Source organism: Balearica regulorum, chromosome 5, assembly GCF_011004875.1.
Source record: "Balearica regulorum gibbericeps isolate bBalReg1 chromosome 5, bBalReg1.pri, whole genome shotgun sequence".
In the NCBI taxonomy this organism is placed as follows: Eukaryota; Metazoa; Chordata; class Aves; order Gruiformes; family Gruidae; genus Balearica; species Balearica regulorum.
In genome coordinates, this window is record NC_046188.1 from 67,695,989 (window position 1) to 67,768,077 (window position 72,089).

Below are 72,089 nucleotides of genomic sequence, written 5' to 3' on the forward strand. Positions count from 1 at the left end.
CAATGGATCAAGAAAACAGAGCTGACAAAAGGCACCCTTCCAGTGAAGAGGTTTCATTTGCAAGTAAATACAAGGAGGGACAGGTGTTAGAAGTGTGTTATCCAGAGAGTAACAAATGAACTCATCTCTTATGATCGGGCAAAAGCCTAGGGTTTTGTAAGAGAGGTCTCAGCCTGCCAAGCTGACCACTGCGCTGGGAATTACTTTATCCAGGACACCAAAGCAGCAGTCTTCCTAAGAAATGATACAAAGGGAGCTCTTGCACTTTAGTGACTGATTCTGCCTGTCTTTTATATAAGCCAAAATCCTCTGTAACAGGACTGATGCCCCAGAAAATAATTCTAGATGCTTCATGTCTTCATATGAAAATGCCCTAGTTAACTTCGGCATAGCTCAGCTCTTCCTCAGCCCAAGTTTCTTCAAAGTATACTTGAGAAACATGAACTAGAAAAGCCACGGGTAAGGGAGGAAACCCAGGAGCATGGGCTTGAAATGATGCTGATCACAGGAATTTATACAGAGGTGAACTCAAAAGCAGGACAGCTCAACATGGGCAAAGACATGCACTATTATTGTCCACCTCAAATATATTTTATAAGATGCCTCTATCTTTTCCAAAGAGTCAATGTAAAAAAAAAAAAAAAATAAAAAAAATCTGTATTGTCTCCTAATAGATCTGCCTTCTTATAAATAAAAGTCCAGATCCTGAGGATGCTGAACTGTCATGGGAACAGACTCTCCGATCAAGAGCATTAACAAAGAGTGATCAATAGGTATGTGGCAAGCACTGATTCATCACATCATAAAGGGTGATTTGTGGGTGCCTGGCTGATCACAAGTTCAAGTGCCCTCTGAGAGATGGAGTGAGCAATTGCCATATCTGCTTCAGGCTGTTTGTACTTAAAGATGAGAAAGATATGGACCAAGGCTAGCTTGAGGTCTTGCCACACAAATGACTACTCTGTTGGTCTGTGTGGTAGGCAAGATGGGTAGCCATGGTTGGTGGCTGTAGCTTTTGTGGGGGAACCAAGGAAGTGTAATGCAAAAGCGTGGGTTTCACTTCAAAATTTCAGTAAGCAGCATACCTGGGCGGCACACCTGTTAGCAAGGCAGCAAGGGCTGCTCTGTGTTGCCTGACCCAGGAGGGGCAAGGATGAGGCAGCTTTTAGCACCATGCACCCCTCTCACCCCAGCCAACCATGATCCCCTCCCCAGGCACACACTCGGTAGCTACTTACAGATCCATAGAGTTTGCCTTTGCTATTCATGGCCACGAAGAGTCCACTCCTAACACCAAATATGCTCACCACTCCTCTTTCCACGGGGGAGATTTCCAGCAGACCTACAGAGGAGATACAGGAATCAGAGGGACAAAGAGTTGTGCCCTGTAGGAGTGTGTGGTGCCAGTGTTGCATTCACCCAGAGGTTCCCATCCCCAGTGCGGTGTGGATCCCCCACGCCCCAGCACTGCTGTGGGTGGCCGCAGAACCCCAGCCTCACGCTCCACGTGCTGCCCCGTGCCCCATGCTGGGACCTCTCTTCTTTTAGCTAAGTATCTATTTTTACTTTGGCCCCAGGCATCCTCCTGGGTAGATGAGGTTAAAATAAGCCAGAGTGTGCTTGGGGCGAATGAAACATTTGTCATCATGCAGCTTATATCCCCCCTCCCAGATCTTATTGTTTCAGCCACAGGGCCACGGGGTTAAGTCCCCAACAGATGCTTTTCAAGTTTGGGGGAGAGCTGGGCTCTCCCCAGTCCCTGCTCAGAGTGCCCACGGGATTTCGGACCCTTCAGATGTTGAGGCAACCCCAACACCTGATGCCTGCCGGCGGCAAAGGGACAGCACGGCACCGAGCAGCGCCGACGAGCTCCGACCGGAGCGTCGGATGGGCTCCACCGCAGCCCTGCTACCCCCGGCCCCCGCTGCCTTCGGGGGAGCCGAGGCGGGCAGCACCGCGGTGCCGTGGGCGGGCGGACTTTTTTAAGGGAGACGGAGGTTTCGCCATGCACCCACCCTCCCTTTGGCTCATATCGCTCTCCGGGGCAGGTGAGACGCTCCGCGCCCGCGGAACCGCCCCCGAGGGCGGTTCCGCGGGCGCGGAGCGTCTCACCTGCCCCGCCGCGGGGGGTGGTCGCCGGCTTACTGTATCGATTCTCGCTGTGGATCCCATCGATGCGGCCGTCGGGGAGGACCTGGATGTGAAAACCGATGCCCACGTTGCAGTAAAGGCGCCGCAATCGTTTGATGCCCAGGAGGTAGTCGCCGTCGCGGGCGGCTTCGCGGCGTTCGGCCGGGAGGCGAGCGACGGAGCGGGCGAATAGAGCCGCGTCCCAGCGGCGCTGGCGGGGCCCGGCGGGGAAGCGACCCGGGGGTGGCCGACAGCGTATCGCTCCCGGCCATAACAAGCCCAGGAGCAGAGCCGGCAGCAGCGCCGCGGGGAGAGGCATCCCGACTAGGGGCGGGTAGCCACGGGCCGGTGGCCGGTCGCTCCGAAAATACGCTCGCCCCCCCAGGTGCTACTTTATACTGAGGTCAAAGAAAGAGGGGGGGGGGGGGGGGGAAGGTTAAAAAAAAAAAAAGAAAACCAACCAAAAGCAAAACAAAACCCAAAAAGCGAGGCGAGGAGGGGAGGGAGAGAGCCCCGCGCTCAGTCTCCCGAGGATCTGCGGTTTCCCTGGGCTGGCTGCATGGAGAGGAAATCCCGGGAGCAAGAGCTTCTGAACTTGATCTCAACTCCAGGAGTCTTGTCTGAAGTGCTGATCTTCTTCTATAGCTGCTCAGCCATAGCGCTTTAGCCCTAGCCACGATATTTATATATCCATGTGCGTTGGTACCTATTACATCACCACCTACTGCTGCCTGCTGCAGCCCTCCGGTTTAGCTGAAAGTCAAATTATCACCCCTAGATGCTTAACAACTCCGAAGCGTCTTGAAGGGAAAGGGTGAGCAGCACTGGTGCTAAACAAGAGGGACAGCACAAACTTTTAAAAAGAAAAGGTCATATTTTGCGTTCATCACAGCAGCTTCCTTTTCTTTTTCTTTTCTTTTCTTTTCTTTTCTTTTCTTTTCTTTTCTTTTCTTTTCTTTTCTTTTCTTTTCTTTTCTTTTCTTTTCTTTTCTTTTCTTTTCTTTTCTTTTCTTTTCTTTTCTTTTCTTTTCTTTTCTTTTCTTTTCTTTTCTTTTCTTTTCTTTTCTTTTCTTTCCTTTTCTTTTCTTTTCTTTTCTTTTCTTTTCTTTTCTTTTCTTTTCTTTTCTTTTCTTCTCTTTTCTTCTCTTTTCTTTTCTTCTCTTTTCTTCTTCCTTTTCTCCTCTTTTCTTCTCTTTTCTTTTCTTCTCTTCTCTTTTCTTTTCTTCTCTTCTCTTTTCTTTTCTTCTCTTTTCTTTTCTCTTTTCTTTTCTTCTCTTCTCTTCTCTTCTCTTCTCTTCTCTTCTCTTCTCTTCTCTTCTCTTCTCTTCTCTTCTTTTCTCTTCTTTTCCTTTCTCTTCTTTTCTCTTCTCTTCTCTTCTTTTCTCTTCTCTTCTCTTCTCTTCTCTTCTCTTCTCTTCTCTTCTCTTCTCTTCTCTTCTCTTCTCTTCTTCTCTTCTCTTCTCTTCTCTCTTTTCTCTTTTCTCTCTCTCGTTCTCTCTCTCTTTCTTTCTCTCTTTCTCTTTCTCTCTTTCTCTCTCCTTCTTCCTCACTCTTTCTCTCCTTTCTTCTTTTCTCTTTCTTTCTCTTTTTCTCTTTCATAAGTGCTTACAAATGCTAATGCAGGACATAAAAATCAAAGAATGCTCAGCACACTTTCCCCCCAACACAATGTATGACTTTGTGGAAATCTGTGGAATTTCGGCTTTTGCTGTATCCAAGCGACATGGTTTACAGTTTGCTGGATGCAGAAAAATTCCCTTCATTAAAAGCCAAAATAGTTGTTGCATGGGAGGTTTCAGAAATGAAAAAGGAAAGAACTTGCAAAAAAAAAAAAAATTAACAAAGGAAACGGCCAAGGTTTTAATAAAGAGGAAAACATTTAAAGAGGCAGCATGTGCTCAAAAGCAGTATTAAAGTTTTTCACTCTAAATATCCCTTTAAGAAATGAGAAAGCAGAGCGTTGCTCTGGAGTACAAGACGTGGAGCTCCCTCTTGGTCACTGTGCTGACAGGGGCTGTAGTGACACGAGTTTATTCCTGAGCTTTAGAGGCTGCCCATTCATGCAAGTATTGCTACGCTTTTTAATGATATGATTATGTTCTAATCTTAGTATGCATGCACTTAATTAGATGTTGCTGTTGTGTCTTAACGATGCATTTGTTCTTAGCTAATTACTTTATTATTTGGTTTAAGTTAATGAAAATGAAGCTCAGTATTTAAAAGTAGGAGAAGTTTTGACCCCATCAGTCTAGAACTACTTTGTTTAGAGCAAATCCCATATGTTTTGTCACCTCTCTTAGCTTAAGCTTCGGCCATCAACAGGTTTTCAGAACCAACAGGTGAGGAGACATTAGGACAATTTTGGAAGGTCCTGAATTAATACGAAAGTGTGTGTGTGTGTGGGAAGTGGTTTGTGACTCAAGTCCTTTATAGCCTGAGGACAGTTTAGTCTTTCACGCCAGTAAAGCTCTCCTGCTGTTCCAGCAAAGGATGCGAGAGAAAAGAGAATTGCCCCAAGCCAGATGACAGCTCACCTAGGTGCGAAAATCTCTGACCTTCGCTAAACCTAAGCAAACTTAGATGATGTGCTTTTATTTCTTCTTGTGAGGTGCATATACACTCCGTGTGTGTGTGTCTTTCTCCTACCACACCTCTCAGGATGGAAAAGAGACTGCGGCTGCTTTGCGGGTGATTGCAATCTGGTGCTACAGAGGTAAAAGGCTCCTCAATGTAGTTTTGTCTCAAACAAGTTAATTTCTGTGGAGGTTTACAGGCTGGTAAATCCATCGAGGTCAAATGCACAGATATTTACTACCTTTCCGTTTGCATCAGATCCAGATCCCTCTTACACCTGACAAGCCTGGTGGATCGGTTCTGGATGAACGGGCTGTGCGTCAGGCACACTCATGGGTTTGGGAAGTGCCCTGCTCTGCAGGGGCTGCGCTGGACCCTAGGGTCCTTAGAACAGTGTGATCCCACCTCACTTCAAAATCTGACTTATTTGCTGTTAGCAAACAGCAGTGGATGAATTTGGGATTAAGTTTATTTACCCTCGGAGGGATAAGCCCAAGGAGCGGTGCTTCTGCCAACACAGCTACCCAGCTTCACTCCTGCAGCAGAACTGTAGTCCAACCACAGCTAACGGGTCAGGACCAGGTCTGCTCGACCCTACTACCGCTGACAGCAATTGCCCTTGGCCCAAAAAAACATGAACTCTGAGGCCTTAGCCCCGTGAATGTGAAAACATGTTAAAACTTGAAGTTAGGGATGTGCACTGGAGGCCCAGTGGGCTGTGGTACCGTCATCCCTTTGGGATGTATGGAAACAGGTCCTAAAACACCCTGTTAGGCTCTGAGTCTATATGTTTCCAAGATCAGGTCCTAAATGATGACGTAGACCATTCAGACCATCAAATTATGTTGTCACAATATCACCGATTAAAAAGGGACGCTTCTACAAGTTCATTCTTAAAGTTGTTACGGAATTAAATGGCCGTTTTTCCATAAAGACTTCAAATGAACTTTTCCAAGAGGAAAAGCAACAAGTTTTCGACTAAGAATGAAACTATGAGGTTTGGTTTTGCTTTCAAATTTTATATATTCATGTGTGTGTGAGCTTGTGCACAGTCTACCTATGAAACACTAGTCCCGATGCTTCAAAGCCCTCCCGTCGCGGAGCTGTGAAAAAATACCTGTGAAAAATCCACAGGGCTGAAAGCAAAGCAGAACTGCAGCATTTCCAGTTTGCACCAGGTGTAAATGACAGGTGGAAGCTGCTGATGTTCGGGGTCTTTATGCTGCAACACAGACATTGTCAGTTGGAAATTATTGTCACAAGAAACCATCAGAGCAGCATATTCCCTATGGAAACCAACGAAACCGTGTCAGCCAGGCTCTCCGGGGCAGAGCCAGCGACCAACCGTCCAACACGCCACCGGCTCTCGCACAGTGAAGGGGAGCTGGATGTCTCCAGATCATCCCATAGTTAATTCCTCTGAATCTTCCACATCGTGCCATGCTCCACTGCTGTGTGCCCCCTACGCCTGGTGTCACACACTCTTTCGAAGTAATAATTTAAATATTAAAACAGGTAAAATGTCTTCATCTTTGTATTGGCTCTGTTCCCTAAGAAGCATATGGGGATGTCACAGTTCAGGCAGCTCTGCTTTCCAAATTCCTCTAGGCTTAAAGTATAAAAAAGAAGAAGGGAATCGCAGAGTTCAGGTCCACACCCATGTTCAAGCCCCATATCATGTATTCTGAAAGAAAAAGGGAAAAGAAGAAGGAAACCAGAATATCTTTACAACCTTTATGAAAATTATTCTGCAATTGCACTGGCACAGCAGACATCCGAACTTGGCTCTGTGTCTATATCTCTAAAGGGGTCTAGGCCCACAATTTAAAAATCAATTTACATATTTATTAACCCCAGTAAATAGATGTAAATGACCCTGAAAGATATCGCTCATGAGCTTTTCTGTTGAAGGCAAATATTGTACCGAGATCCTTTGATCTGGAAGGATGGGGAGTGGACTGGAAGGGGCATGGAGAAGTATATTGTCAGGAAAAAATCCCTTTCACCATGTTTGCATGCTATGAAGACATGGTAAAAAAGCAAGCCCGTACCCCAGCTCCCCCTTTGCGCACGCCCCTTTTAATTATGATTATTTTGGAAGACAACTACCCAGCGATCTGCAGAAGGGACTCGCCTGAGAAAGCTTTCTCACGTTCACGTCTGGCTGCCTCTCTGTGTGAGCAGGGACAGTGGTCCCGGGAGAGGAGGCAGGCTGGAATGCAGCGCGGTGCTGGGGGCCCAAGCCCCGAACGGCCGGGGTCGCTGGGAGACCTTCGCCATCCAGGCCTCTGCTGCCTGCATAGCATGCATACCCACACACAAGCTAGCGAGTCATATGCACTTTTTTTTCTTCCTTTTTTTTTTTTTTTTTTCCCCCCTCCCTCTCTGTTTGCAGCTGGTCTATTTGATCTCTCTGTGCCTGGGCTGTTTGCTGTTGTGAGCGTCTTGCCATGATCAAAACCTTATTATCTCGAGTGATGTTGTAGCGTTATATATTAGAAAAGGGCAGTGGAGTATGGCAGCAGGCAGCTACAATACTGGGCAAACAACAAAGGCGCCAATAACCTCTCTCCAGTGTATTTGAATTGATTTGGTGAGAGGACTGGGTGTCACTTTCCTTGTGATGGGTACGGACTTTTTCAACAGCTGCTCCCTCTGCTGCTGTTGAGCTTGCGCAGCCGTACATCTCCGTATAAAGCAGAGATCAGAGAAGACATGACTGCGTCCATCCATGTGGCTCCTGTAGGTCTTCAGCGGCTTACACGTCGCAGTTCATCCTTCCAGCTTGTGTCTGTGCTGGTCATATACACCTGCTGTTGCAGGGATGGGCACCAAGGAGCTCTAGCTGGAAGATCAACAGACATTTGACTTTATGTGAGCTACATTCAGTGTCTTAGCAGCCTTTTTCTCAGCTTCTGGGCTTTATTTGTTTGCTTTGTTGCTTTTGAGCTTAAGGTCACTGTGTGGTTGTTGGTGGTGGGGTGATAGCGACCCTCTGGGAGACCCGAGGCTGTTAGCCAAGCAACTTGATGTGTTCATGCCAAGCCTTTTCCTTGTCCTGCTGGTCCTTGTCACTGACTGAGGCATGAGCAGCTCTCAGGTGAAGAAACATGTCCAGACAATCTATGACACCCTCTGCTTCTCACCCTGTTTCTGCAGGCTGCAGCTTTGCTCCATGCTTTGCTTTCACTAGGCATTCCCCACAGCAAAAATTCCCAACCCTACCATCAGTACTACACCTTTAGTTTTCCAGCGGTTTTCTTTGCTCCATTGGCTTTTGCTCTGTTACCAGCTCTTTTTGCCGTATGTGCTTCCTGTTGCCCACTACCCACTCACTTGTTTTTTTCTCCCTTTTTCTGTAGCTGTTCTACTCTCTTCTCCATTCTCAGGACAAGATGACAGGCTTACAGAAACAAACGTCCATCATGGAAGTTATATTCATGGTAAAGGGTGACTAAACAACACCCAGGCCTTAACTGCAGGGCTGAAGGATGTGTCCTACCTGATGGATCTTCTGCAGTCACCTTGATGGTGCCACTGCTTACTTGAGTGTGTGAACTACGGCTGGCATGAAAATGAGCTTTGGGGAGCAATGTCATGAGAACCAGCAGCAGCCTTAAGTGGGCTTTCTCTCTGATGTCGTGATTAGTGTCAGTTCCTGAAGCCCAAGATGCTTTTCTATGGGGTGGTGGGATGAGTGGAGGACATGGAGGATCTGAGGACTCCTCAGGATTATCACTGGAGTTTGTATTATTGAAGAGCAGGATTCACTGGGATGGGACAGTGGATGTGTCCTGGGAAGTCATCCGTCAAGCCAGATCATTTTTGAGGACAATAATGTCCCAGGGTCTTGTCATAGCCTCACAGCCCTCATCCTCATGACGTTTGAACCAAAGGTTGGAGGGGAAGTGTGCTAAGAGCCTAGATGTTCAGAGGGGTGCTGTTACTCATGTAGGTCTTCTTTAGAAAACTTAGTTCCCAGCCAGGCTCCTTCTTACACTAAAACTCACATGCTTATACTTTCATATTCATTGCTGACAATTCTGCATACACTATTCTGTTCTTCCTTGTCCAGTATTCTTTTTACCTATTGAAATTATAAACATTTTAAAACTAAAAATACACATTTTTTTCCTTTTGTCAGATTATGGCACACATACTTTTGCTGATACATTGCTTGACACTCTGCCAAACAAAACTGGTAAAAGGAAACATAATAGAAAATGAGTTTTGAGAATCAGGGTAAGTGTTTGTTAAGCTTATTTTTATTATTATTATTGTGGGAAATAGTAGCTTAAGTTAACTTTTTGTGTGAGAATGTTTTAGCTGACTTTGAATGTAGCATAATTGGTTTACACGAGTCTGTTCAACATGTGGCCTCTCTTGTATGAATCATTTTTTACCGGTGGCTAATGTGAAGAAAACTGGCTGTTGTAAGCAAATGACGTGTATTGCTGAATTTTAAAACTTCCCAGCAAAGCACCACTTAAAATCTGTCAGAACATATATGGACATAGCTGTACAATTCATAACCTCTCCGAGCATGTAGGAAGCTAGCTTTTCCAGTTGACCTTTAGTGTCACAACCGTGAAACAAACTGATGTCTCTTTTCCTTATTTGCTCTTAGACTTTTCATGGTGCTCATCACTGCAAGGCCTGAGTCCTCTGAGGAGGTTCTGGCCGTATTCTCAGAATACCTCCCTGAGCTGGGTGTCGCTATCCTCCTTCCCAGCCTCTTGCTCCCCGTCACGATGAGGGGCAGCTACGCTGCCGTCAGATGAGATGCCTTCATGTACGTCTGGCATGGCAGAGGGATGATCGAGACCAGAGAGGTTATGGAAGATCTGTGTGATCTGTTGGGGTTGACAAACTACTGTGGTAGAGGTTCTCAAAGCTTGATCTGCGCAAGTTGCTTTCCCAACGTGGTACAACGTGCAGAGAACCTATGGTGTTGACTTTGACCCCCAAGGAGAGGACAGTTGCATGGGTCCAGCAGAACCACAGCACTCACCTGCACCAGGAGACACACCTGGGCTCCTTTGATTTTGGACAAGATCTGCACCTTATAGGCTGTGTGGGGTGGGTGTCAGAACACAGACATCCTGAAATCTCTCCAAATACTCTTCTTTCCTAATAACCACCGGTGGTATTGGCAGTGGCAAAAACTTTGTCTTGCACTCTGGCACACAAAAGGCCCTGAAAACAGTTATAAACCCGCATTTCAACAGACAGCTCGCTCAGACAAGCACCCAGTTCAGCACTGCATTACTCCTGATGAAGCGAGCCTGAAACAGCTGTATGGTTTGCTGGGTGAGTTTTTGAAAAGTAAACTGCAAGCCATGAAGTATACACAGATAAAAGCTCTGGAGCTTGAAGACCAACCAGCACGGAGGTTACTCATCAAATCTTGTGTGGCTTGAAGGTAGTGACAGCAGTTATATAGTAGGTAAAAGGTAATTTCTTCTTCAACAGAGGTCAGTCATCTGTCGTCAGACATGTCTAGAAGATTTGTCTTAGGTTTTGGCACATTCGTTATTCACTTGCTTTGTGCTGTTTAATAAGAGGCCTTATAGATTACAATGGGAGCCAGTTCTCACTCCAAGTTTGGATCACACAAGATATAAATAAATAAGTTTTGGATGAATGATCATTGACTAGAAAAATCCCCTTGACACCAAGAAACCTGCAGAGATGGCATACTGCATTGCTGGATTTTTGACTTAAGCATTTAATTCCTCTTGCCTTTTAAGGCCCAGAGCAACTTCGTTCTAATCAACCATTTTAATAGTACTTCTGTTTCCCTTCCATCTTCTCACTTCACTAATAAAGCTGTGAGAGGTGCAGTAACATCAGCATTACAGGAACTAATACATGCAGGTTTAAAAAATAAACTGAAGAAAAAGAGAGAGACTACTTATCTCCTTTTGGGTGATTCCTGGTGCGATAGTCCTGCTCTAAGAGTACATTTCTCGCAGGGTCTACTTTTGCTCCTGCAGATCAACGAAGGAACAGGATTGGACTCTAAGGCACTTTGTTCAATGAAGGCACCCAGTCTCCTTAGCTCTCAGAAATGAACATTCCATTTATGATTTTTCTTCCATTTAAAAATACGTTTATATTTGGACCAAGAGAATGTACAGAATCTACACTGCTAATGTGCTCTGCAGGAAGAGATCCCCAGGAAATTAGCTTAGATACCTACCTTGCTTAGGATTGCTTTTTGTTTTTAAGATGTGGAATGAGTTAAAAGTAAACTCAAAATGACTTTTTAAAAGATTGCCTTGAGAAGAAAACAGTCTTAAACCAGGCAGACAACAACAGAATGAAGACTTTGGTATTCTTAATAGTTTCCCAGGACTAACCCATCATTCCCTCCATCGGTGGATTGGAAGCCACTTGGAACTAAGCCAAGTCTCCTCCTTCCTGAATATGTTTGTCCTGCAAATATTGAGTGTAATAGCGTGGCCATTTAAAACCTGTAGGCTGTCCCACGCAAGCAGAACGTGTCCCACAGCCCCAACATTTTCACTTTGCTACAACCCAACTGGAATGACGGGTAAATTATTACATGAAAGACACTGAGCTAAACTCTGTTCTCATTCATTTCCATGTAACTTCCAGAGAAAATGAAAGAAGCTGAGCCTACAAAAAGTCTGATCTCTACTAGACATATTGGGTTTATGTTCAGAGCACACCCGTTCAGAATGATTATTTTGATATGAATCTCCATGCACATTATTATTGATATTAATGGGAATGGAGGATACGCACGTGAGCTGTTGGAATCAGGACAGTTGGATGGGAATGATACATAACGAAGGGAAAACTCCCTGCGCAGGGAATTCAGACAGTGCTGTGCAGTCACTGCTGTGCTATTTGCCACGTGCTATATACAGTCACAAAATATTCCACTCAGAGACATGGCCAGAAAAAGCCCTGCAAACCCCAAAGTCTTACAGTCTTATAATAACCACTGAAGCATGCCCTCCACCACAAAAGCAGCACAGCAGAGCTCCTGTTGACCCACATGGGACAAGCTGCATGCAATTTATTCCAGTATGTAAAGAACCAGGCAAAATCACAGGGGCTGGTTTCAGTACAACCACTGCCATTTAGCATTGCTCTGGAACTGTGAAGCAAAGGTTTTTGGCTACCCTAATGAAAGTTCATAATGATGTATTACAAAATTATATGGAGTTTTCAGAGTATTCATTTATTTCAGGGGATACAAAACTAAGTCTGGGTAACAGTATTTGGGTGAAAAAGGATTCTGTCATTTAAAAAAATCCCTTCAAAATCAATCTGTCTTCCCTCTGTTCCTTCCACTTTCTAATTGGTAAATTTGTATTGCTGAGAGTTGCTGGACCAGCATACTAGGAGGCTGCTTGTCACTTGGAGTTCAAATGCAGGAACTCAGAAAAGTAAAAAGCATTGGAGTTTTTATGAGTACTTCTTGGAGTGGAAGACAAAGGAACACAATGATGATACAACAGTCCTCAGTGTAAAATGCCACTCCTATTGTCTAGAACACTGTAGATATTATTACATATTATTTTTCTGAAAAAAATCAGTCTAAGACTTCAGTTACAATCAAACAACAAACAGGACAAATCAGCAAACACAATAAGCCGCTGACTGACTTATCTTCCAAAATGCCCAGGCAGCTGCTAGTTTTCAACAGTGTTTCTGCATGCTGTGAGGTCATTTTCATTTAGTCCTTGTTGGCCAACATCAGCATAGCGACCTGGAGGAACGGCACCTATTTGTGCATTGGTTTTAAGAAGAGGATGGGGCAGGTCATGGCTTGTCCCACACAAGAAGAGCGGCTGCAGAAGGAGAGGAGCTGAAGCTGGTCAAGACATTATTCCACAACTAGAGCACCAAACCAGAGCCACCCTTGGAGAGATCGGACCGGTCCAGCAGATCCTGTCAACCGAGGGAGCCCAGGGAAGGCAGGCATTTGTTGGTGCTGACTCTGCCTTAGGCTAGGAGGGGAAATGGAAAGCCTAGCCCTTTTTGTGGAGTGCTCGACTGCAGCCCCAGTAAAATCTTACTGGCTGGGGACTGGAAGGTAGCGGAGGGAGCGAGAGCCAGGGAGACCTCAAAGCTACCCTGTTTGTTTGCCTGGAAGTCCCCACTGAACTGCTGCCAAAGTGCTTTAATAAGAACATTATTTTTGGGGGTAGTGACACTTTTCACTCTCAGTATTTGAAGGGGCAAGCAGTGTCATCCATAACAAACATATTGCAGTTTGGGATGTGTTACACCTGCAGTCAGAGCTCGTTTTCTTTCCTTCTAAAACTCCCCTGCTCTTTCTCACACTGGCTGAGGAAGGGGTTTACCTGGGGAAATGCTGGGGAGCTGGGAGGACGAAGGAGAGGAGGGAGAAGAATTGTGCTGGCAAATGATGTTCCACCTGAGATTTTTGCAGAGCTTAGAAAGTTTCTCCCCGCTCCTTCCCCCCATTATCACAACAGTTTATCTAAATCGCAGCAGGAAAATTATGGAGTGTAAATAAAAAAGCTACCCCCAAACTCCCTCCTGTAGCAGCTTTGGTACAAGTGCAATCATAACTCAGAATCATGGGAACAAACCTTGTACACTGTTGTAGTTTATGATTTAACAGTGGCAAATTGCCATTATTTGTTACCGAGCCCGAGGGGTTGTTTGCAACCCATTCTTGTGCTTCATGGCACTTCCAACTCAACACGAACACAGGCTGCAGAGTTAGCTCCCAAATACATTGGATCATGAGTTGATGATGTTGGCGAAGTGGCTTCAGGAACTCTTCCCTTTTGGGGCTGCAACAGTTTGTACCCTGCCCTGCTGTGGTGGTACTTCTGCTCTTTCAGGGGCTTCAGCACTTCCATCGCCACCACCATACTTATTTATGACAAAGTTGCATATTACTACATATTATTTAAGCTTCTGTGATGATTAGGGATAAGGAGAAGACATTTCCCTTAGCTGCAGAGGGGAACATACAGAATGGACTACTCCTATACTGCTGGAAGAGCTGCGATACCTCAGCAGAGAGCTTCTAAGAAATCAGTCAGACATGTTTAAACAGCAATTTGGAATCACCAAATACTAGCCAAATATATCTCGCTGTTGTTATAGTATAAATATAATTAATCCTATTTTTAGTAGTAGCAAGAGTTACTATTACTGGTTATTATTAGTCATAATTTTTACTGTGGTACCACTCAGGAATTCCCTTAGTAGACCAGAGTGCCATTGCAATATGCGCTGTAACGCTGTTACCATGACAGTTTTTCTCTGTTTGCCAGTGTGTTTTGGCTAGAGAGCCAGCTGTTGGCTAGCTGTGCTCCAAGTTGCCGAGCAATAAATCCCAAACCAAATTCATGACCAGATTTCTACTCCAAGTCTCAATCTCGTGACCTGCCGTGTAGGCTACTTTGCAATTTCACTTGACTTCATCAAGTCACTCTGCAAAAACACTATGCTGTCACTGAAATGAGTGGCTCCTAAGTCAGATTTTTGAAAATGTACGTTGCATACTCATCTGTACAGGTAAGCATAGGAGATGCTGCTGCTGGTGAGATTGACAATGCAGAAAGTATTTGTGAAAGGCTCTAGAGAAATAAGGGAAGATGAGAACTATTTCTTTGCAATACAAGAGAAAACGCTTTTTGAAGCATATTATATTAAGAAAAAGGCATTTAGCTAAGCAGGATAAGACAAGCTTTGTGAAATGTCAATGGTTTTTTATAGATGAGGAAATTTCCCTGACGGATTATCAGTCTCGAGAGATCCACAAACTATCGGCCTAACTTTCACCTTAATGTTTTACATACTACTGTTGTTAATTCTTCCAAGATGATACGGTCATTTGACTTTTTTCCCTTCCAGTAACAATGGTGTAAATGGTCACTGTGAGACCGAATAGAGAACGAATTTCACTGTGGGGTTCCCTCACAAGTGATATTGCCCTTAAGATTTTCATAGCCTTCTGCACAGAGGTACATGCCATGCACTGAGCAAAAAGTGCATCAGAGGTGTGTGGGGACTCTCGGGTGCTCACAAAGACCCCAGTGATTTGGCTGCCTCAGGACGGCTGGAGTGATGCAACCCTGTTGTCACCAGGACTGGAAGTCATTAGCATCAAGGGCTGTTAGTTAAAACCACGGTATGTGAACTAATGGTCCCAAACTATTACCTACAGAGTTGAAATCCTTATCACAAAAGCACTATGGTTGTGATTTGCATCTCTCCCATGTGTGGGTTCAGTAACTTTTCCATCTGTCATTACCAGTAATCTCTCTCTGCAATCTTCCTACCACCTCTGTGTCACCAATAGCCCCGCTATAGGTGTTGTGTTTTCTAATGGTCCGCTTAGCACATTCAGAAGTCTTCCATGCTCACCCTATTGTTTGATTATGTCTTTTAGGGTTAAGATCTGATCAGTGTATGTACACCCTCTTCTGAAGCTAAACTGACTTTCCTTAAGCCTACTATTCAGCTGTGCCTCCTTTCTTGTTCTCAGGCACTCAAGCAAATGTGTTCTCAAACACAGCAAACAGGCTAATGCCTCTTGAGTTTTATATTCCTTCCTGCCACCGCCTTTTCTTCTTCTTCAGCTTGCTGTGATCACATCTGAATACCAGGAACAAGTCCTTCCGCAGTTTTGAAAAGTGCTGGGAACACCTGATGCTGTCCCATGGGTGACACCTTTGTTGTCAACGCAGGCAGGAGGATGTGATGCTTTGGGACAGCTCTCCGTGTGTCACACTGAGGATCCCAGGAGCAATGACATCTGTGGGGCCACTGCAGTCTTCTTGGCTTTCAGTCTTGATCTTTGCAGCTGTGATTGGCATCCCTGTTGATTGATATTTTAGATGTCCCAGCATAGATTACAAATGCTCTTTTCAATAGTTTTACACTTTCCTTTCTAGTTTATTGCCTAAAGTCCTTATCCTTTCTAGTTTCTTGTGTAAAGTCCTTAGTTTTCCTGTCTCCCTCTTTAATAAGATAAACTTTTCAGGGATGAGGCATTCCAACATGTTCTTGAATGTTTGTGTGGAGCCATGTATGTTTGTGACCTACTGCCAAAGCACAGCTTCAGAGATGTGTCTCTGAAAGGATCTATTTAGAAATATCAATGAGTTAAAAGTACACCTGGAACTTGGTGTTAGGTCCTAATTTAACACATATTCAGCCTTTATTCAGGACAATCACAAAACCGATGTCTCTTCATGCTAAACTCTTTTAGTGGAATCGTAGAATGGGTTGGGTTGGAGGGGACCTTAAAGCCCATCTAGTTCCAACCCCCCTGCCATGGGCAGGGACACCCTCCACTAGCCCAGGGTGCCCAAAGCCCCATCCAACCTGGCCTTGAACACTGCCAGGGTTGGGGCATCCACAGCTTCTCTGGACAACCTGTTCCAGTGCCTCACCACCCTCGTAGAGAATTTCTTCCTAATATTTAATCTAAATCTACTCTCCTTCAGCTTAAGGCCATTACCCCTAGTCTTATCACTCCATGCCCTTGTAAACAGTCCCTCTCCAGCTTTTCTGTAGCCCCTTTAGGGACTGGAAGGTGTTATAAGGTCTCCCTGGAGCCTTCTTTTCTCCAGGCTGAACAAGCCCAACTCTCTCAGCCTGTCTTCATAGGAGCAGTGCTCCAGCCTTCTGATCATCTTTGTGGCCTCCTCTGGACTTGCTCCAACAGCTCCATGTCTTTCTTGTACTAGGGACCCCAGAGGTGAATGCAGTACTCCAGGTGGGGTCTCATGAGAGCAGAGGGGGAGAATCACCTCCCTTGACCTGCTGGTCACACTGCTTTTGATGCAGCCCAGGATATGGTTGGCTTTCTGAGCTGCAAATACACATTGCTGGGTCATGTTGAGCTTCTTGTCCACCAACAGCCCCAAGTCCTTCTCCTCAGGGCTGCTCTCAATTCATTCTCCACCCAGCTTGTAGTTGTGCTTGGGATTGCCCCAACCCATGTGCAGGACCTTGCACTTGGCCTTGTTGAACTTTATGAGGTTCACAGAGGCCCACCTCTCAAGCCTGTCAAGGTCCCTCTGGATGGCATCCCTTCCCTCCAGCATGTCGACTGCACCACAGAGTTGGCAACCAGCCAGAGTTGCTGGCAAACTTGCTGAGGGTGCACTCGATCCCACTGTCCATGTCGCTGACAAAGATGTTGAACAGTGTCAGTCCCAATACTGACCCCTTTTGAACACCACTTCTCACTGGTCTCCACTTGGACATTGAGCCGTTGACCACAACTCTGAGTGTGACCATCCAGCCAATTCCTTATTCACTGAGTGGTCCATCTGTCAAATCCATGTCTCTCCAATTTACAGACAAGAATGTTGTGTGGGACAGCGTTAAGGGGACTTTTGTCCTTGATCAGAGTCTATCTGAATAAATAGTGATAAAGGCATACCATGATACAGGCAGTCAAAATACTGCATTGAAAAGATGATGAGCATTCAGACTTGCCTTTCGTGATCAAATGGAAATAGCAAGCCTTAGTTTCCTCCTCTGGGCAGCTTGGTGGTAGCTTTCTGAGAACGCTCTCCATCGCTGGCAAAAGGCTCTCAAGACTTACAGGTGTAGCGGCCAATCTCCAGAGAGAGGCTGAAATTAAATTAGGTCTTCTTGAAACAAATGTCCAGTCAATTCTTGCCAAATATGCCAGAGTTACTAGTACTACAAGAAAAAGATAATGAGGAAAAAAAAAGTTTTATTAATTCTCTTACATTTCTGTATTGTTCAAATTCTGCAGACGTCATTGTGTGAGGCAACACACAAACATGCAGCGTAAGACACTGATCTGAACAGCTCATGAACTTGGTTCGTCCTGATGTACAACAGCCATACTGTACATTTATAACATAAAGTAGTACTACTCATAATAAAGTAGAACCCATTATAAGTAAAACCTCCAAAATTTATTTACACCAATCAAAATAGTGACAGTAGTATTTGTGCCTTGGCATTTTAGTGATCAAATCCATATTTGATTAATTAAATAAAATTAAATTTTAAAAAATTCTTTTATTAATAAGTGATTCATATCATGCTTGATAAAAATGTCTCAGGATCATGAGGAAAATGTGTGACATTTTTTTTCTGCTAGAAATCAGTGTAACAATTAGGGCTTCCAGCTCAGGTTCCAGGGAGACATCTTTCTTCCATTGCATTTTTCTCTGTTTCTTCTGTGCCAACTCTTATAAAACAAGATACCACAGGATTTAATTCTAAAAATCTAATATTACTGCCTTGTGGTGAACTGAATACTACAGATTCCTTCTTGATAATACTGTCTCATGGGATTCCTGTGTGGTAACAGAATCTCCTGGGATTCCTGCCTGGTAACCATATCTCGCTGGACTTTGGTAGTATTTCTCCCATTGGATAACCCCAGCCCCACCAAATAAGCAGTCATAAACCTTACACTCTCATTATTTTACATGACATTATTTTACTAATGTCAGATCTTGCACTGTTTAAGTCGGTGGAGTTTTTATGTTCACTGATTTTCACCAAGTTAGTATCCAGGCTCCAAGAGAAAAGAATATTATGGAATATTTAATTTATTTGACAAGAATAACATTAAGCAATACTTTTAAAGTAGCAATAATAGAAATATTTCATGGCTGGTTTATCTACATACTGCTATTCAAGTCCTGTAGGACTTGCACTTAGTCTTTAATCATACACAGACTAGAAAGTTGTTCTGAACATGAGATATTGTAACGTTCTTCCTCTTCATGCCAGTGAGAGAAATCACAGCTAAACATTTTCCAAAGGGATATGCCAAACAGTTCTTGAGAGAGGTTTACAGTGAATGCCTCTGCTGCAACTATAGATCAGCAATAAACCAATAGCTGTAAATCACCTATTATTCTGCTTGGGTTTATTCTACCCAAAAGGCTCACTAAAATATCAGAACCCCACTGGAGCAGATACCACACCCTTAAATAACAGAGAAGGCAGTCCAGCCTTTCGGTTCTTAGCCACTCTCTTTGCCCAGTTGTTCATAGCAAATTGTCAGGGGATAAAATTATGCCAAAAAGCCCATGAACACCCAGAATTTTGTTCTTACAGTCCTGCCCAGTATCACCAGACACTTTTCCAGCTTCTCCCGAGACTTGGGGTCACCTTGGGAAGCAGCACTTGCAGGATAACTCCTGGCCCCCACGGCTGCATAGTTCACAAGGTTCAGACTTGTTTCATCAACCTATGAAGCTGAGAGTGATTCGGGAGACGTCTGTTCTGGTTTGCCCTGTGAGATTTCCAGGCTCGAAAGTTTTGGCTTGAGTTTTCCGTTGACTTATTTAGTGTTTCTAATGGCCTGCTTTTGAGAAGATGATGGGATCTTTATTGTTGGGGGATCACCTTGATGGGGGGGTTGCTGCTGAGCCAAAAGCCAGCCTGGTGATTTCACAGTGTTGTCATACTGCCATCATACACCTCTTGGAGAACCCAGCCCTAACAATGTAGGTCAAATAAGAAATGCGATGGGCTCTACGAAGAATTATTGGGTAAGCTTTGTGTTACTAAGCTCTAGATGTGCCAACAGACATCAGGGTGGTCCTTGACTACTGTCTTCCTGGCACAGGGTGGCTTTAGGAGAGCTCTGACCAGCTGAAGCTCTGGGTCAATAAGAGAAGGCAAGTTGGAAACCCAGATGCTACTAGGGCTTGAACCACAATGAAGGCACCTGAAGAATAGAAAGGTTAGAGATGAAAGAGGGTAAGCAGGCAACACCTTCTATGAAAGCACTGTATCTCCTGCTACATGTTCAGACAAAAAAAAAAAAAGACAGACATATGCCATTTTTCCTTTTCACAGCTGTCTTTCAGTCTAAATATAACACAACTCCAGATCTTACGGCTGTTCTGAGCCCTTTTTTGAATCCAGACCCTGCTTCAACACCAGCTTTTCTTTGGTCTTGATCAAGTCATTAAACCTCATAGCTCTTGGAGATGTGAATATCTGCGACAACAATCCTGCTTCATGTTATTTTTGACATGATCAATAAAGTTTCTGAAGCACTTTCCTGAAGGTAAATAATAATTAAAAAATAATATGACTGACACGCCTGATACTGGATCTGCCAAGACACCTTGAATTTCCATGGTGTTTAGCTGCCTGAAGTACCACTGACATTAGCAGGCAGATAAACCAGAGAAAGGCGTTCAGTGGCTTTGGTCCTGGCTGGCACTGCGGTACCCTCTGCGATGACTGGAGGGGCTGTATGTTCTGGCTGTTAGTATAGGGGGGTGATAAACCGGAACGGTGTCAGATTAGGGGCTGCATCTCTGCTCTGTTGCCTTTTAGGGTACAGCTTGCTGCTTGGACAATTGAGAAAACTCTGTTGGAGACTTATGGAAATATCCACAGGCAGCCTGGACAACGAAAACAGGAAAAACAAAACACTTCTTACCAGGGGGGTTTGACAGCCTCTTAAGGGGTCACTCATGACTTTCTTGTGAGTCACCACCCCAAAAATACTGTAAATGCTATTCGTTCAGCGGGGCTAGCAGTGCAAGCTGGAAACAATCTAGGGAACTCTCATCTTCAGGTCAGTGGGGGCTGGCAGCACGGTCGCTCTCTCCCTGGGAACGAGGGGCGAGACAAGAAAGAGCACGGCTTCGAAATTGCTCTCGTGCATGCTGTGGCTGGGGACTGGCCCTGCAGATAGGGAAGGGTTTATTTGGTGCCCAGAAGCAGAGCTGTGGGTCCCCTTTTCAGCTCTTGCAAGAACTGGAATGACTTTTTTTTTTTTTTTTGTGCTTGAGGGATGATTATATCTAGGAAAGGCTTACATAAAACTGTAACAAAAAGAAAAGGTGCAGAGCTTGGGGGAGCTGCGTGAAAATTCCTGCCATCCCACTCTGCTTCATCTTCTGCTTGGAAGGGTCAGAGAGCAACTTTGGTGTATATCCCGTTTATAGCCCACAGGATCTTCTTAGGGCCTGAAGCCCTCCTGCTATAAAAATAGGGGAGAATCCCTAAAAGCAGCACCATCTCATATATAGCACAAATCTTTTCTTACAAGATAGGCAAGAAGCTAAATGCCTTAATTAGAAGTTCACCAAGTTATTTTTTGTATGTTGCAGCTAACGACACAGAACATGGACTCCTGATTGAATACCAAGGCAGTAAATCAATGGAGAGTCTTTGCTACCGTTCATGAAATGCTCCAGCTGTGCTCCTAAGGATTATAATGTCAACAGAACTCTTGATTTGAATCACAGCCTTGCCTTCACTCAGGGGCTATATATTAGTCTTGAAAAGCAGACAGAGTTTCATCGCTCAAAGGAAAAAAAAAAAAGAAAAAAAAAAGAAAATCACTGAGCTGAAAATAAAATGGTGATGTAGGGGAGGAACACTGCAATGCAGCCAAAGGAGACACATGGCAAATTTCAGCAAAAACCTCTAGAAATTTGCATGTTAAGATACTTCTCCATGTTTGTTTAGTATAAATTTCGCAAGTCAATTTTAATTTTTCCTAATAAGTTTAGATAGTGCTTTGTCACCTGATTAAGTGCTCAGCTGGTGTGACTCCTCACAGCTCCACCAAAGCCAGTACAGCAATGCCGACCAACTTCAGCCAAGGATCTGGTCCTTACTCAGTGTATGGTGTAGATCAGGAATCCCAGGAAGCAAGACATGGATCGTTTTGGACACAGGTAAATTTGTCTGGAATACAAATATGTTTCTGAATATCACTTGTGGTTATGCTTCTGCTTTAGAGCATGAACAAATAAATGAAAACTAGACTCCATTCCATCAAGCTGGATTCCTGAAAGCTGTGTAAAAGGTGTAGTTTCGCCTTAGCAAAACACTTGAAGTTTCCCAGGAATCTTTTGACATTTAGCAGGTGTTCTCTTGTAATGATTGTAATAAATCTTAACAACTCACATGCAACCAGGCAAAAAAAAAAAAAAAAAAGGCTGAAGACTCTCCTAATAATGACCTTGAAGTTGCTGACGAGGTCATGGTGGTGGTGTCACACTGCAGTTTGCACATGTTCTTGCTTTTTTATTCCTATAGGAATCAGAGGAATCAGTTGCTGCCAAAGTACACATGATACAAAGTAGAATCCTGATTATGCAAAGCTCAGTCATAGTCTCTGTTTCCTATAATACAGTTCTATCTTTGGTATTTATTGCTTACATTGAAAAGTATCTCAGTTATTCAAAACCTTGGTTACTCAAATTCAGTAATTGGACCTATTAAATCAATTTGCAAATAATTCAGCTGGCCCAAAACCATTTCCCCTGCCATAACTGTACTGAAGATATGCAAAACTTTGCACAAAAATATTGAAAAAGGGAAAGACCCAGCTTTACTTTTTGTTGAAAGCAAAAAGGAGGAAGAGATCTCACAGAGCCCTAATATTCCAGGAACTTTGAGCAGGTTTATATCTTTGCAGGAGCAAGAAAACTGTCCATCCTTCCTCTCTGAAATGTAGAATTAATTGAAAATACTGCTTTTCACCAGCACCAAGGTTGAAGAGTGTCTCAATTACAACAGTGTCGGAGAGTTGAGCCAAGTTCCTGAAATGTAATACTAATTTCTACTGCACTGACTCTTGCAAAGTCACGATACCCAGTGAAGATGATAGTGGCCTGTTTCCTGGCTTGGCATTTTGTTTATTTTGCTTCCCCACCATCACACATGAAGCCTGTGCTGTGCCAGCAGCTCGTGCTCCCTCTATCATCCGCAAGACTGTACCCGGGGCTGCTGCCCACAGCTGCCGCGATGGGCAAGTGATCGGTGTCAGACACTCCAACAGCCTCCGTGCACAAATCTCATCTTGTTTTTTCCTTGAATAACATGAACTGCTCTTCTGAGGGGTTCTCCAAGTACAGATATACGTGTGCCACCAAAGTTGAATACACAGTTTTACAACTGTTAAACGTATTACTGGTTTGCCATCTCAAACAGTCTAGCCAAATAGAAAGTATGAATTTGTTTCAGAAACACAGAAGTATCACATTTGCAAGTAAATTATGTCATTGGGGTGAAAATAAGCATTTTGTTTGTCTCGGATAAAGTGCTTTATTCCTAGAAGTGTGCGCAGAATGAAAACCCACAGGCCTTCACGTGGTAAGGTTCTCCAGAGCAGTTTTCTAAACTGATTCTCTTTCTTCTCTCCCCATTGCCCCTGCTTCTCTTCATTTTCCTCTATCAGTCTCATGGAGGAAGGAACAGCTCCACAAGAGCAGCCCAAGGTGTAAAAGTGTTTTTCCTATCTCTCTGCATTTTAGTCTGCCCATGTCTCCTTTCTGATTCTGCTTTATCAAGTTTGCATGGCAAAGAGGCACAAAGTGTCCTTCCATCTTTCCACAGCTTTTTGACCAAATGCTTCATTAATTTCAAAAAGAAAAATTTCTTCCTTTGTTTAACTATACATATTCTTTACATGGGCCATAACCTAGATTTGCTCCAAAACTTAGTAAGAAAGCAAACTCTTGCCTACCTTTCTAATCCATCTCCAAAATTGGAATCTTGTTCCAATACTCAAACATCAGAATGTTCTACACATAGACTTCATAAATTGCATTATTTTATAAGAGTTTATTTGTTTTATAAGAATCTTATTGTTCCATAAATTTAGAGTTTTTCATCTCACTGTAGATACCCTGGGAAATTTATACAAAAACGTACCAGTGCAGATAAGATTTTTTTTGTTGTAAATTGAAGTTTTCTGTAGAAAAGTAGTTGGATGGGATGTTTGGCTTGTGTCATGGGATAGAGTCATTGCAAAAATCATAAGGGTTTTTTTATATGGATTTTTATATCAGAAAAATTTCCTATTTTTTGTTCTTGGCAGAGAAGCCAACACTTGTTAGAACTTAAACCAAAAAGCAGTATTAAGTTTACATTAAAATAATCTTACCTTGTATTGAGCTATGAGTCAGGAGTCCATCCTCACCCTTTAGGAAAAGGCATTACAAGAAAGCAAAATTGAGTTCCTTCCTCTTTTCCCAACAGGAGGTATTCACCCTGCTATTAAACCTGATAAAATTCTAGCTCCTTAGTGTCCTGCTCCAACATATCTCTGCATAGTCACAAACCCAAACAGACACAAAATGAATTCAGGCACTGTTACCCCCCCTTTCCACCAGCTAAAGCCTTATGTAGGGTTTCAGAAGCAATTGAGCTGCAGAATTTGTTGCAGCCCCTCAAAGAGACACCACAAGCAGAGGTGGCCACATCTTTTATGGTGATTAACAAAGAAGGAACTGATTGTGGCCAGACAGTCAACAGCTGCCTGCCTTGGGCACAGAGGTAGGGAATTAATGAACCTATGCCCCTCCCCCCCATCCCAAGATCTAAGAGGGGTGCTGGAGCACCCAGGGCTTTCTTCTGGCTCAAGGGGCTCTTTGTGTAGGGTGATGAGGTTTCTTGGAGCTCGTTCTGGGGTTGGATCACTAGGCTGCTTGTGTGGCTTCAGGCTGTCTGGGAGGAGGCTGTTCTTACTTCATCTGTAGAAGTATTCTATCTATATAGAGCAGAGGAGAGAAAAAGTCAAGAAGACATTGTCTTCTCTGAAAATGTATACAGAAGTATTGAACCGAAAGGAAAAACATGGGCCCACAAGAAGGGAAGTTGCAGGGGAGAAGACTTTGGTACAAGTTTTTACGAAAGCTGGGAAAATGCTTAGAGAAGTAGACTGCAGAAAGGAATGATGTACAACAAGAGAGTGAATTTGGTCTGTGCAATACAGGTATAAGAGGAAATTTAACATTGCGTTTTCTCTAAGAAAAAGCAAACAATATGTAGGATCACTGTGCTCCATTTAGATTAGGAAATTTAGGATGTTTAAAAAAAAAAGAAAAGAAGGAAAAATTCTGAAGAACTTTGCTTTACCATCCTGGTCTCCCTCTGAGAAGATCTTAGAGCATTTCAATTTTCTATAGCTGTTTTCCAATGCATTTGCAGTAAAGAACTGGAAATACAATGTGGTCTTCATTCAGAACTGGGGAAAGGGTTAATCTGATCCTGAGGGTTTTCTTTCCATATGCACTACTGAATATGGCTAACAGATCCTCAGAGCAGACAGACTATGGGACACAAATAAACTCAGTTTCTGCTGCTATAGTTTTAGACCTGTGTTGCCATGAAAAAATGTCTAAGGATTTAAGAATAATTTTCAGTTGGTTTCATGGTCTGAGCAACACATGCCTGTGGGACTCCAATGTCTGCAGAGTAAACCAAGCATGTACGATCATACTATAGCTATGCTATGCCGAGTAATGTGTGTCACCTATCTTCTAGTGTCACGGTCTCAGAGACTGCCAGCAGACTTCTTTCAAACCAGTTCATTTCTGGCTTCATAAAGTAACATTTGTGTGACTTTTCCTAGTAGGAACATAAAAGAAAGGTGGAGCCGTGATCTGCTGACAATTTTGGGGGGCAGTCCTATTTAATGTAGTACCTAAAGACACTGAATTCTGGTCATACTTTATGAATGATCCCATTTCTCCCTCCAAAATCCACACAAGGAATAATTTCAAAAGACAAAAATTGATTTAAGACAAATTATTATCTTTTGTGGCTGGTCATCACATATGATGTATTATCAGACAGTATAATCAAAGTTACATGAAGTACTTCCAGAAAAGGTTATTTCCAAATGAAAAAGACGTTCCATTCAAAAACATCTTAGTGTGAGATCTCATGATATTTTGACACTGTCAATCCTAGTTTTCTTTGCTCCAGGACAAAAATTTACAAAATCAGGCAGTCGGTGCCAGAGATATGTCCAAGCCAGTAGAAATGCACATCCCACCAGGGCTGGATCCTTCAAACCCTACTGCCCCATGCTTCTTTCTTACTTTTGCATTAGCATCAGGACGTCTCTAAATTCCCCTCACAGACAAATTGCCGTTCTTCAAATCCGGGCATATCAGACTGCAATAAAGATACTACAGTGTTTAGGATTGTTACTGTAGGAAAGCATAGCGTTTTCTTTAATATGTAGAGTGAAGACTGTGAGCTTGTTTGTGTGGTCAGAAAGGGGATGTACCCTGGATTTCAGAAAGGCTTCTCTTCTGCTATGCAATGGTGGCATCTAAACTATTGCAGAACTAAAACGGGACAGAGTTCTCTTTAACCGTCTAAATTTGGAGGTGGCCTGAGAATGCTAACAAAGGAGGACAGTTACCATCAACTGTTCCTTAATTATAGATCTGCTTGTTCACCTTCCCAAATCCTTCAAACCTTCCGAAAGGAAACAGGAGACATTTGAACTTGAGCGCCACTGCAAACTTCAAAGGCACTATTTAAGATAGCTTAAAAAAATAATCAATCAGTTCAATGCATTTTCTCCCTGTGCAAAGCATTTTACCACTTAAAATCCAAGAAGGCAGAACACAAATCTTCTTTAACAGAAGAGGAAGCAGATACATGAACTAAAGAAACTGTTACCTTATCCAGGCTATTCACTTTTGTTATATTCTATAGTTCTCACAGTGGTACTAGTTTCCCAAATTTCTCTAGGGATTTATACATATACTTGCTCTCTTTCTCCCTCTGCTTTGCTAGTTCTTGCTGCTGAAATAAACCTTCCCAACACCATGGTTATAGGCAGTGCTCTCTTCTGAGGAACAGCACATCTAAAAAGCAAGGCACCTTTTGCTTCCAAATAAATAAATATTTTATTCAAATGTTCCCCTGACCTGTTTACTGCACACATTTATGAAAAGCTCAAAGTACTCCAAAATCTTGTTTAAGCTTTCACAATGTTGTAACATCAGGTGGAAAATGGTTCAAGTCCAATGAGAGTAGCAGAGTAAGTCCCACCACCTGTGGTGGGAACCGGGCTGTGCTGGTGTCAAACCAAGTAATTATAGCTGAAAAGCTGAACTTTACGGTACAAATTGGTTCAAATCACTCCAACAGAGTGAATTCTTTGGTGTACATTCTGCCCAATAGCTTCCCTGAAGATAGTAACAAACATGAAATTTGGCCTGAAATTGGAGAAAAATACGTCAAATTCAAGTAAAAAATGTATACCTTGTTTCTTACGTGTCTGCTTTTATTCACCTAATATTTTTAGGTGTCTTTTTGATATTGTAGAAGCTGGTCACTTCTTTTTGCTGCCACTCTAATGATGCCTCTCCTGTGCCTTACCTCCCCACAGAGAAAATGGAGACTGGTGAGACTGTCAGCGACGGCAGCCGTGTTCCATGGTGTGGGGGCGGTGGGTCATGCCTGTTTGCATCCTAGAGTCAGGAAAACAAAGTGAAATACGGAGATGGACCCCATTTCAGCCCATTTCACCACATCAGCATGCAGAACAGAGGCAAAGCCCAGGCTGCTCGTCCATGTCCCGTGCTTGGGCCACCGCGGCAAAGCTTGAAGCCAAAACTCCAACCTCAGCCTCTTGCCTGTGAAGTCTGAAGGGCTTGTTGTTCACTCATTTGTAAATCGTGTCAGATATGGCTTTCAGATATAGCTTACATTATGTAAATGCTAAATGGCTGATATCACAAAGAATATTCTAACAAGATGGATTTGAATTAGTGGGAGTTAATGCATTTCATCCCACCATATGCTGTTTCACTTGTTTGTTTCTTTATTGGTGTATTTTCCAGGTAAAAGGTACTCCTTTTGTGATACTTCTAAATGCTATATTTATTACCAATAAAAATAGTTTGCATTCCAAAAGGAGAAAAAGAAAAGCTCTCAGTACAGTCTTTCTGTGCACAGATTGTTGTTTTGATAACACAGATCACCGCAGTTCCTACCAAGATCTTTCTGGCAGAGTGGCATGCTGATCTCCTTGCAAATATTTGGTTCTTAGAAAACAATTCTGCACATAAACAAGGCATAAATAGTTGTCCTAATTGAATGCCTTTTTTTACAAGGCCTTTAGCACATTACAGGTCATTAAAATTGAAAAATTTCAATTCTAGGAGTATAAAAATACATAGAATCTTGTTTGCTTTGGGCTCAAAGATATATTTACTGTGCGTATATGGCATTCAGTAATTTAATGATGGCTAAACTTAGAAAGGTTTGGCTTAAATTGTTTTAATATGTTTTTAGGAGAGGTACATTGTAAACCACTCTCTTTTAGTACTCTCCCTGAGATTTTGAGGCTAGAAGAAGGAATCCTCATTTTTAGTGCATTTTTCTGAGGAAAATTCCATATAACTATGCAATACATGTGCATATAAATAAGAAGAATCTTATGCTTTATAACAAATACAAATAAGCACTAAGATTCAAAGTTTTCACTGTCATCATTAACAGCTTTATTTTCTGGGGTTATTGTTTAGGTCTGAGAGGGAGATTCTGGACATCATTGAACAGTGGTGGCAGGGTGCTCACGGGGAAGGTTTCCACTGTAACTCCAAGAGGCTTTTCAATGGCATTGTTCTGTGATGTCTCATATTGCCCTGCCTGGCTACAACTTGAAATATGTTTACTCGTCTGCTCCTCTGAGCTCATATTTACTGATGAGGCTGTGAATCAAATAGTTGGTGATGAATATTAGGGTATTACGACAGCTTTGCTGTCTAGATTATGTTCAGCCTGAACTGTTCTGGATGGAACTAAACCTTCTGAAAGCTTGGGGAGTAACCACATCCTCCAATCAGACAATCATACGAAACAGTTAAGCCTTGTCGACTGAATAGTTGAACTAATACCATTCCCCATTCCAAAACCAGGTCCAAAGCAAAGGCACGTGTGGTCAAAAGGATTTCTTTGCCTATTGTTTCGCAGAGGGTTGTACATCTGCAAAGAAAAGCAGAAAAGAAAGAGGAAACATCAGGAAGTAAAGCAGGAAATCCAAGAGCTCACAAAAGGATTCAAAACAGAGAGGGTTTGGGGCTAGGTACTGCTATTAAAAAGTATGAATAAAAAGTCCCCTCTGGCCTTATTTCATGCTTGTGGTGACTGAGGAAAACAGATTTTATACATTCTTTGTAATTAAAGATTACCTTGAGAAATGTCGCTGGTCTCTTCTAAATGCTGAGGGTACGAGTGTGAAGCGGTTTCCAAATACAAACGGGGTGCACTGATATTCTTGCTGAAGCAGGGCTTGTAGAAACAAATATCAGCCCTACAGCAAGTGGTGAAAAAAAGAGTCAGAAATATCACAAAATTGCTAAATATAATTTCAGGATGGCAGACTAATAACCCTCAAAGAGAGGGAAAATCCATGCTGAGAAAATAGAGAAAAATATGTGAGTAAATTGGGAAACAGTTCATACTTCGTAACGCAGTTACTCGGCTTGCGGTAGCTATTTATGTTTCATGCACAACTCTTGCTTTTTATGAACAGACAACCAGAAAAGTACTAACACAATCACCAAAGAGCAGAATATTTTACATGACGTTTTTAACAGCTTGGAGTATAAGAGCTATCATGGGTTAAAGCAAGGATTAAAGGGATTAAAAAAATAAAAATTAAAAAAATCTGCTTCAGATATAAATCAAGAAATCATGGATCAGGCTGCATATCTTCTGTCTGGAAGCAAGTGAATGAAAACCCTTTGCCAAAACCCCTTCTCTGCCTCATGCCCATGACATTCAAGTCCAGTTCAAGTAATGTATGAGTGCCCAGGAAAGTAACACAGTATTTGTATAATTTGTGCAATTTCTACAGAACAATATTTATTTAAAAAAAAAGGTGCAAAACTAGATGAAAACCATTCTATACAGTGCTAGAAATGGCACAAACAGAAAGATTTTTATGATGGGTAGGAGGTAAAGGAGATGAAGGAACTTTGTGGCATTCAGGGAAGAGCTGGTGCAGGACAGCAAGCTGAAAAGGTAGTTGTTGGAAGTACACACACCAGCTGCTCAATTTTTGTTCATATCTGGCAATTGAACGACTATACTGAATGTGCAATAAGGGATTTTAAGGGAAAGAACAAATAGTACAGCAGACTGTTAAAATGGGCTAGAGAATAACTGATCCAAAACTGAACAGCATGCTTGGTTTCAGATGAAGTTTGTGAATGGAGAGAAATCTGAGGGGTTGGGATAGGGAACTGGACTCTGAAATGCACAGCAGGAGTCTGAATATCTAAAGGTGAAGGCAAACTAATAATCAGTTTGGATTCAGTACAACTGATAACTGAATCACTGCATCATAGAAAGGTTGAGGTTGGATGTGACCTCTGGAGGTCATCTGGTCCAACCCCCCTCCTCAAGCAGGGCCAGCCAGAGCAGGTTGCCCAGGAAGAGGCAATTAGTATGTGGTGACCGTGCTCTCCTGGCTCCAGGATGAGAACAGCAGTAGCTTTGCGCTCTGGTAACTCACTTGCCACCCAGGATGGAGAGGGTTGAAGTCATGGTCTCAAGATCTGGTTTGTGCCCCAAAAGGAAACACGGTTACAGGGTATGAACGAGAGGGCATCACCCAGGGTGCACCTACAGTGGCGTCTGGTTCAAACCAGAAGCATGTTTCTGAGCAAGGTCTCCTGCTAGTTGGAGTTATGTCAACATTTGCTGAGCACATGAAGTAGATTCCTTCTACTTCCTTCCTCAACCCAAAGACCCTCTCAGAGCACTTCCCCTGCCAAAGGGCTTCCAGTCCATAGGGCCAGACTGGAAGTCATCCAAAGTAACCCTCTCACCCACTCCAAAAATACATGGAGTGTGGACATTGGGTACTTGGCACCAAAGGTTTTGCTCTGCAGATCTGTTGCTGTGGGTCTGCACTGCTTGCTAATGCAGATGTAACCACAGAATGCTGATAGTGGTCCTGAAATAGATTCTGAACCACAAAACATTTGAAAATTGACCTGCTATACAGCCAAAAAGTTGCAGCAGACGAGCTCTTTACCAGGTCTGGCTTTCCTGAATGACCCTTTCTATGATCTCTGTTTTGTGATGAATTTAAGGATGTCAGTGAACTTCTAGAGTACGTGAAGTTTGCAGAAACTGTACACTCCAAAATGGGTAAAGTTTACATAATTTAAAAAAAAAAAAACCAAAAAAACCCCTGTACAATGAAAATGTATAAAGTCACCAATAAACTTTTAAAAGATGAGACACATCTTTACTTTGTAATCCTAAGAAGAAAGTAACAGTAACTCAAATCTACTGCCTCTTGTAAGGTATCCCATTAGGTTCTGGTCCAAATAAATAAAATGGGATATGGAATATAATTGGGATAATTATCGTGAATAGGATTTCAGCCTGTCAGTATCTGGGAACTGTGGAATTCAAGGTTGCTAAAGAATATGAAGTAATGAATGTCTGTAATGAAAAGTATTTCAACAGGAACATTAATATTTCTTAAAAGATAAAAAAAAGAGACAAATCCCAAAGCCATCTCCTTTGAATTGCTGCAATGAGACTGAGCAAAGAAAAATTCCAAGAATGTCAGTAAAATTGTTTTAGGTTGATGTGAAAATCATCACTTACCTACAGTAGTTAAAATGCTATTGTATCCAATCAGTTAATTATTTTTTTCTTTTCTCTCCACTGTCCTTTTTTTTTTTTTTTTTTTTTTTTTTTTTTTACTCTGTATTTTAGACTTTGTTGGGATGAAAATTGAAACTTCAATGCAAATCCCTACGGGAAGGTGGTTAAAAACAATACTCCTACAAAAAGCTTGCAATATAGCTCAAAACAAAGACAGGAGTAAGCAGGTGTTTTGTAATTAATGATATTCCTATATCACCTAGAGCAATTACCTGCCGTTGCATTATGGCAAGTAGTTTGAGTATCTGTAAAAGAGAGGTAGAAGGAGAAAAGAATAAGAGGAAAATTTGATAAAAAGAGACAAAAAATCAAGGGATACAGTCAGCACAAGCCCTTGAGAAGAGCTAAGAGTGAAGACTAAATGTGTGATAGGAAATAGGCTTGTTGCTGGTGTGAAGATGCCATCTTTATGTCACAGGAAACAGGAGTTTGTCCGCTCTCTTTAGACAATCTGGATTGTATCAAAAATACCTGATGCAGTCATTAGCTTTACAACAACAATTCTTTGGGGAGAGAAAGCTGAGAATGGATCTCGTTTTTCTTACAAGTTGAGGTGAAGTAGATTGGAAAGCAGACAAAATAAACATGGCCCAGAAATTAGACATGGGGAAAACCAGCTCTCTTAACCTTCAGCTGTAGGTGATCTTTCCCTGCCAGTTGGGCTTACTGACACTTTCCTTCCCTTGCATTTTGTTCTTGAGGCATGAGAGCTGTGAGGACTCCCTACGTCCCTATCTCCTTCTTGCCCAGTCAAATTCTTCAAGCCCCACCAGTAACCTGAAGGGAAATACAGAGATGAGACAGGGTACCACGGCATAGTCAATGATGTGTCCCCAAAACACCCCTGATGCCCAGGATGCAAAACTTAATTTTTTTCACTGATACAAGCAGCTTTCAAAAGATACCTTGAATTCTGCTGTAGTTTGGACCTTGTATGGTTCACAGGAGAGTAAACAAAACAGAAAATCTGAATTTTTCTGGGTTTTCTTCAGTCTCTATGTTTCTTTGCACCACTTTTTCAGTGGCTCCTGACATGACACTGCCTGATAACATCTGGGAAGATGCCATCACTGTTTTCAGTTATTTTGGTACAGCAAGAAAATTTGGGAACATGGTTCACAGTTTTCTGTACCCTTTTTTAAACCTGGATCTACTCTGTGTGCATTTGCGTTATTTAAGGTACATCATTTAAGAGTCTTTTTACAGTATTTCAGTATAATGGAAAGCAGAGATTAAAGAATTTTTCCTTTCTTATTCAAACATAGTCTCCTTCTTTCTTAGAATATTATAGAAAAGACACGAAGGTGGAAGGTGTGGAGCATATTTTTTGGTACAAGGACACCTTTTTGTTTTTACTTTTATAGGGATATAAGCAGTGCTAAACCTATAACCACTGGGCTTAGTAAACTCATTCTATAAAGTCCTTTTACTTCTTTCTCTCACAAAATTCAGCCCTAGTGATGGAAGATTTTCACTACCTAGTTTTACATGATCATACCATTATTCAGTAGGTAGCCCACAAGAAGGCCTTTGTGTCAATACAACCAGGAATGGGATTTGCACCTGGCTGTTTCTATATAATGTCATATTTACCTTACAGATCTTTTGTTAAACTCAGATTGAACGTTTATTTCAGTGCAGTTTCTCTTTTCTCCAGCTGTGCTATATCAAGGTCTCATTCTAGGAAGTGAAGAGCACAAGGCCAAATCTCATTGAAATGACTATTCTTTGTGCTTGTCAAACACATCTAAATCTTTGTACTACTCTATCATCTCCCGGCTGTGAAGAGAAAATTTTAAAGCTTAACCCCTTGTTCTAAACTAAACTTGTGATGTGGACTCCCCTCAACTTTTACAAAGTTAGCTTCCAGAGTCAGAGTAGAAACATTTACAGAAACATATTTTTATGTGGATTGAACCAAAACTCAAGATTATTATGTGGATTGAACCAAAACTCAAGATTATTAACTCCCATCTGGATTTGCAGCTTTCAGTTTAGGACTACCTTGTGAAAACAAGCATTCGAAAAGAAAAGAAAATCAGAACATAGCAGCCACCTTAAATTAGCAAGTCACTACAGTTTTTGTATGACCAATGTGACAGTTATTTCCACCCCCCCCCCCAAATAGTTAAAACATATTTAACCTAGAACTAGGACTTCCTGTAAAAAACTTAGCTTAACAAAAGTACCTGATAAAGATTCTCATCCCCAATGCTGAATTTTCCTATATTGCAAGTTCAGTCCACACCACAAACTCAGCTTTCACATCATATTTGGGTCCTATGTCAAAAGAGGATTTGTCAGTTGGTAATCACATATATATTGCTAAAGCTTGGCCAATGCAAATGCCGCTTTACCAACATTCATTTATTTGAATGACAATGTCAAGTGTCTTGGGTTTTTAATTAAACAAATTCAAGAATACTCTAGTAATGTTTAGGTCTGTTGAAATGTTTGAAATAGCTTACAATTTTAGGTTTCTTGGACAGTCATGGAAAAAGTATAATTAATGCTGACTGATCATAAAATCAAAATAAATACATGTAAGTTAAAAAATAAACCAGTTTTCTAACTCCTGTATTCCATAAAAATAGGAATGTAGCCTTTTATGAAGAACTGCCAAAAGAGACATGAAAGTGCTGTGCTTTCTCTGTGGACACAAAATTGATAAGCGTAAAATATTCATACGATCTAGGAAGACAAGATCACTGAGATAATACCCTATGGCAAGTTAGACTGAAAATACTAGCAATGAAAATGCTTTTTTTTTTTTTTTAAGAAAAGAAAATGTGGAAGTCATTGACAAAATTATTACATCCAACTAATTTACATTTGAATGTGCCTTAGTTTATCTCACATCTCTTTTACCACAAATAGTAATTCTACAATAGCTAAAAGAAAGTGATGTGACTTTCAGTTATATTATACAGTGTATAAAAAATGTCCATGTTAATGCCTGTCATACAATCACAGCTGTTAGTTTTTTTAGTAGTATTTTGAAGACTCCCAGTCACTTCCAGCCCCCATACAAGCTCCCCCCACCCCCGTCAGCGTCCTCTCCTTCTTCGCTGGTTCTTGCTTGGGGTCTTCAGGAGACTCTCTCGATATTTCACATTTGTGTGGAACAGTCGGACCATTTCATGGTCTTTGTTATCCAATACTCTGGGCAGAAAGAGAGACGATTTCTGTGTCCTGCGAGTTTTAAAGCCCCTTCTGGGTCGTCCTTTCCCATTGATTGAGACATACCAGAGTCTCTCTGCACTGGCTTTGCGCTTGGTGCCAGCTCTGTTGGGTACAGTCCGGTAGAGACGGGACGCGTAGGTGTTATAACCCAATTCATGGATCCTCTCCACGAACTCACACTCTGCGTTATAATTTTCCTGTAAAGCAAACACGACAGAGTTTAAGAAGGACTATACGGGTAATAGCTCTCTTCTACCTCAATAAGGTTGGACTAAAGTCTTAAGCAAGACTCTATTCAGTTTTAGGATAAGGACAGCAACATGTGTGATAAGAAAAAACTCAGACTGGTGCTACCAAAGGCGAGCAGAAGAGAAGCACTGAGCCCGAACTGCTGTGCAACAAGGAGAGCTCCCTGTAGCAGTGTGAGCATACTCTGTGGGTCAGAGACAGAGAGAGGCCAAAAAACAATTTGAAAACAAAAAAATGGCATGTGAATAGGAATTAATAGCTCTGCTGATTGTTCAGGTGTAAATTTAATGTTTTTGTGTTTGCAGATCTAAATATGCCTGTGAACTGGACAGATGATTTAATTGCTGCCTATCAACCTTTGACATCTATTAAAAAAGTAAAATCCTGCAGTTAATATAAAATGTGGTTCTTCAGTTGGTATATTAGTAGTTAGATACACCTGCAGTCCATTACATTCAGTTTGTTATGGATATTTGAGCAGTAAACAACATCTTTATGAAGCTTCTTTGCTTCAGCATAACAAAATGAAAGTACACCCCGCCCACCAGTGTGTTCCTCCAAAATGCCAGGCTGCTCCTGTATCACAACTGTAAGGGATAATACGCACCGATCCTGGGTGCTTTCATTTTACATGATCTGTCAAAGTTTGCCCCTTCTCATCTGGTCCTCAACTGAGAGAAAACAGTGTGTAAAAGCCTGGCACAAGGAACTCCCTTGTCCCTGGGAGCTGCAGAAACAGCACAAATAAAGGACCTCCCACACTGTACATCTTAACTACATAATCATCTTTGCTGTACCTGTGTGATTAAGACTTCAATATCTAACATATGTAAAGCACGGAGGCAGAGGGGAACTGTTACCATGGTCTTTACGGAGGTTTTTTATTTAGCATTGCCTCTCCTAAGGACATGGAAAGGGCACAGGTAGCCAGGCTGGGGCCAGAAAAGCCGTAGGCTCCATTAACAACATGTCTTTAATGCTGTTCTCTCACCAGAAATGCTGATAGGCATTTAACAAGATTTTAAAAGACTCCACATGTCTTGGCTTCACAGCTGTAAAACGGAAGTGCCCTTCCTTGCATGGACAAGGTTTTCATATGTTGTAGTGCTGGAGCTCACGCAACTACCATATGTAGGTAGATTTGTCCTGCTGTCTGCCTCAGTTCTGCTTGTAGAGGGTTTCTCACAGAGGATAAACCTAGAGGATTATCACAAGCTGCTAAGGACACAAAGGAATTTGGCAGACTCAACAAACTAATTTTATTGACTTGGGAAAATTCGTGATCCAAAGGATAATGGAGTTATTCCAATACCATTTCATAAAACACTCCCTGTATAATTATCCCCAAAGAAGTCAGTCTTATTTGAAATACGGGCCTTGCACAGGTTCCTGGCACAATAACATAGGTAAAGTCATTGGTCGGTCTTTTTGAGGCCGGCAAAGCCGGGAAGTTTCTCCTGAGCTGGGCCCTTACACAGCTTTTTTGGGAAAAAAGCTGGAGTGGAATAGCTTTTCCTGGAGTGTCTCTCCAGCTCTGAAACACAAGTCTGAAACAGTCTCTATTAAACCTGAGCTGGAAGAGCAAAAATTATCTTTTCTAGTTGTACAGAAACCTTTCATGGCTGATATTCCTCAGCACATGATGGCTGAACAAACTTCAGGATGGCCTGATGCTCCTGACAGTAGAAAGGGAAGTCCAGGAGAAAAGGACTCTCTGGGCTATCCTACTCTAGGTCTTTTTTCCACTCTAGGAAAGGACCTTTTTGCTCAGAATTTGTTTGGTCTTATTTTAATTCAGTTTAATTAATCTGGAGGAAAAACATACCTATTTGGAAGAAGAGATAGAGAGAAAGATGAGAAAGAACTTGAAAATTTGTCTTTCCCATCAATTTCTTTGGAGTATATGCTGGCTCTGAGCTGATGGAGGAGCTCCATTGAAAAAGATGTCCATTTTAATCAGAATATAAACTGGAAGCACAGAAGCAGCCAGCCTTAGCTCTGGCACAGCAGAGCTAGTATATCCTCATTATGTTTTTCTTTGCCAAATTTGTTTGTGATCTTCTTCTCTGCACCAGCAAAGAACCATCATCTTTACACACAGGCCTTTTAATCAGTGTGCATCACATGAGACATGTTACAGAACCTGGGTCGTAAACACTATCAGAACACTCTTGAAAAGGTGGAGTAAAATACATTAAACTAGGGAGGCAACTCAGTTGATTGTATTACCTTGGTTGCATTCACACGGAAAAGTTCACACTGCTTAAGGATATATCATGCTGTTCAAATCAACAGAATTACAAATAATGACTAGTTGGAGGAAGCAAATTTCACATAGCCATGTTTTACCCTCTTCAAATCTGTTTCCATACCACAGGATTCCTGGAGCAACTGCACAGTATGGCTGTTACACAGTAAGAGATCACAAGATTGCTAGGGATGTAATCAAAGACAATGGAAGAAATTCAAGTAGGTAGATATAGTATACACACTGACAAATACAGCTTAGTATGTCCCTGAATGTGAAGAAGTCTAAGCTAAAGAATTTTGTTCACTAAGGGGAAATATTAGCTGGGCTGAAAAGGCAAGACTCCCACTAGTATCAGTAGAGCCCAGATTTTACCTCAAAGATGAGGACAAAATTAACGTCAAAGGAGTAGAATAAGGTGTTTATTTTTACCTTTATCCTCTTGCACCTTCTCGTGCTTCCTTTCCTTGCTATAGCCCTGCCTTTTAGTACCTGTAAATTCTTTCACTGTCCAACCAAATGCTCTGCACAAAGAAACTCCCAGCAGTAGGCTGCTTTCCCGTAACAGCGATGCTCAATTTCTTCTGGATATCCTTTACCTGACGTGTACCCTCTGCCAGTGCCCAAGATCCACATGAACTATAAATATGGTTAACTTGGAACAGAGATGGAGGTTTTGCACTTCAAAAGCTAGCTCCTGAGGACTTTATCAGTGCACCAAATTGCCCAGAACTTTGGCCATGTGAAATACCTTTGCCAAATACATTCTTCTGCCTTTGGCTGTACCGGCAATAAGAAAGTAAGAACACAGGTTCTTTCCACTTTTAAAAATATACGGATTGGTTGGCCGTAACAATTCCAGACAGGAATCTGTTACAACATTACTCTTTTCTCTAGAAGTGTTTATTTATAAGAAATCAGTGCTCCCCACTGGACCTGTTCTCCCCATAGGAAATGACAGTCATATGCCAGTCTCAGTAAAACTTACTGATGCATAAAGTCTGCCCCTTTTGTTCATGGCCAGGTATCTGCCAGAGAACAAGCCCTTGATGGCAACGATTCCAACATCAACAGCAGTTATTTCAAGAATACCTGGAAACAGAAACAATTATGAGATATGTTGTTGCTCCCCATCATGTGTAATTTTTTGAGATATGTTTGAATGACTGCTTACCTGGAGAGTGTGATTTCACAGCTATCACTAGCTCACATCCAAATCATAGTGCAATCATGTGAATGAAACAGGACTGTTATTTGAAACAATACAAAATGATGACAATGTGGGAATTCTTTGAGACAAGCTTGACAATAAATCCCTAGATGTCTGATTGAGATTGAACTCTTAAAAAATGAAAAAGATCTGACACTGAACTAGAGGTTCACTTAATCCTATATGTATATAAAAAAGTTTAAATCCTCTTTAATGCTTAAGAACACAAGAGCTCTTGACTTATTGAAACCAGTCACAAAGCTGTCCATTTCAGGACAAAGCCCTTGCTGAGGTCTCCAGAGGGTGAACCAGAGTGAGTCGGCTGCATTTTAGAGCCATGTATATAATCATGAAAGGAACTTGTCATTTAAGAGGTCAATGTAGCCCTCCAGACAAGGACAATATGACTGTCCGAGCCAAATTAAAAGGGAGGAGATTTTCAGGTCATCAAAGATGGGGTCTTAAACACAAGAAGAGTGTCACAGGCCAGGCTGGCACAATACCTGCCAAAATGTTTATGTCTGGGCAAAGGTGCCATGACACTGATGGAGGCACAAATGCCTCGGGAGACATTGCGTTATATGTGTAAGGCTCTCTAGCTGGCTCACTCAAACTCTGCTCTCAGTTCTCCAGCTGTGGACCGGCGGTTCGGTACTTTCTATGAGTGTTTGGAGGTGAGAGATGAGCCTTGCACCCAAATCCATTGCTGTCTTTCAGCAATGATAAAGCAGAGCCAAAGGCCTGTCCCCTTTGCGGAGCAGCATTGTTGGCCTGACCACGTCTGGGAGAGTTGGGGTGGTTTTGGTACAGCTGTTTTGAATCAGGCACCAGTTCTCTGCTGAAGGATGCCTCCTCCAGGCTTTGATAGCAAGGGGGTTTTCCTCTAGGAAATAGTGGTTTTCCTTTATGGACTTCAGACAGATCCCTGAGGTCTCCCTATCTCTGTGTGCCATCACCAGTCGGGATTTACGCTTCCTGGGGTGGCGGGGCCGGGGCGGAGGCCGGGCTGTGCCCGCAGCCGGGGCCGGCCTGGGTGCGGGGGCGCCCGGGGCTCCCCCCGAGGCAGCGGCGGAGCTGAGCTCCGCTCTCCTCCCTTCTGCCGCCCTCGCACAAACCCCCTAATTCCCGACATATCCCGTTTCATCTTAATTACCGCCGATCCCCGGCACATGTCAAAGGGGACAGATGTGATTTAGCCCGTGGAAGCTCAAGCCCCCCGCGGGAGACAAGCTGGGGCGGGACGAAGGAGGCGGGGGCAGCCTGCAGCCCGTCGAGGAGGGCACCGGGACTGAACCCCGGGGAGGTGTGAGGGCACCGGTTGCCCAGCGGTCCGGGCTGGGGCAAGGCTGGCGTGGGAAGCCCCCAGTGGAACGAGGGCAAGTGATAGGTCGGGCGGGCTGCGCAGGGCAGGTTCCCGGTCCCCGTCGGAGGGAACCTGGGGTCCCGCTCTGCCCCGGGGCACTGAGCCCCCCCCCGCCGCCGGCCGGGTCCCCGCATGGCCCGCTCGGGAGTCCCCTGCCCGAGCCGCGGGTAGAAGGGGGGGGGGGGGGGGTGCCCCGTCGAGCCCGCCAGCCCCCGGGGACGGAGCGGGAGCCGGAGGGTGCGAGGGCGCGGAAAGGGCGCTGAGGGGTCCGGCGGAGCCAGCGGGGCGGCTCCCGAAACGCCGAGGCGAGGTGTCGTCGAGCCCGACGAGGAGAGGGGGCTAAAGCCCCGGCGGCTGGGGGTGCCCCCGGTTCCCGCCGAGGAGCCCCAGCCACCGGGCAGCGGTTTCGGCCCCGGGGCAGCGCTGGGCCGGAGAAAAGGGGGGAGCGGCTTCGCCGCTGTGCCGTCCGGCACCGTCCCAACACCCGCCGTCGCCTGCCCGTTGGTGCCGGAGCAGGACGCAATTGGTCCGAGCCGAGAGACCCCCGTCCCCACACACCCCGGCCCGGGGGGAAGCGGGGTGGGAAAGGTGTGCCAGGTACTCACTGAAGACGCTGTTTTTCTCCAGGGTGCCGTTGATCTTGCCGTTGGGGTGGATCTGGAGATGGTACTTGGTGGCACAGTACAGTTTCCTGCGCCTGGGCGCTCCCCCGAGGTGCTCGTAGACGCCGCCGCGGCCCCCCGCATCCCGGCGCGGCCGGGGGTCACTCGGGGAGGCTCCGGCGGCCTCGGGCACCCCCGCGGCCCGCCCTGGGGACCACGGCTCCTGCAACAAACTCAGGAACAAGATCCAAATTATAACCATTGTGGCATGATGGCCGCAGCGCTTAGTCTGCTGGGGAGATCGAGGCTTGGAGCGAATGACACCAGGGGTCCCATTAAAGCCGTCTTGCTAGCAGCACTCCAAAGTTGCAGAGCACACACTGTTTCGAGCCGTGAAGCATTGGCAAGTTTTTATCAGCCTCGATCTGGCCCTTTTATCTGTCTCAGATTTACTTAAATCAATAGAAATCAGCAAAGGCCACCGAAGAGTCCCAGCTGTTTGTATTAGATGGAGCTGCCGTGATCAGCCTTCTCCTTGGGTTTCCAGATAGACAGACGGCATGCATGAGAGACAGAGAGGCAGAAGGAGGGAGACGGAGACAGAGACAGAGACAGACACCCACTGAATTTCAGCAAGAGACTGTGGGGAAAATAGTTGATCGACGGAGCATAGAAATAAAAGCAGCTTCCTGCAACAATAGCCTGATCTGCGACCAATTGATACAAAGCAGAGGAGGCAAAAGGTATCAGTCTCGTGTGAACTCCCAGAGTGCAGCATGGATAAAATTACACAGCATCTCTCCCCGGCACACCACACACCCGCACACCCCCGCACGGGGGGCTGGCTGCGGTCGCCGCCCGCCCCGCTGCCGCCCGCCGGCCCCGCGGAGAGGCGCGGTGCAGCCGCGGACCTTCCGCCGGGCACCGCCACCCCCTGCTCAGCCCAGGGCCCGCCCGCCGCAGCCGGGGAGGGACGCACACACACACACTGATGCTCGAAGCAAACGTCTTCGGGAGGTGGTTTTTGGAAATGCGCATGTTAAATGCAGAAGCATAAGAAAGGGGGTGCGGGTCCGGGCTTCTCGGGAGGCTGGAGGGGGACGAGCACGTTTTTAATGGCTTTCACACAGGCGTCAGGGTTTCTTCAGCGTGTTCCCCCCCCGCCGCTTTGTCCCCGGTGTCGAAAGCAAACAGTTATTACTAAATCAGTCAGTTCACGGTTACAAATAATACGCATTATTTAGATAGGTCTTTCAAGATTTAGTCATTTCTAAATTAACTTAGACAAAGTAGGGCCCAGCGATGTTGTTATACACATCCCTGAATGCATTTGCAAGAAGTTGGAGCTAATCCTTTTTCTTAACTCTGGTGCCTGGTAAGTCTCATTAGCTATAGCAGATCTGCACTCGCTACCGTGTAGCTTCACACAACTGCCTACGCTTTCAAAATATGATGGAGCTACCTATAAATAAATATAAAAGAAGGCAAAATGTTCAACAACTCGGTGAATTACTCTGTCCCTGTGTGCTACTCAAAGGCAGCTCGTTAATTAGATTTGCATCTGAAACAGGCAGTAGGAGTTTTGGGGAAGTGTTTGAGAGATAATTAGTATTAATGTCCTTGAAGGGCACACAAATACACCTTTGAAGTGAGTCACGTCAGAATTCAAGAGTTTGACCTTGATCAATATTTTTTTCCGGAATCGGTGAACAAGAAGAGGTCTATGAAATATTTTTAAAGACATTCCTATGTAGAGCAAGAGGATTTTCTTACACGTTAAAGAGATCTTAAAAAAAAAAAAAAAAAAAAAGGAAACTTTTACTAGTGGGAAAATAAGGGAAGGCATATGACCTTTTCCTACCAGGAATGACAGGAGGACGAAAAGATCTCGAAAGCTACTCCCTATTTTAAGCTGTGCTTAATATTTAGTAGTTCTTCAAGGCTAAAAGGCTTTTCATTATATAGTCGTCTGGAATAAAAGGAAACACATAAAAAACCCACAAGCACCCCTCTCCGCCATTACCACCCCTTCCTCCCCCTTTGCTTCTCCACAAGTTAAGCCCCAGCCTCACAAGGAGAGTTTGATCTGGGAATGATAAATGTTTGTACAATTAATTCTTTATTGCTGTTCTTCTGCAATGCCACTTCCAGGCAGTCCTGTAGTTCCAGTGTATTTAGTAACAGTAAATGATTAGATATTAAAATCATTAAAGTACTGTATCCGCGTAAAAATATGAAAACAAACGTTGAGGACCCCAATCTTGGAGTGTGTGCGGGGCAGGGGGGGGTTCGTTGCTTGCGGGCCAAATCCTTCAGCCTTTCCTAAATGAAGAATCCCTCTGAAAAACCTTCCTCGCGGGGAGGCACCGCAAATCCTGTCCTACGGACTCGTAACCTCTGACGAGCTGCAGGACAAAGGTGGTAGCAGAAAGATAACTCTTAACGTGCCAGGAGTCTCCTGAAAGATGCTTTCACCCGCACGGCGAGAAGGCGAGATGAAACGTAATTACTTTCAGTAGTTATAGCCATCTCTTCCGAGCAAATCTCAGGTCTCATCCCGAGCCTAGCACATCGCCCTGTAGATGTGCAGCTGACAATTTACAGTTTTGGATTTGCAAGGCATTTTTCATTAGTGCTCTGAGGAAGGGAAAAAAAAAAAAAAAAAAAAAAATCCCGCAAGATCCTTCTCCCGCCCCCCACCGCAATAATAAACCAAAAAGACTAGTGGGTGGAAGCGTAACACGTTAATGACTTTTGCTCAAATTGCTTCCATCTTGATCACATTTTCATAATTAGCACCATCATCTACAAATCTTTCCGCCCTGGGCATCTGACACAGCCAGCCTTCCCAAGCGATGTGTATTCTACTTATTAGGGAGGGGAACACTGATAGGTCTATCACTAATGGTTCCCTTTCAGATGAAATGAATGCGACCTCCACGGAAATATCAAAGGGTTGCAGCTACCTTGTCTCACTTGGTACAACCCCGACCAGCAAGCAACCTTCAGTCGTTTTGCTCTAGTCAGACATCTATACAATAAAACATAAGCCCACTCCTGTATATTTTAAGTTGTCTGGTGACCATTTTTGAAAACAAAAAGGGTCCCTTTGATGTGGTCTCATTCTAACAGGGGGTGGGACGTCAGATGTGGTCTACCGATTCTTTCTGGAAATATTTTTAATTATGCCCCAAAGCTCCTTGTAGCCCCAAAGTAATAATCAGAGAGCAGTTTGAGTCTGTTACTTAATGTGGAGGGGAGAATAGGCTCTCGACCGTATGTAACTAAATTAGAATTACAACCGATAATGATCTATTAATTCGCCCGAAATGTGTGATTTCAAATGGAACATGTTAGGCATCTATTATTCTTTACGCTTGATCTTGCTAACGGAATATTTCTAAGCCTTCTTACCGTTAAGGCACAGAGACAGCATTTCTCCTGGCGAGTCATTGGGTAAAAGTGAGTATTTGAGACAGATGTTTTTATCCTTACAGTGTGCGCTGCAAGCACACAAGGCACTTAACTGATTACCCTCGGAGAAGGACCATTATTCGGATATGTACGTCTAAGGTAGCAATGCATATTTCTGTTTAAGTGTTGTAGAAATGTAAACATGGAAAAAAACAACTGCACAAAATTTTGAAAGCCTCTCCCCTCCAACTTAAAAATACCAGCTAATTTTAACCTGTGATAGACTTTACAAACATACGTTTTGCAACGATTCAGCTTTAATGCTGCTGTGAATCAGGATCTGATTTTACTACGCGGTCCAACGCCTCTGCTGCTGCTGCAGCCGCCGCGCTTGCCCCTCACTCCTCCGGCCCCCAGCGCTGATTTACGACGGGTCCGTTACTCTAACGAGAAGGAAGTTACAATTTGTAGAGCAGTAAATACCGAGGCGGTGGGTGGAGCCCCCAGCAGGGGAAAAAAAAAAAAAAAAAAATCGCCCTCCTTTACCAATTAAAAATCCATCCTAGCTGAAATGTGGACCGTGGGAAGGTCTCAAAGAAAACAGAGCCTCGGTGATTATTAGGTGTTTGTTTGCAATGTGCTAATGTCATCTTTGGAACATAACTTTCCTGCTCGATGCAGTTCCCTCACACCTGCTGATATGGGGAAAAGGTTATAAAATTCAATTGATTTTATTCAGCTATATTTTGTTTCTTTGTGGTTTCCTAGCGGGGCTATTCTGCACCCCGTGAACAATATAATCTTGTTTAAATGACTTTCCAGACCACACAGCATCACATTACCCTGTTCTATACGTGTAGGCAATACTGTTTATTGTATCGTACGCTATTAACTCCCAGAAAGCAGGATGAAGGGAGAGTGGAGGAGGAAAGCTCCGGGGAGTAAATTCATAGCTTCCAAGGTTCAGGTTGCTTTCTCAGGTGGAGAAAATAAGATTTAGATAATTTCAAATTAAACCAGATAGAATTCTCTAAAGGAAATGTTAAACGCGTAACAGGCATATTAGCATTTTCCCTTTATCCACTCATATTAAATGTTTTTCATGTTTACAGTTACTTTTTATGGTTTATGAACAAACAATTTGAGGTCTGCAGATTTAGGATGATAAACTTGATTCTATACATATTATGTGAGCCACTGCTATATTGCAGTTTGGTCAATAGATTAATTTAGAATTTTTAAACTTCTGTGTTTAGGTTGAAAGCATGTGTGGTTTACTGATACTTTGAGATCTGCTAACTTATATGTATTATTATTATTGTTGTTGCTGTTATTATTATTATTGTTGTTGTTGTTATTATTATTATTTTGACATCAAGATGCAAATGCCTAAGTTCCTTACTTCAGGAATTTTCTACTAAAGTTGGCAAGAGTTTCTTTCGCTGAAGACCAAGGGATTAATCCTTCATTCAAAGTTCATGGAATTCACTAAGAGCCTTTTCTTTAACGCCAGTGAATTTGGATCAGGCCCAATCTTATTACTAGAAAAATTATTTTCCCTTGTTCTCAGGTAATCTCTTAATGGTTTACTGAATGAAAATATCCAAAACAATGAATGCAGCAACATTGAACAAAAACTTAGGTCTTTTTCTTCCCTCTGTTGCTTACTGCTTTTCAACACAAGAAACAAAGGAAACAGGAGAAGAAATGTAACACTACCAAAATATGTGCGACGGTGCAGTTTAGATGACTGTCACATGGCTTGTAAAGATTTGTGGCAGGCTCAAGCCGTGCGACAATAGAGATATTCAGACCAATACAGAACTGTAAACTGCAGCCATGAAAATAACTAAATGCAAGGGATATGAGGATGTCTAGAAGAGGAGAGAGGGAGTGTAAAAACATTAGAAATGTAATTAGTTGATAACTTGCCTACCAGATATACATACCTGCTTCACATCTTTGATATCTCAATCCTCACTTAACAGCCTGAGTTCTTGGAAAAACTTCGGTCCTGTTTTTGGTAACTCAGCATGTGTTTTTGAAAACAGCTTCAAAGCATTTCTTTAGATTTAGAGGGAAGTGTGGTGTACCTGAGAGAAGTATCTGGCCCATATCCATGATGTAATTGCGCTTCGTGCCTGAAGGACTTGCTATTCAGATAAATCTCTTACTACTTTTAGAATTTATCCCCTGGTTACTTTCACAATCAGGGGCTTGTTACGATCTCACTCAGCCCTGCAAATCTTTGGGAATTGGGTTACCTAAAGATAAAAGATCTCTCTTTCTCCAACCTGTGGTTGGATCAACACTTTGCAAAATCAGATGACAGGCATAGGGGTCAGGCCCAGGTCTGTGCGTGGGGCTGCCCAAGCACGAGGGATAAAAACTGGAAGTAGCTGCCTTAGGGAAATGCCACGTGCATGAACATATGCCCCTGGAAGAAAAAGTGTAGTGTCAGGAATTATCCACTCCAAATCGAAGATTAGCAACTTTTGCATTTAAACTTTTCTGGGTTTAGGGAGGACTACTTCAGATCAAGATCTGCATCACACAGCTGAGGTTCTCCCAGAAAATCCCATTCATGGTTATATGTTGTCCTAAGGTGGTCATGTGCAAAGTATCTCGAAGTTTCACCTAGATCAAGGGATAAGAGGGCCAAGTAGGTAGGAGAAGTACAGGAAGGAAAGGTTATGCAACTTCCCAATCTAAACAGATAATATAGAGAACAAACAAAAACACAAATTAAAATTAGTACCTTAGATGAATTTCAATGGAATTCCTTCTTTTGCCTCCAGGGGAGAGATGAAACTACCTGGCATTTGTCACCAGTGCATAAAGGAATGATCCCATTCGTATTCCACACACACGCGCACAAACACACAATGACATGCCACACAGCAAAGGTCAGAGGAAAGAAAATGTGCAGTGGGAAGAAGGAACAAATTAAAAGAATCTTTCCTTCTGGTACTCCCTGTATCTACCTATCAGGGCCTGGACGGAAAATAAAATGGAGCAATAAGTAACTGTCGAGTGTCCCAAGTACAGTTGCAAATACATCAGTTTATCTCTAGACCCAACGTACCTACGGCCTCTTTGGTTACGGAGTTTCAGACACTGGCCATGGCATCTGTATTCCGTCTGTGTTAGGCAGGCAGGAGGCACTCGGGACATAGGGGTCACCCAGAGTTGTCCTGAGGAGTTCCAAGAGATTTGTGATGAAATCAGTGTTATTTTGCTCCCCTCCAGGTCTCTGCCATGGTCACCCAGGAGATCTGTGGTGGAGCAGAACGTGGGACTGGGGCTTAGTCAAGCTAGCAGAAAAGTGGCCTCCACTTGACGGACCCTTCCCACAGGGTCCCTCTCTAGGGAGGGACTGAAGGTCTCTCTTGCTGGATCTGGAACTCCCTAGAGGAAATTAGCTGCCGAGAAAAAACACATACGACATTTTTTTTCCTATTTTGTGCAAGTGGAAGCCCTACTAATCAAATCCTTCTGCCCAGCATTGCAAACAAGGAGGAATTAATCTCTTTTCATTGCTACATCCCTCTGCCTTCCTTTGGGACACAACAATGTTGACATTTCAAGGTAGAGCTTGCAGTATTTTTTCTGAGCAGTAGCTGGGCCTAGCAATACAACTGTCATTTGAGATGTGACCACACTGAGTTCCCTTTTGCATAATGTTTCAGCATCTCTCCCTGGGGTGCTTGGTGTCTGGGTATCAAACCCTCTTTGCTGACTTCTCTTGCAGCCCTGGCAGCCCCTGCCACCTCGCTGCTGGCTGCCCTCTCCCCTTCGGCACCTGCTCTCCCACAAGGCAGAGGGCTCCAGCACCAGGGTCCTTTCCTGCCACAGGTTGTCCCATGTAGCAGAAGTGGCCTCAGTTCCTCTGGCACTCTTCTGCAGCCTTTAACGAATTCTTTTTCATAGTAATTTCATTAATTAGGTTATTAATCAAGTGATTAATACCATGTTCTAGACATCCTATATCTAAGACAGCACAGAAAGTATTGGGTAGATCAAGACAGTTTGGCTCTCCTGTTTCAACCCAATTTCACAAGTGGGTAAGGCTGTCAGAGCTGCTAGATCTGAAGGTATATTTTTCACCTGTAACATAAAGAGGGAGGTTTAATAATTTAATAGTATCTTATCTTAGTGCACTTTCTAATCTGAGACAATCTTCTGCTACTTCTGTCCTCGGAAAAATTTCCCAAATTAGCACTGTGTTAACCAAAAGAAATAAAAGATGTTCCTGAAGAATTGTAAAAGGAAGATGTAGACGTAATTTGTGATTGATGACAATGCAGAAATGGGCTGAGGACTGCCCATGACACAGCTGGTATCGCAAAGGGGGAAGAACTCTAACTCCCTCCTCACTACTTGCAGCCTCTGGTTTAAATTGGTGATTATTATCCCCAGTAGAATATTTTCCCACTGAAGAGGGTTTTTTGGTGGCAAAGGGATATATTGTGATCAATAAAGGAGGTCAGGGCCATTTTCTTTCCTGGTCTTTACATTGCACAACTGCAGCAGTGCTGAATGCTGTAACTCGGTCTTAGATACCAGATTTCAGATGGCGCCTGAGCTAACAGTTTGCACAGAACTAGTCACGTAAACATCAGGTATGGGGAATCTTGGTATCACCAACATCCACAGCCAAATTCCACATGTGCTGGAAGCCATGGGTGAATTTATAATGGATTTTTTTTTCTCATTACTACTTTGGCAGCTGTCTTAATTTCCTTAGAAAAAGTTAAGTAACATAAGCTCATAAACTCAGAATAGCAGAACTATGAGCTAATGGCCAATATTATTTTATCCATCTCTAACCTTTATTGCCACATCTCACCCCACTTCACTGTTTTATTTCAGAGAATTTTGTCACTAGGAAATGAAATCTGACCTTCTCTCTCCTCTAGTTGGGATGTCTGACTAGTAAGGACAGATGATTCTTTTTTTTGCCACATCTGAATACTCCCAGCATAGATGAGTTGCATCTCATAGATGTAGCATCATAGATATCTTTACTGAGGCCTTTTTTAGGCAGATATGTATGGACCAGGATTTTTTCTTTGGCTCATTTTAAAAGTATTAATGTATCTTTCAGAGTTGGTTCTTCAGTGAATCACAGGAGGCTGGGTAAGTACTTATTTATATCTTGATGTCTGAGAACTGCTTTCTCCAAAGGGTATTCTTTGCTGTCATGAATCTCTCGTAGGTAATCCAGTTATTTGCCTTAATAATCTATCTCAAAAAATATAAGTAAAAATTTCCAAAGCTGCTCCTGTATCATCTCTCACAAACCGTACACAGAAAATTGAGTCCAAATCAACTCCTTCAGCCACCTCTGATTTGTATTTCGTCTCAGAGGCCTGAAAGATTCTAACTTGACCACAGCAGCGGTCTCCAAAGTGAAGAAAAGCAGCTTCTGTTTTGGATGCACCTGTTTCAGTCCAACTCCTCCTTTTCTGGGTTGATGGCTCTTGCTTTAAGACTAAAGTGAGGATCTAACTAGGATTGGTTCACAATCCAAAACTGCAAGACAATCTAAATAAGACTGCTGGAATCCCAACGGGTCTCTGGAAACTCTCAGGTTTATTTACTTCTCTGAAATACAGATGTCCTCTGATTTTAACACTTAACCACAGAAAGCAAAAATACATCAGGAATTTCTGCAACAGAAGGGTATGAATCTTTTTCAGGAAAGCAGAGAATTTTACTGAAATATTTGGAAACTACCCAACATAAGCAGATCCCCCAAGAAGCAACAGCCTTTGCAGTGTTTTTCAACTGGAATTGTTCAGAAAAGAGTACAATGCTACTCACACCCTCTCCTTTTCCCATCATCAGGTCTTTAGCAGATATTCTTCCGGACTACCACTAGCTGTTTTTCAATAGATTCTTTTCAGTTCCCAGAGCTGCAGGACTCCAAATAGTGTCAGACACGGGATGCAAAGAATGATCCCCAAAACAGTTTGGTAGACCAGGTAGCTGCAACACTCTGGTCTCAAGGTTGTGAACAAGGGTGAATTGTAATTATGAAGAAGTCAGATCCCCTATGTGAGGTCCAGGGCACCATTACCTGTTTGTCTCAGAAGCATCTTGTTTATTCATATATGAAAGGTGTTACCTTGAGTTGTGTTCCAGCTACATCAAAGAGCAATTTTGTTCCCTAAAAACTGATCTCTGTATCAGATCTCAGTAGGGGAATCCTGGAATACTTTTCAAACACACTTCTCCAGATAATTTGGATATTGCTAAAAGAAGCACAGTTCTACTTCTCCACCCTTCCCACCATGGCTTTTATGCACAGCCGATTCAGGCATAACAAATCCTACCTTGTGCTTGCAAAATCTTGCACCTAATCACAAAAGTTCCCCCCTCTTTCTTTTTTTTTTTTTTTTAAACTCTGACCATTTGGCTCTTTCCCTACTTTGCACTGGAAGTAATCTCAGTGTGGAGCAGGAAAAGTTTAGAGACTTATTCACTACTTTTACCATTTTCCCTCACAGAAGTGAAAAAGTACATATAATTTTCAGTCTACTGTCCAATTCAATTCAGCCTAGCCACTCAGGAGGATGAAAGCGATGCCCAGCAAGGCTTACACCTACTCTCATTCAGTCTTACCACCTCAGACTCAATTATTTGGCTATTTGGAGAACAGGAGGGTTGGTCAGCCCACGCCTTTCCCCCTCGCTTCTCTGTTGTCTGTTGGCAAGGTGTGTGTCACAGCAAGTGTCCTCCCCTCCAGAAAGCCCTGTGGGGGCCTCCTCCTCAGCTAGAGAAGATTGCCATTTCCCAGACGAGCTGGATGCAACCTATGTCACTAGCATCCTCCACCAGTTAAGGAATAGGACCATCTGTTTAATACCTAAGCCAAGACATTCTTTGCTCAATAATATTTGGAAGATAATAATTGCTGGGAGTGATCTACAGCAGATGGTGATTCACCGAGCTCCTCTGAAATAAATCAGTGAAGTAGTTGTCAGACAAACACCTGGATTAATAGAGAACAGTGGGTTTCATAATCACCTGAATTTTATAGAAGTAGGATGCAAACAGCTATAGAGATTCATTTATTTGCTTTTGTCTTAAGTTTTGAGTTTTCAAACACATAATTTTTTTCAGGTCACGCATTAAAATCTAATCTTTGCTTAGAAAGAAGGACACCCGCCTCTGAGCAGACACACAGACACAGGCACACACAGACACACCTGCATCCCTTAACCAAATGTAATGCCTGAACTTGCAAACTCTTTGTCATGAAAGTAATCTTTATTCACGTGAGCAACCCCACAGGACTATTCATGCAATGGAGAATTACTCACATGAGTAAAACTTTGCAGGATCAGGTCCTGGATCTAACAACAGCATTTTAATTACAGACAATCCCCGAGCAATGTGTACAAAAGAGTTTTTTTCCTGGACAATAACAAAGGTTATTAGCCTGTTCTTTTTTCCCCCTTCTTGCTCTTTGGTTTAAAAGGAGGCACCAATAATCCAAACCAAATAAAACTGACCTTTGAACCTTTTCTGCTGTACTTTTTCTCATGCCATGATTTCTTTAGTGTGTTAGTGATCTGAAGGCTCGTTCTGGGCTACAGCCACTTTCCCAGACAGGACTGCCTTTCGTCCCCTGACAAATCACTGCTGAGCCCCTTTTGTCCTGCACCACTTTGATCTCACCTGCCTGTCAGGCAAAAAAGAACTCCCGTACAGTCAGAATGCATTGCAAACAAATTGGCAACCATTTCATTCCCATACACCATTTCAGCAAAGATCACGATAGAGATAGAGAATTTTTAACCCTTTCATTGACCTGTAGAACCGAAAAGGAATGCTCGATTATGGTGGAATGATAAGATAATTTCTTAAGGAATTGGAGGATTAAAAAACCCCCCAAACCCAACAACCCTCTGTAGATCATAATTGCATGGCATATTAGCTCTCAAATACAAAGGAGTTATTGCACAGTGGGCAGTGCTATGTTCAGATACAAGCTTTGTAGAAGATCGATTCCTTTTAATTGGACAGCTGCTTAACCATAAACTAAAGAAATATAATAGGTATTCTCCAATGTGAATGAAATTAATCCTATTGTAAATAACCATTGGGGTATTTAATGGGCTATCTGAATCCTTTCCAATATACAAACTTAGCCATAGGTGAGTTGCTTTCCCAGTTTAATCTCAGTAATTTTTTTTATTTTTACATTTTATGGTTCCTCATCACATACAGTTTAAAAAAGGCATTATATAGCAATTTTAAAGTGATTTCATGCTTGGCAATGACTTACCAAGATCTGTGTATTTGTCCCTGTGATATTAGAGGTATCCAGTCCTCTGCTGCGTCAGTTACAATGCAGCTACTAGGCTGGTCCTGCTCCCATTGAGTCATGTTTTGTGTATTCTTTTAAAGGCAAAGCTCCCTATCATCTCTGATGAACTCAGATTAGCAGGAACATAGGTGTGTTTCAGCTGTTTACCATGTATCTGCTCAAGGTATTACCACGTGCCAGCCTCCTGCCCTCTTTCCACAGTAGCAGCCCGGTTTACCCAATAGTCTGCTTTCTATCAAAATACCTCACCACCTTTATTCTAGTCTAAAATGCACTGGCAAAACAATTAGTACTCAGAGAAAGGAAATTTAACACATCCCTCTCTTCTATTTAAAATGATTGAAAGAAGAATTATAGACTTTTGGAGAACACAAAGCTACACCAGTGATGAAAAGGAGAAAGTGCATTCATACCTGCTGTCAAACATACATATTAATGAAACAGTGGCATACTTCACAAAAGAAATATTTAAATTACATTTTATAGCTAAAAGTTGAAAGCTTTTATTTTCCTGCCACACTTACCCAATACAAACAACAGTGATTGTTTTATTAATTTCAAGATATGCCTGCATATTTATTTGATTTTTTCTTTCAAGTGTTACTCCACTAATTCTTTCACAAGGAAAGAGTCCTTTATTTAGCAGTATATATTCTCTGAAATTAAAATGAAAGAAGTTGTTTAAGAGCTTGTTATAAATGTTAAAAGGAAACTATTGCCAAATCTCAGTTTTGGTTCATTGTGGTTATGTCTTAATAATGTTCAAATATACTAATAATTGACGTAAAAATACTAGTAACAAACTCTTTTACTTCATGACAATGAGGCATTATCTTTTTTTTTTTTAAAACTGAGTACAACTTCATGTTCAGAAATCCCAGTCCCCAAAGCAGGAGAGCAGAGTCTCAGTATCAGCTAGTTTTGCTGGGTTGGAAGAGGTTGTTGGTCTGTATTTTCCATGTATGACACATTCCGTCAGAATTTCCTTCAATTGCGTATGTGAAAATGGCCTAGTCATGGTGGAGGAGTTGAGCAACCTCCTCTGATGGTACTGCGTGGCTTTCTTAATTTGGAAAATGGCTTCTTTGACTTGAAACTGGACATTATTTTTTTTGTACTTTCAGCTTTTTTCTTCAAATTTCAAGAATCTTTCAGAGAACACTGAACTATGGCACACCTTCTGGCAGTGAGACCTTTAGGAGGAGCTGTCAGAAAGTGTACTCCACTTGTGGTTGTAGTGCTAAAACTACTGTCAAAACAGGGGGCTAGACAGATGGTGGGAGGTTCCATGATTCCCAAACTGGGACAAGTGCTCTTCTTCGAAAGGATCTCTTCCCATCTGGTCTTGCAGGTCTACTCCAAGGGCATTTAATGACCACCCTTTTTTTGGAGATGCTCAGTAGCTCCTGACCTGAGCTCAGCCTTCAAGAAAAGCTTTGAGGTTACTTCCCTATTTGTAAAGCATAATTTTGTCTCAACAGCTGTCTAGCAATTAATCCTAAATTGCATAATTTTTAACAGGAAAGTGTATATGTATTGAAAGTCAGTAAGTTTGGAGTAGGGTCATTTTTCAGGGAATTTTGTGGGGTTCCTTGTCCTGATGCATAGCTGGGCCAGATCATCTAAACCAGCTTTGAGAAGGATTAGATCTAATAAAAATGCTGATGATGGTATATGTGGTGATGCCAGTGCTACTAAACCCAAATGCAACTGCCCTGGTGCAGGTACAGCTAGGAGAGATAATAACTACAATTCTGTAAAGACATATATACAATATATATTCACATATATTCACATATATATGTGAATACAATTGCATCCACTGCAAAGAGATGTTGCCAAAAGATGCCAGTGAGAGATTCCTTTACCAAACTGGTCTCCAGATATCTTTATGGCTCCTCAGACTTTTTTTTTTTTTTTTCAGCCAATATAGATTAGAGTCTTTCTTACGGTGGGGTTTTTTTTCACACAAAGGGAAACTATAGCTTGTGTTTGACCCAGTGTGTGCAAAAGTCAGCTCCAAGTTACCTTTCACATCAATTGTTTTGACTGGTGTTCTTCTCCATGTAACTCTACATACTCTTTTCAAGCTAACTTTAAAAATTTTCCCTATCCTTTTTTTTTTTTAATTTAACCTATTCCCATCAGCTATTTAGGGTGCGCTCACTTTTTCTTTTTCTTTTTTTTTTTTTTGAGCCTGATTATTTATAATTAGCATTTTCTGCCCACATGTAATTGTGCTCTAAACTCTTTCACATTGGGTTAATTCACTGACTTTAAAATCTATTAATTGACATCCAGAGGGAAAAAAGTAAACACGTCTTTAAAGATGACATGAATGGCTGAATCAAGATTAGGTCCCCACTCTTTTAGTCCCTGATTTTAAGGGAAGGCTGCAGTCTTCAAAAATCAATTGTCTTCAAAGCTCCAAAAAGAAATGGAATGAGCAGGGGTCAGACTCAAGAGCATCCCTTGTGTGCTGGAGTTAACATTACCTAAGTACTTTAAACGATCACTAATTAGTGCTTTCAATGGGCACTCTGAAGACCACAGGATTGAAATATCTTATTTGGGAATAAACAATTGTGTAAGGCAGACTAGATCAACTCTTTAACAGGGGCAGCAAAATAAATCTTCTGTTACAACCTGTAACCAGAGAGAGGTCCTCAAGGACCCGCTAAACCATTCACAATTGTCCTCTTCCATTATTCCCAGGTTAAGATGGCCACAGGACTCTTGCCTATACATGCAAGTGTGCTTCCTTGTTATATTCAGTTTTTAACACAACCTTGTTTGTCTTGAATCAGGAACATGAGTGTGCTCCTTGGTATTTAGGAGACTAGGCACTAAAACCAATATCCTTGCTGATTGTTTCAGATGCAACTTGGAAAAACTCTTAAAATATTGTTAAAAGTCATAGTAAAAAAAAATCCTATAAACGTTTATTTCATAGTTGAGTTGAATTCAGTAAAGTTAGAGTTGACTATCCACAACTGCATTTGAACAAAACAGGAGTATCTAACAGAGCAGCAAATTATAATTAAATATTGCCAGATCCTTGAGTTTCTAATCAACAGCCATAAATATTTTCTACGTGTAACAGGTATAAGAAAAAAATATAAGAAAAAAATACTGAGTATTCTTGATGGAGGTTTTCTAAATAACTTGCAAATCAAATGCAGTTTTCATGAAATATAGGAATAATGAATATACACAAGGACAGGGATCTGCCATAGAAAACCTCAAAATTGAGCACCGTTTGTAAAAGTAATACTTCATAATCACTTACCAGCTTTTTTAAAAATAGTTACTCATTGCTGTGAAGTAGGAGGAGGATACTTAACAGGGAGTTAATAGAGATTCCAAAACAGAAGGGCAAAGCTTTAATTGGACCTTTATCCAGAGCCTGCCATACTGCACAAACTAAATTTTCCTTTCTGGCAGCTATCCCTTATGTAAACCGACCCACTTATAATACCTGTCATTCCTAAGGTGCAATATAAAACTTATGTGATCATTAAAAAAAATCAGGGGAAAAATGAAAGTGGGACTGTGACTGTTAGAAAGAATGGTAAGATCCTCTTTAACCACCAGAAGACAGATTTTCTATTTTTAAAAAGAAAAATTCTGTGGAAAACAAAATATTTCTAGTTTCACAAAGGCTTAATGCTTTCTTTGTAAGAAAAATTATTATTATGATTATTTTTAATTTTGTAAAGACAATATTATTTAATTTTTTTCACTGAAGATTGAAATTCTGGTTTGGTTTGTGTTTATCAACAAAAAAAAATCTCCTGAAAGAATTCTGACCAGCAATACTGAAAGGCATAATATAATAAAAAATCTTGTGAAGTTCTACTGTGGCTTCTAAGTCTTTGCTAGACTCTGCGCCAAAAATTCACTTCTTATTACTTTACAGCATATTTGAGTGGAGGAGCTTAGTTGTTAAGCCTTGAAGACAAATAAGAAACTTCCTAACTGATCTCTTCTGTCAGGAGTTTGTTTCAGATTCTAATACTTAAGCTGCAGCCATTAGAACACTAACTTCTGATGTTTCCAGTACTGGGTTGGGTTTTTTTTGTTTTTTCACTTGAGGAAAATGGCTTCAAAGATGCTACCAGTCCCTCCTATAGGTAGTAAATAAGACCCAGCAGAATCACAATATATAACAGAAAATGAATCCTACAGAAATATTAACTCTAAGGTTAATGTAAAGTTTAATAACAAACTCTGAATTTCTCAGATTTTATGATATGACCCAGCTTTGGTATTTTCAAGTGAAAGGACCATTTAGAAAAATATAAAAAATATTCTAGTCATTGCCACTGCCAGAAAACCTCTTTTCAAACAGAAAAAAAAAGCCTGTTCCTCCTTGTGGCATTACCTGAGAAATCAGTTGTTAGCTTCTGTCGTTAGCTGATAGGCACACGGAAATGGAGTTGCCTTACTTCGGGGGCTTTGTTGTGGTTAGTTTTTCAGGGCATTGTGTTTTAGCACGCCATTTTCACGGATGAATAATGGCAGGGCTGTTTGTCAGCCCGAGTGTGGCCAGGTGCTTCGGGGACACGGCTCGCACAGCACCGAGCTGGGGCTCGGACCTTTGCAGGGCTCAGCTCTCCAGTTACCACTAGAAACCCTCTATTATGCCCCATTCTGTAGCCCGGCCACAAGAAACAAGCAATTTCTGAAAAGTTAAAGCAGGGGTCATCTCTAATTGAAACAATTCAATGCGTAGGTCAGATTTGAAGGATCTTTAATGTGAGAGATCATGAAATAAAGAGATTTAAGCAATAGTTGAAACATGTAATTTCAAAAGCCAATTGCACAAAGAGAGATGCGAGTTGGCCACGGTGGGGAAAGCCAAGCCGCAGTTCGAGGATGATCAAAAGCTGATGCATGTTGCCCTTATTCTTTGTCAGAATGAATCTTGTATTTTTCAGGGTTTGATTACTACAATTTAAAGCTCAGTTTATAAAACTCTCCTGTTCAGTCGTAGTTATATGAATCAAATTATTTAGATGTAAAACCGCATTCTGGATCAAGTTCTTTCCTTATATATTCTTCTCTGGATGTTCAAAACTAAATTTGTCCAGACAGAATATAATAGAATTCCATTGTGAAAATGTTTGTTGGTTTTGATATGTTGGAAGGGGCAATGTCACCTGTCTTTCATTTATAGGAACTAGATTCTGTAAGTCTAATCTAAGCAGAAATGTTTAATTTACATTCCTGAATAAATAACCACTGGTTTTGGAAATGTATAAACAGCTCTGTGGTGCAATCCGACCAGCATTGTTGCATTGTTGAATAGCGGACCAGAAATTGAAAATAATTAATAAGAAATTGAGAATAACTGAACAATTTTCATAGCCTATTCAAGAAAGTAGGGGTGGTGTCGTATAAAGTCTTTATTACTTCAGATGTGCAAATATCAGAACAGTTTGAATTGTAATGTTTAAGGCTTGATCCTGTAGGAAAGCTGCTCTTTCCTAAAATTTCCATTCCCACTGATTGCAGTGGGATCAAAATGTTTGAAGGTGCTCAGTGTCTTTGTGTATTGTGGTTATTGCTGACAGAGTTGAAAGATGGCGCAAAGGAAGAATATTCCACAGGGTTTCACATTTTTACTGCATCCCCTAGATAATGAATTGATTGTGGTTCAACCTGTAACAGATTATTTTTGTTTCTTTTTCCTGAAGAAATCCAACATTGAAAAGATTCATGGAAGTACTATTTCCAGCAATGTTCTTTACAGAAATTTCAGTGTCCACTCCATGTTGGTAGGGCTAATTCCCTTTATTACACATAGCACAGGAGTTACTCAACTAATTCCGACTTTTGGGCCTGGCTGACATCATAGCCTTGTTGTAAGAAAGCCAAGAACAGGACAAATTTTAAACTACCCCAGTAGGTCACTGGTTGTTTCTAGTCTAAGTACAGTCCATGATCTAAAGTTCAGTTAAAAAGTACTTTTTAACTGAATCAATAAAGTACTTTTTAACTGAACTTCTCATTTCAAAAGTAGACAAAGAGAAATGGGAAGCAAGATGGTTTTCTGAAAAATGAAAGATGGGTCCACACGCCAATATAATGTAGGCAGTCTTTTGAATCTATCAGAAAAAAACCCCTATATGTGGAATCTGACTGCATAAGCTCAACAAGAACTTTAAATTAACATCATAAGCTCTGAAGTGTTTGAGAAGTCTGATACTGATTTTAGAAGGCTCATTGAAGAAAATGACAAATCGAATGGTTAGCAAAGTCTTAAGAGGAGTTTCAAGAATTTTTTTTGCGCTGTACAAGACATCTATGTGCTATGGCCATAGGAAGCCTCTTACAGGATTAAATCAGCAGCTGATGCTTCCCGAGATATATTGTGTGATGTTTTCCTTTCTGTGGCTTGTTTTGGAGGTTGGTGGGCGTGATATGAAAATTGTCTGCATCAAGTCCAATGTTTTGTATTAGTGCCCTGGTACCAAAGGGGTTCGTTTTTAAGGGACCCTGTGCAACTAGTTCATTTAGCTGAAAGCCACAGCCACAAAGTATTTGGGGTTCAAATGAAAGCCACTGTACAAAATAAAGTCATATTAAAGCTAACATAAATCATGATTACACTTGGCCACAGCTTCCCCGTGACACTCTGTGACAAGGCTTCTTGCAGAGCATCGGTACTTGCTGTGAGCTTTCCCCATGGCTCACTCAAGCCATCCTTGCTGGAGGAAGGGGGAGAAAACACAGCAATGCCTGTCCCATTTCCCACATGTGATCTGAATGACCACCTATCTTTTTGGAGCATTCTGCCTGCAGTGCTTTGCGTCTCCCGGCACATAGCCATAGACCCCACATCATCCCTCTGTCTTGCCATTCTCAGGGACTTCACAAACTCTCTTGTACTGGTAGGATACACTGCTTTTTTATTTATAGTACTATGTCTACACAGTGAGCCAGACATGGGAGCAGCCTTGATCGTATCACAGAGCTGGAAAAAGTCCTATGTTCCCTTCTTAGTATAAAAGACTGATTTTGAAAGGCTATCTCTAACTAATGATGATAGTTGACCAGACAGGCCATCAGGGAAAAGACATTTAAGTTAAGATTGTAGATTATGATTAAAGGTTCTGTTACATTAAAGATTACATTAAAAGCAAAGATGGAAACACCCACTAAAGTAGTGGTAACTTTTCTGTATTGGATAGCAGCAGCTAAATCCACTAGGCAAATAATGGAGGTGCTTGCCCTGTTTGCTGATGGGGAAAGAGGAACCTCATCACTTTTGAGGCAAAGAGTGAATAAGACATGGCAGAGATGCAAGCCTTTTAATACTACACAGCACCTGGAGAGGACAGTAGTAATGAGCTTTGGCTTCTCCTCCCAAAGCCAATGAGATCTGATCTCTGGCATGAACTCAGACAAACCAAACTCTGCCCAGGAGCCAAGGTGCTGGAGGACAGCACAGCTATCTGGCTGAACCGAGTCCCCCTCCCTGGCTCAGCCAGGAAGGAGTCTCATGCAGGATGACTTTGTGAGACAAGAAGCCCTCCTGGTGCAGACCGGGGAAAAGGTGCAGGGCTTGCATCCTTGCTACTGCCAGCCTCACCTCGAGTCAAAGCACGGGCATCTTTTTGCATCTGTAACACTCAGGACCTCCTGGCTGATTTCAAGGGAATCCAGGATGATAGCAAATGGGTTATAGATGAGGAACTAAGACGTTAATTGACTTGTCTATATTATATAAAAAAATATATGGCTGAAGCTAGATCAGACTTGGGGTCTCCCATGACCCCAAATGACTATGTAAAAGCCACCTCACTCCTTCTCTTGTTAGACTCCCATATGTTGCACTGTTAAATGCTTCTAAATAAATGTTCGATCTGCTTTGCACCATCACACTTAATGATTTGAAGTGTTGGAGCAGGGTCATTACTTACAGCTCATAAGAGGAATTATTTAGTAAAATATTCTTATCACTTATTTGATCTTACTCTGCCCTTGTGGGAAAAACTTGGGTTTCTATTCCAGTTTTCTACATTTTCCAAGTATGTTAGCAGCAAAGCAAAAGAATAAACAGATTGTCCAGAAATATCTCTACTATAGCCTTTTTAACAAAAGGATTTTTAAAATAAAAGTGAATGTCACTGTGCACATAGCATAAGCTAAGATAGCAGTTGCATTGCTTAAATGTGCTCTTTAGAGCTTTAATTCACCAGGAAAACCCTCTCAGAGAAATTAAATAGTACTCATGGGAAAGGATCCTTCTTTCAGCAAGTTTTCTTGGGACTTTCAGGGCCATTAACAAGCCTAACACACTGCATTACCTTTCCAGTCACTTCTTTTCCCTTTGTTGTGATACCTACTTAAAATATCAAAGCTGTGAGAAGTTCAATGAGATATTGAAAACTGAGTAACACAGGTTTTATATGACAATCCCAAATCCCTCCCTCTGTCTTTCTTTTTTTTTTTTTTTTTGGTAGAAGTTCTTTGCCAGCATCACTAGATGAAAAAGAAATAAAAAGTCCATGGGTGGGACATGAAGGACTGACAAGGTAAAGCCAGATCAAAAAGAAACCTCCGTTAACAAATCAAAGAGGCTAAACAAAGGCCAGAACAGAAAAAAGTATTTTGAATTCTGTAACCTAGATGTAAACTGTCCTAATTCAGCATTATTTAGCACTCACAAGATTAATTCTTAGTCATCCTAGCCCGAAGAAGAGGGAGGGGAAGAAGCAATATTCTTCTGGTGGTATCAGGAAAAATGGCGAGGTTAGGAATCAGTGGACAAAATCAATATATTTTTCCTGGAGACAAGAAACAGGAAAAAATGCTAGTTCTTGGTGTTTCTGATTAAATGTTAATATTTAGGGTTTTAAAGCTAAAGAAGGAAATCAGGAAAAAGGAAGTGCAGTAGCTCTGAATGTACACATGGGTAATTTGTTTACTATCACTGGACAGAAATAAATCCCTAGATTATGAGCTGGAGGTGACAGGCCTATCACATTTAACCTAAAGTCAGTTCTACATTTTTAGAATTAGCTTTCCATCACATCTTTTCCTTTATAACTGTTTTGATCATCAGTGTGACTGGGTATGAGATGCAATCAATAAAGCTGTGAGAACCTCATAGTGCAAGAGGCAGCTACTAAACCAAAACCAGGAAGAATGATTGGAAGAACACTTTATAATGCTGTGATGCTATCTGGCACATATTCCACCCTACGCATAGGTTTGTGATCCAGCAAGTCAATTGGCTTGTGCAATCCTGGTCCAAAAAGTTCTGTGTCAAGGTTTACAACATGTTTTAATTCATGGCAAATCCTGACTTCCCATTGGTGGATGTCATACATTGAGTCAGACTTTATCCTGAGGTTGTCAGTATCCAACCCAAGACTGATGGGCTGAGGACACAAAAGCCTGAAATCCAACCCAAATTGCAGTATAATATGCATAAAGCTCCCAAGAGTCAAAATAGATTCGCATAAGCATAAACACAGAGAACTCATGCATGACTTATGATGTGTAAGTATCAATTACTGACTTTTTAAGAGCATATCAAATACAAAATGAACATATTTCCACCTTGAATTCACATTTGGTGGAAATGTAGAAATGTATTTCCTTACAATTATATTTTTTAAGAAAAAAATTGTCAAGTGTCCTCTTTCCATTGATACATTCTTACCAGTAAATTTTGTTAGTGAATGTATGAGACTTCTGCAATGCATTGCTGTTTGTATTTAGCTACTTAACCCTGGGAATTCTTCTCAAAATTAAGATGAGATTAAATCTATGCAATCCCATTGAATGAAAACACAGAAGTGAAGATCTGGTAGTCCAAATCCAAGCATTCCAGGTCTAACTTTTAGAAACTAACATTGAAGTGCCTCGTTGTTGTAAACAGAGGTCTGCACCTGCTGGGTTTATTTCCAAGGATACAGGTATAAGCCTTTGCATATGCCTTTTGCTTTATTTATACATTCTGTAATTTGACTGGCCTCAATTTGAAATTGAAGGCAAATCTTTTCTCTTCCATCAATAATCTGCTACAACTATTAAAGCAAATATTGTTTTGAACACGCTTATCAAATCAGACATCCACTACGGTTCTTTAATAACAAAACCGTATTTTTAACCTGACACTTTAAGGTGGACTTGATAACCCCTAATCCTCAACTCCTCCATAATCTTTTCTTGTTTTGTAAATTGCCTTTAAGAAAGTAACCTAGACATGTCTTTGAAGTGGGTTTGTCCTTTATTTACTACAGCTTCTGAAAATCTTTGATAAATTAATCTCACCAATAGAATAGCAATGTGTAATTCATACTTTGATGCCTGCTATTGAAGAAATTGCTATTCACCACTGCTACTCTGGGTAAGAGGTTCAGGAGAAAATACACAGAAGGCATCCTCATTTAAGTGGTTTCATATATCCAGATGAGGAAGACTTTGTGTGTGCTTGAGAAGCAAACCATTTCTTCCATAATAACTTCCATATAGTTACACAGTACTGTTTCCTGCAGTCCTGCATCTGTGCATGTGTGATCCACTATGACTCAACTTTCAGAAACAGTGGGTTTGGGGAGATTTTTTTTTAACAGAAATATGTATAGTTACAAATAAAAATAGGAGTTTAAAGAAATAACTATAGGCGTCTGTATGTGTCTGTGTGCGTACTCCACTAGTGTTCAGTGGGACTGTTGCTGCACATCTTCCTGCAGTACTTCAAGATGACCTGTTGTACAGCTATTTACACTCTGTGAACAGACACATTTCAGATTAATCTGGTATTTAGCTCTGCAAAAAGGAAATCTAATTCACATGACATATGGCACACAGGCAAATTTTAACATGTGGAACCAGATGTACTTGCCTGAATCAGAAGTCATTGAATCTCCAGTACCCTACAGGCTGTATTTGTTTGAATTATATCAGCACTGCCATGGTAAATCGTCACTATGAAAAGATAGTGTATATATGCACACAGTAAGGACACCCTGCCAAATCATCTCTGCTTTTATTAGCCCTGCATCCTAGATTAACGCAGCTCAGACATGACATTGATGATTGCAGGCCATACCTTTGCTTGCAGAGTGGTTGAGTCTGAAGAGGATCTAAGAATTGGGACTTTAGAATCTTGTACAATTAAACCCTTAGGCACACTATAAACTGAAAGTGAGTATCAGCTGAAAACAGAAACTTGCTGATGTACTGTTGTTGTTGCCAGTTTACATAGTGTCCTCAAAAGCCTCTTAGCAATTACCCAACATTTGAGTTTGTTCTTAGTTTTAATATAATGGCTTAAAATTATGCTTAGGGTTTTCTTTTCAGAAGGAGAAACATTCAAAAAATATTTGACACTGAAAGTGGATGTAAACAACATTATAATTAGGCAAAGTCTATTTTGGGAATGTCAGAAAGAATGTCAAGAGTCTGTTGGGCCAGTGCCCAATGTCATCGTTTGGTATAATGACTCTATTCATCCCATTTAAATCCAAGATCACAACATTTTTCTTAACTGTAGGGCAAAAGACAGGAGAATCTTTCTCATTCTCTTCTTCCCCACACTTTATAATGATCTTGCCTTTTAAGATACACTCTATCTCTGCCTTTACTTGTGTTCTGCTCGTATCTATTTTTTCACACCCAGAGAAAAGTTGCAAACTTTTCCAAAAATTGCAAACACAAATATGAGTGTGAAAGACTAGGCCTAAAGATCCTGTGATGTCTGCTCACTCTCAGAGAAGAGAAGAAAAAAGGAAAGAAGAAAAAAGAAAAAGGAAAGACACTGCTTGTCTTCCTGAATTAGTAAAAATGTTGGTCATATGAAACAGTGAATTTAAGGTGATTTATGTTTGCATTTGCATTATAATAAAAGGCAGCTAAAGGAATTAGAATTTTTTTTTCACTTTTCCCTCCTGCAATAGGTGACTTTGGAGGTTCATATTCAACACCTCAGATCATCAGACCATTTAATTCAGAGTCTTCTGTCTCTAGGAAGAATTTTTTTTTACTGTGAGGATGGTCAAATATTGGTCCAGGTTGTCTAGAAATGTTTTGAAATCTCTGCCCTTGAACATACTCAAAACTTCATGGATGTGAGCAACCTGCTCAAACTGGACTTCCTTCAAGGAGGGGATTGGACTGGATGACCTCTCAAGGGGTCTTCCAACCCAAATTATTCTATGATTCTGTGCTGCTGATGCATAAGATAATGACTAAAAACGTGTAGTACTTCTCGCTCACACAGCTGTAAAACATGGGAAAAACATGATATCGTCTTCTCTATAAATATTTGGAAGTCTCAGTGAAGATACCAGTGCTAAACACATTTTTCGTGAAACTGAAGGAGTTGATCATTTAGATTCTGAAATTAGATTGCAGATCTCTTGGTTTGTTTTGAGGATGCATGGATACCTGACTACCGCTCAGATCTTAGAAGATGATGCCTCCAAGTGCTTCTTCTTCTTCTTTACCTTATTCCTTTTCCATCTTTTTACTGACTAATTAGTAATTCAAGTTCAGCAGTTATCTTTTTTTTTTTTTTAATCATTTACCTGAATTTATTTGCATAGTGAGTGGAATAGTTTAGTCACCGGTATGTATCTTTTTTAAAAAAAAAACCTTTTCACATAAAATAAGGAAACAATAAAAGTTTACAATACAGAGAACTTCTCAAGAACAGATAGACAAATGTGTCAGACAACTCTCAACCACCATGATGGCATTTCTATATCTGCTAATTATCATGTCAAAGTCCAAGAGTCCAAGAAGATGATAGCACATGGAGATATATAGATTAAATTATACAGAGATATTAGGTCAGGCTAAGTTTTGTTAGCAAAGAAAAGGATATTCCAGTATGATCACATATTTAGAAGACTGCTAAATGCCAGCCAACTTATCAGTTAAAGATACCATCAGTAGAAAAAAAAATGCCCCAAACTAAACCAGATGGAAGTATACCCTTTATTATTTATTTATTCTTTTTACTTTCTCCATACAGAAAAAAATAAAAAAAGAAAGAAGAAATGCTTAGATCATGGGCTAAGTTCTATTGCCACTTATGATGATACAAAACTAAAGTTAAAAGTCATCCAGTTCTGACTTCAGCCATAGGTTGCGTCTATGACAAACTTAGCACAAAGTGAGGTAGCTAATACGCTCTGGTGCTGTATGTGAATTCTTGTCTCCCAACTTTACATGCTGCAGTGAAAGCTTCTACTTCAGAGTTATCATCTTTATTCTCCTTAGAGGTATTGGAGAGAAAGAAGCAGAGTTTGTGATTAAATATAATTCTGAAGTTAGTAATTTAAGTTGTAAAAGGAATGCCAACACAGAAGTGCCTGTTTTGCTTATTAAAAAAAGGATGCACATGTACAAGTGTATACTGCAGACCTCTGAAACGAGGTGAATTGATCCTCACCTTCTGCCCATGAATCAACACTTTTCCACAGAGCAGTTCTGGAAATAGACGAATGTCCTTCATGCCTCTGGGACGCTCTGGCCACGTCTGTATTTCTGTACCTCTGTCCCTGTGCCGGGCTGCAAATCATGGCTGTGTCTTTGCTCCCAGGCAGGGTGAGACCTGGGCATGAACTGGTCCATTCTTCCCAATACTTCCCTACTTTCATGGAAAGGAAGCCTAAAGAAGCAGGGCACACAAAATATGTGGTACACTCTGAACAAGGAGAAGACCAAGACCCTGTGGCAAGCACCACTAGGTGCAACTTCAGTCTTGAGACAACACTTGTATGAGGCAGCTACTGGACTGTAAATATTTGCTCCAGTCCTCTGGGCATCAGAATCTCCATCTAGATGACACCTTCTTTATGCTCCTCTAAGGACAGATAAACCTGCTAACTTCAGATGATCCTTTCTGGTATATCAGCACAATCAATATCTCTACTGACACAGATGTTGCACCAAAGTAAGCTGAGGGGAATTTGGCCCTGGGCTGCTTCGATCAAGGGCTGTCAGAAGGATGGCTATTTGAAGTAACAGCACAAGTTGTGAATTTCCTTGTCTGCAGACATAGACAAATGAGATGGGACAACATTCTCTGAGCAAAGAGCCCTTCATGAGAGGGAACTGGAGAAGTGGAAAGTCTGCGCTCAATTACATTACCGAGATAAATCATTTATGTGCCTCGAATCGAATTTGCTGCATGATTTAAGGGCATCATCACTATATGCAGTGTTGTCATTCCTTGTTAGTTGTTATTTCCTTGTTATTAATTCTAATTCTTATTGCCTCTCAACTGTCCACGCTCAGAAAGAGAAGTGCTTAGGTTTTCTGTATTCTGTTGCTATGTAATGTGATATAAAACAAGTTTGGAGTGTCTCCCCGAATGCATGCAACCACAACTAGGCCAGAAATCCCTTCCGCCGCAGCTGCTAATCATTAAATCATGGACCTGTTCAAGAAGCCCTATATCCTTATGTCAAACTGCATGAGAACCTATAGGAAGCTATTCATGTGCCAACTAAAAAAATCCCCATCAATATAGTAGTATATGTGCATCCTTTTCATACTTTTGCATACAAAAGTCTTTTGATTTTAATAGAATCACTACAAAATTATGAAGAGGATTTACATGCATGTATATCTGAATGTACACAGAGACAGACAGAGGGAGAGAGCTGGTATTATTTTAGTAGAGCTGGTCAGAAAAAAAATAGTAGAAATGAGAATTCTAAAAAAATTGAGGGGAGGAGAAAAAATAAAAATTTCACAATTTTTTGCTATTCTCCAACAAAAGTTTCTGCAGCTGAAGCAGGCTATTTTTCTCAAAAATTGATTTTATGTTGTATTTGGAGAACAAATAGGGAAAAGATAATTGCAGACATCGTGTTTTCAATTTCAGGCACTGTAATCTTAGGCATACTATTTATATGGCTGTCGTTTGTACTTTAGTCAGCATGTTTTTCCTGAGATGTTAAAAAGCTTTTGATTTAGAGAAAAAAAAGGCAAATCTGCAATGAGATCCGCCTCTGTGTTAGCAACTATTTGTATGATTCACAAATATTTGCTAAGATTCAAAGATATTTTCACCAGGCCTCATTTTCTGAGTACAGAATTCAAATTTTCAAGGTTTGAGTGCTTTTTCAAACACACTTCACTTCTACTGAAGCAATTTTGAAATCAAGAATGGTTTAATGTTTTTTCTTAATACATAAAAATCTTAAATATTCGGTATCTTTTTTAAGAACATTTTAACAATGTGCATATCCTATCATAAAACTCACTGTGCTAAAATACCCTTAAACTGTGAAAGAAAGAAAAAAATCCTGCAGTGTTTTATGGAAATGTTCTCAAAATAGAAAGGACATCCTGCCTTGCACTGACTATTATGATCACCAGTATTTCTTGAAATAATGCAGGTATGAAACCCTTAAGAGAGGAGAGTAAGTACCGTATCAGTAAAAACACAAACTGCAGCTGATAAACTGTTGGATAAATGTATATATATATTTAACATATCATCTTTTCACTCAAAGGTGAGCTGGATTCTTTGTGTCCCGGTGCTGGAGCCTGAGGCACGGACGCTGGCTGGGCTATAACGCTGGGCACTGGGATTGCAGCTCCCACCGAGTGCGGGGCTGAAGCAAGGTGCTGTGCTGCACAGGGATGCTCTGCTGCAAGGGAGAAGGCAGTTAATGCTGGCGGCTGCTGCGAGACAAGCCCGGCAGCAGGACTGTGCCTATCCCCCAGTGCAGGGCTCTGCCATGTAGAAAGGAGGGTCACCTGCAAAGAGCAGGTTTGGTGCCTTGTAGAGCTCTCTGTTACGATGAGGACTCTCATTTTCTCTTCCAGCTTGGCAGAGCTGTGATTTTTGGCAGGTGTATACTATTAATATTAGTCTACCTCACAAGGGTGTTTGCTAGACTCAGTTAATGTATGTCATATTTGGAGATAAGAAGTGTTCTATAACTGAATTCCAGTCTCTGTCATCATCTGTAGGATTTTTGCCACTAGCAAAAGGATTTTGTTGTACAATGAAAACCAAAGAACAGTTTTTTATGAGAGTATAGTAAAAGAAGGACAACTCTGAGTGCTTTCTAACATGTAACAATATCGATCTGCTATCACTGACCTCCTACTGCTGCAAGCAGAATGACTAAGCAAAGGCTGTTTATTTTCCTATAGATCAAAGAGAGGCAACAAAAGAGATTTCCCCAAAAGGTGGTTCACTGCAGAAGTCAGTGCTCTTGTTTCCCTATCTGATCAGCAGATTCCTTCAGCTTGCATTGATAAACCCGGCTGCTGCTCAGTCAGCCTCAGCCCTGTCATCAGTCTTGTCGGACAAGATGCCTGACTCTTCCCAGGCTGCATGGGAGAATAACAGTGTTGCTCTGGCACAGCTAAAATACAATAGATGGGAGCTGGAATATAAAGTGAGGAATTCCTCACATACCTTCCCATTTTCATGGACTATTGGCAGCGAAGAAGCGGGGGGGGAAAAAAAAAAGTGCACTTTGGCATTCAGCCAGATATTTCATTCGTTTTCCTTTTAATTGCCTGAAGTCATTCCACATTGTGCTAGGGTCCCCCCTCCCCGACCTCTCTTTTCTCCCCATCCTTTCCCTCCCTCCCCCTTGCAGCCACCCTCGGCCTCAGTGGCAGCGCAGGAAGACTGGGTCCTGCCTCCCACGCAGCCTCCAAGGAGAGGAGCACCTGGATGCCCGTGTTACTGGGATGCTGCTCTCTGCGCTGATGCAGAACAAGCAAAAATCCCCCTGTGGGGTAGCAAGCGCTTGCCTTACCAACATTGTCAGCCTTAGTATGTGGTGTAGGACCACATCATTAACTTGGGCAAACTGTCATAGTTCTGTGGAAATCAATGAGACTGCAACAACATACATCAGCTGAGTGTCTACCCTGGGTCTTTATGCAAGGTGTCTTCCTTAAGGCTTTAACTAAATTCCAAATCCCCACTGCAGTTGGCTTACTTAAATTCCAATTTAAGTACAATGCCAATTACCCCAGAAAGTCTCCTCTCCCAGCACCGCACTGCTGTGTAGTGCTTTTGGGATGTGTTACACAGAGATGTTTCATTCAACTTTGGAGCTATTTGCATTGTAGTGAATATAGTGGGTCTTGCAATGTCTACATCCTCGGTGAACCTTATTTAACACTGGAAAAATGCAGAGGCAGGTGTGAGAAGTAGTACTTTTTTTTGTAGTCAAAGAGCCCTAACCAGCAAATTTGTTATTTTTTTAATTATGCTGAAGAGCAAAGCTCTCAAAGACTTAATCTGTTTTAAAAGACTGCTTTTCTTTAATAATTTAATGAAAATGCATTTTAAATATCTTTAAGACAATCTTCACCTCCAAATCTTTATATAAACAGTTGGATATGTTTGTATAACAGTCATTTCAGGACGGTAGATTAGAATACATCCATTGTTCATTAGGGATGAGGTCCTTGAATATCTTACAGATTGGGATCTTTTTCCCAAACAGTAGTCAATGAAAAATTGTATACTACTCAAGCAGGCAAAAGCCTGTTTGATGAAAAATAGGCTGAAAGCAGATATGGTTTCATTTTAATTATATAACAATCTCAGTTTTCTGGGATATTCTGTAGAATTTAGGAAGAAATTAATATACCTGATTTTGCAATTTAAGGTCATGTTCTGGGTCCTGTGTTTTCAAGTCTAACATCTGCATTCAATCTTTATTTATCCTAATTGTAGCTGCCAATTTTATGTCAGTGAATGATATGGTGATGTTCTCTGTTGAAAAGGTTGTAGCAGAATGAAAGAGAAGAAGAGAAAAGAAGGGAAATCTGTCAATGGACGGAGGGAAGAGGAAGACTGTTGTCTTGTCAGGAAGTAAAAATGTAGAAAAACAAAAAATAAAATATTATTAATGGAGTTTATACTCTACAAAACTTCAGAAAAAATGCTTGTAAATCCAAGTTGGCCAAAATATTTTTTTTCTTAGATTATTACTCAGGTTCTCACTGTATCTACACTCTCAGTCCTGTCTTAAATGAGACTGAGGAATTTGCATGAACACCAGTGCACGAGAGCTCCCTTGACTGTAGCCAGGAGCTGAACCATTCGCTATACCTGCATTACCTGGGAGAAGCTGGGTGGGGAGCGGAGCACAGCCCAGTCCCTATCCCATGCTCTTTGCCATCATGCCAGCAGCAAGGAGGTACAGGGAAGTGCTATTCAAGTGCCCCCAAATCACGGGCTGCCACCCTGCATGCAGCTGGAGCCCAGTGGCAGTGTTTGCCCAGCAGTGAGCCCATGACATCGAAAGACTGTGGTTGCAATGTGTGTTTGGCTTTCAGTACGAACTCCAGCTCATTTCTGAAGTACAGAGATGGCCTGGTGATTCCTATCTTAATGCTGTCATTAGAAACACTTTCTTAAATGAAACCTAGAGAGCTGCCACAGTTGCACAGCAGAAGGGGACAGCGCTGTGCTGTGCAGTAATACGTGTTCAGCCACACTTCCACCAAGCTGCTGCCAGTTATGGCAGCTGGGGAGTCACAGAAATAGAGGATTTTATCTTGTGTATTTGTGTTAGGCTAATGAGGGGAAAGCTCCCCATAACAGGACAGACACCACCTACAAAGTGGTGCTAACTATGGGAAGGATAAAAGGAACAATCAAAAATGTGGGATGTTCAGCTATTATCAAACAAGAGCTGTAAAAATGTGACAGAAAGAGGATGGAAGTGCAACGAGCAGCTAAAGAGGGAGAAATTATGCGAACTTTCCAAAGCACTGCAGTGATGTAGTGTTTAGTAGGGTCTTAGTAAGTGTTAGTATTTGTACACCAATTATATCTCTGATTTACAAAGAACTTTTCAGAGATCTACAAGTGCCTCACACACACCAGTGCCAAAGTCACCGCATTTGCCAGTAGAGTGAGCCAGCTCTGGAATGTCATTAAAAGCAAATGCTGTCTAATGTTCTACTTTTTAAACACAAATATCAAAGAGAGGAAAAAAAGAAAGAGTTGGAGGGATGGGGAGGAGGGAGGGAAAAGTCAATTGCTTTTGCAGAAACTGCAGTTTCTTTCAAAAAACCTGTCACTGACATCTTTGCCCAGAAAGCATTTTGTCATGCACATCAGTGTATGTCTTTAAGGAGATCAATCTAGAGAAGGAGTCAAACCAACAATCATCATGTGACAGATTTTCAGATGGTGTTCTCATCAATCACACTGATAATGAGGTGGCAAATTGCTGTCTTATAGCAAAACTAGAAAGACAACTACCCCAGTAGGTGTCAATGAATATGTCAAAGGATTGTCCCTAGGGGAGTCTGAGAAGATTCTCAGAAACCTTTTTGTGAAGCCTGAATGCAGAATACTTTATTGATCACTAAAGAACTTGCACTGACATGCTATTTCCCTATGACTTTTGAACCACCAATTTCCTAACTCATGGTGACTACCTATCTGGTAAACACTTTGGGAGTTTTCTTTCACCTTTGGGTATAGTAAAAAAAAATCCTGTTTTAATATTCGCTTAGTCTTTCATCTCCTAAAGAACGTCAAAAGCAAAATTTTACAAGTTATAAGCAAGCAAAATGCTTGAAAATGTTTAATGACCACTAATCACTGTGACCCAGTAATAACAATTCAGAATTAACTTGCTTAGATTATATTCTGAGCTATTTTCATAGGTTGACTAGTATTTTATATTCTGTCTCCTTAGTAAAACAAGTAGTCCTGTATATGGAGTAACCTGCTATTAATCTGCAGAGCTGGGTTATCAGTACAGTGACTTTTGAAGACAAAATAGTCCTTTTGTTCCCTGTTTCCTAAGTCTCTTAGCATCTGAATTAGAGCCCAGCATGCTCCTGCAGCTCGAGAGCATGCAGTGGTGAATTGCCATCAATCCAGGTTGTGTTCTAGAGACTTTTGGTGGCAGACAGATGCTGTTTACCAGGTCTGAATTTCTGCATGCCTTGTTTGTCCAATTTTCAAGCAATCATGGTAATGCTTATTTTCTCCCATTTTTGTCAGAGTGCAAACAGTATGGACTGTCCTTTTCACTTCTGAGGCAAATCGTATTGCAAAAAGTGTAACAGTGAAAATTTTACACACTGCTTTGATTGCTTTTGGGACAATTGTGAGCTGAATTTCACAAGACTTCCCTCAATGTTTACATGAGAAAATGTGTCCAAACTCCTTCTGAGACAATTTGAATAGTTAACACTGCTCAGTTTTGGTAAGAAAATTTGACGGGAACAGATGGAATTTGTTTAAATTTTTCTTGAAAAACACTTCAATAAAAATCTTCATTTAAAATCAATTAATAAAAAAAATAAATCCATCCGATTAATAATATTGCACAGAAAGATTTATGTTGAGAAAAGGC

At 41.7% G+C, this 72,089-nt stretch overlaps 2 protein-coding genes across 2 annotated transcripts in view; both read right to left on the bottom strand.

Moving 5' to 3' along the window:
* The window catches only part of FGF4 (fibroblast growth factor 4), a 3,123-nt gene extending 674 nt beyond the window's left edge, over positions 1–2,449 (bottom strand). Inside the window, exons 1-2 of the mRNA XM_075753087.1 lie at positions 2,146–2,449; positions 1,239–1,342 (exon numbers count right to left, since the gene is read on the bottom strand). Coding sequence (XP_075609202.1) covers positions 1,239–1,342; positions 2,146–2,449 — 408 coding nt within the window. The remainder of the gene's footprint in view (positions 1–1,238; positions 1,343–2,145) is intronic.
* Positions 2,450–34,193: 31,744 nt separating this feature from the next.
* FGF3 (fibroblast growth factor 3) lies at positions 34,194–40,263 on the bottom strand. The gene is made up of 3 exons (XM_075753089.1): positions 40,005–40,263; positions 37,815–37,918; positions 34,194–34,526 (listed from the first exon to the last, which is right to left on the bottom strand). The coding sequence occupies exons 1-3, from the start codon at positions 40,261–40,263 to the stop codon at positions 34,194–34,196; spliced, it is 696 nt and encodes a 231-aa protein (XP_075609204.1).
* Positions 40,264–72,089: the final 31,826 nt, after the last annotated feature.

Coding starts and splice junctions, on each gene's coding strand:
- FGF3 (XM_075753089.1), bottom strand. CDS start 40,263: ATGGTTATAATTTGGATCTTGTTCCTGAGTTTGTTGCAGGAGCCGTGG. Junction 37,919..40,004: donor GGAGAAAAACAGCGTCTTCA/GTGAGTACCTGG, acceptor TTCTGTTTCCAG/GTATTCTTGAAATAACTGCT. Junction 34,527..37,814: donor GGGGCAGACTTTATGCATCA/GTAAGTTTTACT, acceptor TTTGCTTTACAG/GAAAATTATAACGCAGAGTG.